Raw genomic sequence first — 57,216 nt, 5'->3', positions numbered from 1 at the left:
ATACTGGCAGACAGTTAATGATTTAATATGTCTGTCTGTACAGTGTACATCCACCACCCGTCCGTCCTGCACCCCCCACCACCCACTACTGGGTGCAGGTGTGTTAATTCATCTAAAAATTAAACCCAAATAAAAAACATATTAATTTTTTATAATTTTTTCATAAGGGACATTTATTCCATTAACGTGTTTTAACCCCCAAACCAAAAAAGGTGTGTTATAAGTTTGGCCGCTATATGTGTGTGTTTGTACGTCTGTCTGTGGCACCGTAGCGCCTAAACGGATAAACCGATTTGGACAAATTTTCATCCTTCTTGAATTCCATTGAGGATCATTACCGTAGACCAAAGACATTTGCAAATGGACTGAATGTTTCCTTTTCAGCTGTTTAATAACTATGAGAGTGATAAAGCGAATGTATGGCCAGTAGTTGTCTCCTTCTAGAATTTCTACAGAGCGGTTAATTTTGTACGGGTATGCTCAGTACATTATCCATGCCTTTGCCATAGACCTTTGCCTTCAAATATCTGCAAAGACAAAAGTCAACAGGCGTTAAATTGTAAGATCTAAGTGATCAATTAACGTTTGCTTTACGAGACATTATTGGATTTGCCAAACCATTCAAATATCAAATATCTTATACTTTATTACTCTAGCAAGTTTTTTCCAGCCCTATCCTTAGCTTCCTTATTCCTTTATCAAATTTCATGATTCATCCCTCATTTTCAAGCTTATTATGTCTAGCTTTGTCAAAAATGTACTCACGGTCTAAAAAAGTACTGCTTAGGAAAAAACACACTAGACATTTGGACGAAGAAATATCATAAATTTATTAGGCAAACACTTGTTAGTTTTTACAGATGCCCTCCTTATACTCTAGACATATAATTATTATTTTTAATACATGTTCTCCTAATATTAATTTAGGAACTTTTGATTTTTTCACCACTTGTCTACCAAATTTGGTGTTTGTTATTTTCAGCCACGAATACAGTGTAGTCACGGGTTAAGGTAACTACTCTGTTCTTACTTATCAAATGTCAAAATACAAATGGCGACGTGTATTAAAAATAACATCAAAAATAGAAAATCCTTTTATTTCGAATCTATAATCATAGAAAGTGGATTGTTTTCTTCAACCCAGAAATAGATTTTAAAAATGTTTAATTTAGATTTGGAGATGTCTTTGGAAATGTTATTACAAATATCAAAAGATGTAAAATTATCCCCCAAATAGCTTGTGGGTTTCTTACCTATCGATGTTAAGACTGGAGAGAGAGGTAACCACATTTCTCTCCATTTAAAGATTTATAATAGGCATCTTTACTATTTTTTATCGCTTTATGTGAAGAATTCTTACTTTACGGACGGAAAAGTGAAGTTGGTTTTTGAAAATCTTAAGAAGTATGAAAAATACGAATGTTGAAAAGTACGAAAAAAACTTGTAATTATATGAAGAGGAAGATATAGGCTAGTGACGATATCACCATAGAGATACATACATATAAAACTTTGTTTTGCTAAAAGGAGATGGGAATCAATCTTTGAATGTTTATAACTTCTTTGTAAACGTGATCTGTATCATCATTACATTACTCCCTCCCTGCCCCATTGACATACCCACACGATTACACCTCCTCGCCCCCCCCCCCCCAGTAGCGTAGCGAGTTTAACTCGCGTCCGAGGCACAATACCTTTTTACACACAATCTAGCGGTTTCTTGTTTTGCGGGCCTTTTTGCGCCCTTTGTGAGTAACATCCGGGACATGGTACACCCCCCCCCCTTGCCCCAATCCCTCGTTAGGCCACTGAACCCCTTGCTTGTTGTAATACAGACATATTTTAATTACAGACAAAATACTTACATTAATGAATTTATTTCATTTTATAGATAAGTTCATAACTAATTTTACTTCTATTAACTTTATTATTATTAATAATATTAATATAATTGTTAATAATCATTATTATTGAAGAATTATAAAGATCAGTTGTGTTGTTGTAAAGTTTATAGTCCATTATGAATGTAAATAATTTAATTAATTTTTTGTTGTAGCATCTATATTAACAAATAGTTTAATTTAATAAACAAAAAAATAAATAAATAAATAAATAAAAAAACAAATAAAAAAATTAATAAATAATATTTTTATTTAAAATAATTCAATATAATAAATAATAATAAAAATATAAATAAATAAAATTAAACGAATAATAATAACTAAGATTAAATGTATTATGTTTATAATTATTTATGGTAGCAGAACTACGTCTACATATTTTTTGGAACTATGATCCTTATCGCACGTTATAATTTGTTTGCTGGTTGTGAAGTATCAGTATCGTGAGAAAAAAAAAACCATTTACAAAAAACGAATTACACTAAACCTGCAAAGTAGCGTACCACAAAACTAATATTTATTAATTACTTATACAGTTATTTGTATTTTCAAAATTGAACATATGCATAATCAATCATTAAAACCAGCAAAAAAAAACAAAGCAAATCTGAGTAAAAAAATAAGCGGTACATTTTATAAAATACGAAGATACGATTGGAACATAGTTCCAGTCGGGTGTCCCACGACACCTCTCGTTTTTATTTTTTATACTTTTATAACATTAAATAATTATTTAGAAATTTAATGTTCATATTATATTATCATCACTTAACTAGCTACCTATAATAGGTATTATCACTTTTTTTTTATCAAAATATAAATATTATCATCATTATTTATTATTATTTTTTTAATTTACTTCACATAATAATTAAAGAAAAAAAAATAAGTACATATTTTATTTAATAATTATTATTTTTTTTAATAATTTTCATAATTGTAAATATAAATACGAATGATTATGATTATTCAAAATAAAAATCACATGAAAACGCCTCAACTCAATGTAAAATGGCCGACTTTAAGTATACAGTGAGTCAGTCAGTCAGTCAGTCAGTTAGTCAGTCAGTAGACTACTCTGTACAATTTAGTATTATTATTTATATTAAAAGACTTATAATCAGTTTTAATTCACTAAAATTAATTTGTTTTTTAATTAAACTTATTTGAATTAAAACACAATTTAAATAAATAACTTGTTTAATAAAACTAAATAAAAATATAATATTTGACAATTCACAATAATGATAAATTTACCATATATGGTTTAGTTCACTTTTATTACACTCTTCTTTCCTATTCTATCCTATTCATACAATATTATATTGTATATATGTATCTTTGTCTGTTCTAGTTTATTGTACCAATCATCTAGTACAACTTACAAATAATTCACTTGTATTTTTATATTTTAATTATATTTAGATACATTTTAAGATGGATGTATTCATTATTAAAATATTTAATCATTTACATTCACTATTCTTTTATTTAGTTTGTTATTAATATTTAACTAAATATTAATTGTTCATTATGTCTTCATAAAAATATGTAAAAAATAATGGCACACAACACAAACATCACTGATGGTTACACATACACATACATTGTACATGTACATGTACACACAATCATACACGAAGATAATATAAAATTAAAGTATTCCAACCCTGCAATGCATGATGGAAAATATTTCCAGTGGTTGAAAAACTAACTGTCAACTAAAGTACTTTCATTTTAACATAAAACTCTCATAATAATAAAAAAAGGAGTGGTGTCGTGGGGTTCCCATTGTATCTTCTGTTTTGTTTGTGTACGCTACAGGTTAAGTGTAATTAGTTTCTTGTAAATGTTTTTTTTTTTTTCTTTCATGATAGTATTTGCATATCTGTGCATTGGTAATACTGAAAATTTAAAGTATTAATTTAAAAAGTCAAATACTTGTTTTATTGCTAAAGGAATTAAATATTAAAGCTATTTAACTCTATACTTTATGAATTAATTGTAATATTAGTTTAAAAAAGACATACTTTTGATTTAGTAGTCAATCCAATATGTGCGTACATTAACTTCATTTGGCTTGATCAAGATATTTATTATGACATAACATAAAATTTCCTTATTCTTACTTTAAATTATCTCTATTATGTTCAATTTCTTCTGGTAACTCATAACTCATTTTTTTTGAATGAATAACAGAAATTTTGGACAAAACATATAAATTGACAGATTGTAAATGATTTTCAAAATTCATGGCAAGCTAAATCGATTAAAAACATTTTAGTATTTGTCACAAGTCCGCAAGTATATTTTAGTTGACAGCTAACTAGTATGCTGAACACACTCATGGCAGCGCCACCGCTTGACGGATTGGAATACCTTCTCTTTATATTATCTTATCATACACAACATGCATATACATATACACATTTTATATATCTTACCTTCACTAATTTACATTATTATCATATGATATTATCTATCTCTCTCTCTCTTTAAAATACTAACTCTTAATTTGTATGTGTATATGTTTACAACTACAAAGATAAAACAACCAAATTGTTCTTTTTATAAAGTGTATATTAGACACAGTGTACATAGAAAAGGACTGTGTTATTAAATTGTAATTAAGCTATCCTTTATTATTTACACTTAGTACAATACACAGGTCATAATGACAAAAAGAACATACTTTATGTATTATATGTATGTAGTCGTACTGTACGTCACCAATCGCTTAAGTTTATGGTATTGACGTTTTCTGAACAGAACTCAACTGAGAACAGACAACAAACAATAAACATTACCACATATGATACAATATTTTTTGTTTGTTCATTCATTGTTGATCATTAATTATTATTAAAAAATTTATTTATTTTTAAAAAAAATCAAGTACTTTTTATAAGATTCATTAAATACATAAAGTATTAGCCATGAAATGTATTAAAATAAATTATTAAAAATTAATATTAATAATAATACTTTTTTAAATATAGAATGTTAATTATATATATTTATAATTAAATCATTTTTAAATATATAATTATATATGCCATCTATTGGTATTTATATTAAACTAATATAATATAAATAAATGATAATGCGCGAATATACAATATTTCTTTATTAAAAATATAACACATGCGTGTTTTATCTTAATCACATAATATGTGATTATGGCTTGTACGTTGTACGTATAGGGAGTTACAAAAATACGCAACGAACTATGCTGCATCGGATAGAAGGTGTATTTTCATGAAGACGCTTGACGCTGGGTTTGAGCGTCAAATTATATCACGTGGTTGGTTTAGCCCGTGGTGCTATCTGGGTGAAAAAAAAATTACAGCTGCGTTACTCATTGACCTACGTTACTCATTTACGTACTCGACCTCACGTTTTATGTCCTGCGCACGCTATGAAAATTTCAGCTTGATATCTTTTTTCGTTTTTGAGTTATCGTGCTGACAGACAGACGGATAGGTAACCAAAAATGGACTAATTAGGTGATTTTATGAAAACCTATACCAAAATTTTGTTGGTAGCATCAATATTTTTAAGCGTTACAAACTTGGAATTAAACTTAATATACTTTGATATATTTCATAATCTTGAACATTTAACTATAACAAAATTCAAGAAATAATTTATTTCGTTGAACAGTTTTTAATGAAAATTATTTTCATTTGAAAACGGGGTGACAGTATACTGAATAAACTTCATACCTTATTGTGGTCACAATGCATACTAGAACGCACCCTAAATAGAGTTGAACATTTGCTTGTTAAAGTTGTTTTATTTTAAAAGATGTTGTTTTTTTTATTTGAACAGTATAAAATATGAAAATGAAAAACTACAAAGATTGAATTAATTGAGAGTTGTGATAATAATAATCTTTTATATTTAAATATTTGTAACTCTGTAAATATGTTTTAAATTTAACCGCCAAATATTTTAATTTTTTTTTAACATTGCTGACCTCTAGCGTTTAAACACTCACACAACTAGAAAATCAGTGAATACCAACTACAATAAATAAAACAATTCTTTTCATTTATTCTCCCAGTGGCATCGCATACGTGAGTATCATGTTTTGAATCAAAATCTATTTTTATTAAATCAATCAATTAATATTTATTTAAAATCGAATTGAATTTACAATATTCAATATTTATTAAACATATTTAATAAGTATTTATGTCATAAAATAGTTTCAATATGATAAAAATGTGACATATTTTAAAACTTTGATAATCGGTGTATTACATGTGTTGTGTGATTTAAGAGACACGTATTGAGCTTAATTTTATTTTGTTTTAGGTTACGTCGTAGCTCCAAGATAACGTTAAAATGTCGGGAGGTCTGGAAGTGTTAAGTCTCAAAGAAGACGATGTGACGAAAATGCTTGCAGCATGTACTCATTTGGGTACTGATAATATTAATTTCCAAATGGAACAGTAAGTTCATATTTTAATACATAAATAACAGTATAGGTCATCTGGTAGTTTTACCTGGAGCGTTTTCCAGGACTTTTGAAGATGATTATGTAGATTATTGTATTTGTTTTTTTATAGATATGTGTACAAACGGAGATCGGATGGTGTTCACATAATCAATTTACGTCGAACATGGGAGAAATTATTACTCGCAGCTCGTGCAATCGTTGCCATTGAACATCCCGCTGAAGTGTTCGTAATATCTTCAAGACCACATGGACAACGTGCTGTATTGAAATTTGCATCGTACACTGGTGCAACACCGATTGCCGGACGATTTACCCCTGGTAAGTTTTTTAAGAATTAACTTAAAATTTAAGTTTTTGGCAAGAAAGCGTGTGTATTTTTCCGAAATAAATTTTTGATGGCTTTTTATTAGTAAAATCAATATTTTGAAGGGCTTTTTCAAAAATAGTAGAATACCCTATTGTACTAATTCGAAAACTATTAATTTTCGTAAATAAAATGATGACAAATTAATCTAAGGAACCACTGAATTAATAAATCATGATTACAATTTATAATAAGACTGAATTATTTAAATAATAAGTATTAGTAGAACATTAAAATCATATAAATATTTTAATTTTGATTTTTGTTTTGGTTTTTAGGTGCATTTACAAATCAAATTCAAGCAGCATTCCGTGAACCAAGATTATTGATTGTAACAGATCCAATAACTGATCATCAACCAATCACAGAAGCATCATATGTTAATATTCCAGTAATTGCGTTCTGTAATACAGACAGTCCGTTACGTTTCGTTGATATTTCGATTCCATGCAACACCAAATCAACATATTCAATTGGTTTAATGTGGTGGTTGTTGGCACGTGAGGTTAGTTCTAAGTCTTTTTTTTAATTTTTTTATTTCCTGGTGCTCCCCTAAATATTATATGCAGGATGTTTGATCATTTGATGACTATCTTAAAATGGAGGTCCTATACTAGAGCTAATTTGTAGGTAGCTTCAACGAGTGGTCTTGTGAAACATTCTCGAAAAACGCAAAAACAATTCTAGAAAATACTTGAAATTTTAAATTCTTCCAATTTATGAAAAATAATGCAAACACCACTATTTATACATGATATTTCAACAATTAACTCAGTCAATTAATTATTTAACGCTATGTGTCGATGATCTTCCAAATCGGCTTAGTTTGGAAAAGGCTTTCAGGAAAAAGGTAATTTAATGGAGAGTGTTAAAACCCTACGGAACCCTTAAATGCTAGTTTAGGGTTCCGTAGCCGAAAAATTTGTCGGGGATTAAATTTTGTAAATTTCACTTGTTAATAAAAATTAGCAGCGTTTAGAAGCAAATGGACAGTCTAGATAGAATCTAAGATGAAGAAAATTGGTTGAATTGATCAAATTAAATTAAATAAAAATAAAATGATGAATTTGAAACCGTTCCATATTTATTTATTGATTATTCAAATAAATAATATGATATTATTAATTTTTCCACCTGATTGAAATGTATTTAATTAATAATTACATATCAATAATTAATTAAAATTAACTAATTAAATTAAATTAAATTTGTTAAAAGGTATTAAGATTACGTGGTTCAATTCCACGTGAAACCAAATGGGATGTAGTTGTAGATTTATTCTTCTATCGTGATCCGGATGAGGCAGAGAAAGAAGAACAAGCTGGCAAAGAGTTGGTACCACACAAACAAGAAGTACCTGCACACGATATCACTGAATCATGGGCTGGTGATGGTGATGTTACTACACAGAACTGGTCTGAAGAAGTAGCTGCCGTGGCTGGTGGTGATGCAGCTGTCACTGTAGCACCAGGTGGTGCTCCAGCACCTGGTGCTGGTATTCCAGCAGCTAGTGAAGATTGGGCCAGTCAAGTGGAATGGCCATCAAATGCTGGTGGTGCGGCTGCTGCTACACAACCAAATTGGGCATCATCTGATGTGAGTTGGTAATCATTTTGAGAGCGGAATACAAATGTTTTATTTTGTAAAATAAAAACAAATAAAAATTATTAAAAATTATCTATTTTTTTTATTTTTTTTTTAAGTGGTTTGAGCAACAAGCCCCTTTATCGCAATAAACACAGGTTTGGGGCCTCTTGTGGGGCAAAATTTTGAATTATTTCATTTTACAAATGTGATTTTTAACATAGTACCTCATGGAAGAATAATAATGTTAATTCTACAAAAATAAATCTGCGATTGAGCTGCAAAAATGTTTTTATCAAGAAGAAAATTTATCACAGGTTCTGTTTATGCAAAATACATTACCTTACGTCGCTTTCCAAAAAGAAAACATAAAAATACATTAGATTTTGGATATTTTTCGATATTTTTATAGCATTTTCTTACATTAACGTCATACAAATTGCCTAGTTTACTAATTGATAAGCCATGTGACAACTGAACCACTTTAATTAATATATTCCTCCAAATTTAATTAGACTGCGTTTATTTGAAACACTAATTTATTTTTTGGTACACCAGCTCGAGGTGCATGACTAATGAACTTTAGGCGGGAGGGGGCATATAATTATGTTGGATCTAACAAAGCTAATGAGATTTTGATATTATATATAAAATATAAGAATCTGATGTTTGGGGGGTGTAAACATCATATCGTTCTTAAAAAGTGATATAACGTTCATTTAAAAAGGCTCTTGGTACGTAATCATTTTGTTTTGAAGTATATTGTCAATTACTACAGAAAACCAATATGGTCTTACGTATTAAAAATATTATTTCAGCTTGAATCGATTCAGGCACTGAAATGAGTTAATTGAACACAATTCTCTCTTGTTTAAAAATCCCAACTATTTCTTCAGCTTATCTACGGAATTATGAACAATAATAAACTTCTCCTGCAGTGGATTAAATTAGCCGTAGAAAGTTGTTAAAAAAGCTATTCAATTAGAAAAACAAATGACAGTAGACAAAATTAAGAAAAAAGGTACCCCCATATTCTTTTCAATCAAAACTGGTTTTCTTTTAAAATTTAATTATTCTTATAAAATAATATAATTGTTGTGTTCTAATAAAAATGTTCAAAAATTGAAGTTTTTTTAATTTAAATATTTTATATAATATGAATATCACAAAAGAAATAATTCCATTTGGTACTAAAAGGTGGTAATCCATGTTGCAAAATTAAAATGTTCCATTCGGTACTCATAGGTGGCAGTACACGTAACAAAAATAAATAGTTAATTTTGATACTAATAGGTGGCAGTACATGCAACAAAATAAAATAGTTCAGTTTGATACTAATGGGTGGCAGTAACAAAATAAAATAGTTCGGATTGATACCAATAGGTGGCAGTACACGCAACAAAATAAAATAGTTCGATTTGATACTAATAGGTGGCAGAACACGTAACATAATAAAATAGTTCGGTTTGATACCAATAGGTGGCAATACATGCTACAAAATAAAATAGTTCGATTTGATACTAATAGGTGGCAGTACACGTAACATAATAAAATAATTTGGTTTGGTACTCATAGGTGACACTACATACATCAAAATAACAAAATTAATAGTTCCATTCGGTACTCATAGGTGGCAGTACACGTAACAAAAATAAATAGTTAATTTTGATACTAATAGGTGGCAGTACATGCAACAAAATAAAATAGTTCAGTTTGATACTAATGGGTGGCAGTAACAAAATAAAATAGTTCGGATTGATACCAATAGGTGGCAGTACACGCTACAAAATAAAATAGTTCGATTTGATACTAATAGGTGGCAGAACACGTAACATAATAAAATAGTTCGGTTTGATACCAATAGGTGGCAATACATGCTACAAAATAAAATAGTTCGATTTGATACTAATAGGTGGCAGTACACGTAACATAATAAAATAATTTGGTTTGGTACTCATAGGTGACACTACATACATCAAAATAACAAAATTAATAGTTCCATTCGGTACTCATAGGTGGCAGTACACGTAACAAAAATAAATAGTTAATTTTGATACTAATAGGTGGCAGTACATGCAACAAAATAAAATAGTTCAGTTTGATACTAATGGGTGGCAGTAACAAAATAAAATAGTTCGGATTGATACCAATAGGTGGCAGTACACGCTACAAAATAAAATAGTTCGATTTGATACTAATAGGTGGCAGAACACGTAACATAATAAAATAGTTCGGTTTGATACCAATAGGTGGCAATACATGCTACAAAATAAAATAGTTCGATTTGATACTAATAGGTGGCAGTACACGTAACATAATAAAATAATTTGGTTTGGTACTCATAGGTGACACTACATACATCAAAATAACAAAATTAATAGTTCCATTCGGTGATCATAGGTGACACTACATACAACAAAATTATTCATTTACCTAATTTATATTAAATATGTGTTTTTTTAATTTTCCTTTATTTCAATATCAAGTTTTTTTTTAATTAAGAAAGAAATATGTTTTCAGAAAGCGTGAAACTTTTACTTTTTATTTTAACTTGACAATATAAGACGAAAAGTAAGAATAAAAATTTTCGATATCTGGAGTAATATTTAGAATTTCGAAAATTGAAAATTTTGTTTTATTATTTAACTTTCGGTAATTCAGAAACCAAGGCAGATAACGAAAAATTTTTCTACATCGTCACTGAGTGACCTTATGCGACAAAGTTATTTGTTGTTAGTTATTAATACATAATTAGCTTTATGAATTATTATTATCATTATAAAATCTTCTCTGCCCCTATCATTCAAGAAATCATTAAATTATTTGTTTATATTGTTTATATTCTTAGCAGTAAGTAAAATCACGTTTGGAGAACCTTAAAGTGGTACGGCTGTCACGTGGCTACTCAACTACGATATGTGTATGACGTAAATGTAAGAAAATGCTCTTAATATATCGTGAACTAGGCAATTTGTTATGATATGAACGTAAAAAAATGCTCTAAAAATATCGAAAAACGCCAAAAACCACATAAAACATAAAATTCTAACAAGGAAGTTCCTTTACAGTTTTCGGATGCGATAATGTGCTATTATCGATATGGATATTCGTTAATTATCGATTTGGGAAATTAAGTATCATCTAATATTAGTAATTAGTAATAATTTACATTTTTATAACTAGCAAATCCGGCTATCATCATGAATTAAAATAAAAAATAAAAAACAGTTTTAAAAAATTGACACTTTGTAATTACAATTACATTGTGTATAAATTAATAACAATCTTACATTCTTAGATTTATAATTATTTCAACAAACCACTAAAAATGATTACAATCTAACTCTAATAATTAATTATTTTTTTTAAAATAATTGATTATAAATATAATTACAAATTCATGCGATTTGATGCATTTTTGTTATTTTTGTTGCAATGTTTGGGTCATTAAATATTAACAATATTAAATATTTATACATAAATTTATTCAAATAGTATCCAAAGTTCACTAAAAAATGTATTTTATTTGAGATAGTGGGCAAGTGCATCGAGTGAGTGCTTGAAGAAGGAACTCATTAATTATAAGTTATTAATTATAATTAAACAGTTTGATAAGTTCTGTTGTTGATGTTGAATGAGATAAGACAGACGTACATACTTTAGTAGTGGCAATGTTTTATTAAAAAGTGATTTATTTTTATAAAACAATTATAATCATGAATCCATTACAATTATTTTTAATAACATGCGTTACCTTGCTAACATTAAAATTATTGGATATTTGGTGGAAATATGCACGCATGCATTGGTCCAAACGAATTAGGAAACATGTTCAAAATATACCGGGACCATCACAAATACCAATTATAGGTAGTATGCATCATATTGCTGGCTCACCTGGTAAGTATCAAGTCTATTATACACATTTTTTAAATACACACGCGCTTGTAGCTTTGATCTCAATCTTATACCTAGCAAGTTTTTTTCTGCCGTAACCTTAGCTTGCTTATTCCTTTATCAAATTCCATCATTCACCCCTCATTTTCAAGCTTATTTTGTCTAGGTGACGAAAAATATACTCACGGTCTAAATATGTACCGCTTAGGAAAAAACACGCTAGACAAATGATATTTATTTAAAATGATATAGTTTCAAACTTAAAATTAAATTAAATTTTATATAAGAAATCACGTATTTTTTTTTATTTTGTTAAAATTATTGAAAATCGATATAAAAAACATGATATATTGGAGAAATCTCAAAAAAACGACTTATTTTGAAAGTACCAAGTGTCTCCATCCATATAAGGGATGCACGAGCTGACTAGATTAAGGGTTGAAACTATTTTTATCTTACTTTTAACTTTGATGACGAATTTTATTACAAATTCGTGTATGTAGACGAAAAATAAGAATAAAACTTTTCGATATCTGCCTTGGTTTTCGAAATATCCAAAGCTGAATAATTATAGAAAATTGAATCGGACATCGATAAATTTTATTCTTACTTTTCGTCTTATATTGACAAGTTATAAATAACATAATTCACCATCAAAATTAAAAAGATATATTTTTTAAAATTGTATTCGAATACGTTCGATAAATGGTCTTTTGGAAATTCGAATTTGTAACAAATTTTGAAAAATTCTGCTTTATAATATGTATCGTTGTTATAAATGATATTTAGGGGAATAAAAGTTGTATATTAAGTTGAGAAAAGTCTAGCAAAACTTAATCATTCTAAATAAAATAAAGTTTTGTACTTAAAATAGACACGATTAAAAATAAACGAACATTAATTAAACAAATGTTATCTACATCTAATTTTTTTATAAAAACTAAAAGTCATTCTATTCTGATTCAAATGTGCAAACTAATTGTTTTTGTTAATTAAGAGATTAAATTCAATCAGATATTCAAAATTTTAATCGAATTTTAATATTAAGAATTTTTAAATTAAGCGTTTTCATATACCTAGATTTTTATTTTTTATGCAAACTTAACTCGCTATTTACTTTTTTTGAAGAATTACTTTGAGTTCAAACATGAAGAGTAGAATTGTGGATCAAGAGAATCATTTTAAATAGTACCTTCCACCACAAGATGCAAGAAAAGTTAAAATTACGTTTTTTAAAAATAAACAATTTTTATCTTAAACATTTTTCTTATAATAATCATAATTATTATGGATTCGCTATAATTTTGACATATTAATTTATTTCTGTATATTTAAGATATTTAATCAATTAATTCTGTAAGATGTTACTTTCATTTGTTATACTTTTTTTTTTTGTATTTTATACAATAATTTAATTTTCCGTATTACCATTTTTAATAGAATTGTTTTCGATAAAAATGTATTACAAATTGAAATAATTAGTGTTATTAAAGCTAATTTACCTAATCGTTTGAAAAATTTACTTCCCTCTTTGACAAGGCTGGAAAATTTATGGCTTTTTTTAATACAAAGTATTAAAAAGTTGCTAAATGTTATAATTATTAAATGCTGTTACTTGTTTTTTTTATTGAATGAGCCTAAGGGCACATTTTTGTTAGACTATAAACTATCAGATTATATTTATTTTGATTTTTTAAACGTTTGAAGGTCTGCCTCATTTCAAAATACAAACTTTATTTTTATTTACGTGTTGGACAGGTATTAATTAATCTGCTCACTAAATATTGTTTACTCAATATCGAATAGTTGATATATAATTGAATTTAAATTTTAATATAATAATAAGTGTATTAGGCAAACATGTTTCGAATGTAATTAAGAAGTAATAACAAATACTTCAAAACTATTTTTATATGAACTATTTTTAAAACATGTTCTTCTAATACTAATAATCACGTAGCCGAGCTAGTTTATTTATTATATATAAGCTGTTTTAGAATATCTTGGAACGCATTGTCTGATAATTTGAAAAGACGCAGGTCACTTATAACAGTAGCCATAGTATGTATATAGTTATATGTAAATTAAAGTTTAACGATTTAATTTTTATAGAAATCATTTGGCTTAAATTAAGAAAATTATGTGTACAATATCCAAAGATTTTCAAACTTTGGGGCTTGAATCGTGTCTCAGTGTTCTTATTGGATCCTGAATATGTGGAGGCAATATTAACGGATAATAAAAACTTAATGAAGAGTGAAGCGTACGACATGTTGACTGTATGGTTGGGAGAAGGACTTCTTACCAGTACTGGCAAGTATACCAATCTTACTTAACCCGTAATTGGTATTTTCCAAAATAAGAGCCGAAGCAGATTGACTTCGTTTTTCAATGCAATTTTTTTAATGTTTCTAGGAGATAAATGGAGAACAAGACGAAAAATTCTAACACCTGCATTTCATTTTAATATTTTAAAAGGATTTATCCCAATATTTGAAGGTCAAAGTGAACACTCAATGGAGGACATTGATAAAGAATGCCCCAAGTCTGAATCGAATGTGATACCAATCATTGTAAAGCATTCTTTATATTCTTTATGTGGTTTGTATACTTTTGTAAAGTTGGCTGTAATGGCTTAATGGCTTGGGAATTAGAATCACACTAAGCAATTAATAATAATATATATTCTAGACTAGACACACGCAGCATATCTCACATGCGTACGTGTCGATTTCTACCAGTTTGCTTACCATGGCAGCTTTAAAATAAAATTTTTGTTTGTAGAAACCACAATGGGCTTAAATATTGAATCGGAACAGAAAGGAATTCAAACATATAAGAGCAACATTCATGAGTAAGTAAAGTTCACTCTTAGTATCTTTAGTTCTCCGTGTTCAATCACCAATTGAGTCATTTTACATTTTCAAAAAATATTTCTGAATTAAATTTTTGGTTTGATATAGATTTGGTGATATATTTACGGATCGCATGGCAAAACCATGGTTCTATTCCGAAATAACTTATGCATTTACCCCACAACGTTGGCGATTATACACGATTATCAAATCGTTACGAACATTTACAAGTAATGTGATCAAAGAACGTCTAACAAATTGGGATTTAACACAAGTCCAACATACAAAAAATTTGGATACCGGCAAATATAAATTACCAATGATGGACTTGTTGATCAAACAAATGAAACTGGATAATAGTTTATCGTACGAAGATATTCGAGAAGAAGTCGATACTTTTATGTTTGAAGTAAGCTTATCATTTCTATAAAATTGTTATTTTCTAAGATGAAAACCACAACATTCTTGGAGACCATATACATTCTAGTTAGACAGTATATTACTTTCATACAAACAACTCATGCGTTTGTGTCAACTTCACCACTCAACTCCGTACGGTAGTTGTACCACATTCGTGGCTCCTTTTGCCATATTTGATCTCGCGATGAGGTTGAGAGACATATATGCTAAAAGTGAACTATATTAATTCTGCGCTGCCTGACTCTTTTACTTCTGTGCACTTAATTTTGGGAAGAATTGCCTTAAAAAGAACAGATCTTAATTGAAATTTATTTGTTTTTAGGGACACGATACCACATCGATGGGTTTATCTTTGTTTTTAATGCTCCTAGCAAATCATCCTGAAATACAAGTAAGTGTGGCTATGCAAAAGTTAAAGTTTTTGTTTTCAAAAATTGCAAACAAAAATTCCTTTGTTTGTAACTTTTAGAGAATTCCAAAAACAACTTGCGAAATAAATCATTCAAGTCTCTAATTTTATTTTAGAACAAAATTTATGAAGAAATGAAGACAATTTTTGGTGATTCCAAAAGACAAGCAACCTACGATGACTTAATGGAAATGACATATCTTGAACGTTGTATTAAAGAAAGCCTTCGACTGTATCCTGCTGTTCCAGTGGTTGGGCGAACGCTTACAGAAGATTTGGTACTTAGTAAGTAAAGTCGAGCTACTTGTAAACCATGAAAAATGGCAAATAAGAGCGAGCGAAGGTATCCAGAAATTTTAAGTCTAATTAATTTCATATATTCCAGAGGATTACGTTTTACCTGCAGGAATTTATGTATATGTATTAATATATGATTTACATCGTAATCCAAATTATTGGCCAAATCCAAATAAATTTGATCCCGATAGATTTTTACCAGAAAATTCGGTGAAGCGAAATCCTTTCACGTATGTTCCATTTAGTGCTGGTCCAAGAAATTGTATTGGTAAATATATTTTTTTTCTTAAAATTACAAAGCGAAAATTAGTAACTTCTCCGCTGGGCTTCTAGGTCAGCTTACATGATATCTGGATCCCACTGTTTTAAAAATTACTAAAAATATTTTTTTTAATACACATTTTTTTTAGGTCAAAAATTTGCTATATTAGAAATGAAATCATTTGTTTCGAAAATAATCCAAGAATATATTTTAGAACCAGTCGATACTCCACAAACTGTTTCACTTAAAACAGATGTAGTGATTCGTCCCTCTAAGCCGGTGCGCGTTAAGTTTCGTAAACGACTATGATGGTATTTTTATTAAAAATTTTGTAGGCAAATTTAAAATTTTATTAAAATAATTGTACCAAATAAAAAATATTACCAAAAATAGGTCTTGTATGTTTATTTTCATTTTTGTTTAAAGATAAGTTCTTGGTTCTTCACTTTCAGTGTCCAAAATTTATTTAGATTTATTAAAATTTAAAAAATAGCCTTTCTGTGAAAATTCTATTTAAGTAAACATTTGAAATTTTAAAGTTGGAGTGACTAGAGACGAAAGGGTGAAACCTAAAATTCTCTAGGTACCACGTTTTAACTTCCCTCGATCTCTAAATCGAAGTGTTTTCACTAAAAACAGTAATCCCATCAGGTCAAGAGTTATTAAGAGTGGATACCTTTGAAATAAACACACTGTATAAAAAAAGTTACAGAAGATTTCAAATAATTTGGGATAAAAAGGACAAAAAAATAGTAATAAATAAACTGAGCTGAGAAACATATATTTGAAAATAAATATATAAAAAAAAAAAAATAGGAAAAACATTTATATTAATTTAATATAAAAATATTTAGGTTTTTAAAATCAATTTAATCTAAACATAATTATTAATAATACTTAGTAAAGGTTTATTTCTTAGCTAAACCTATTATTATCTAATTTTTTAGATTTTATTCTAATTTTATTAAAATATCAATTTATATTTATACAGATATTAAAACATTTTATGAAATATAAGCAAAATATTCATTAAGGTAGTTCCAGCATGAAATCACTTTTCGACAGATTTGGCCGAATTTTTTTTCTCGGGTTTATAATAGCTTTATTTATGAATTCCTAAAATTTCATAATTTTTGGCCGTTTAGATCGCGAGATATTTAAAGACAAAGTTCGCGATTTTGAGGGTCATGTCCCATTTAAAGCATGTAAAATGTCCGGTCTCTCCAACTATTTTTTATGATATTATTATATATTGAAGAAAAAGTAGAAAAAAATGTTTATACAATAAAATTCTAAAAAAAAAAATTTAGAAATTAATTTTCACTTTCGAGATATTAATTTTGACGTAAATTGATCGAAATTGGGACGTTGGCATAATTATTTCCCATTTTAAACGGTCAAAATTTCTGAAACTTTGGGAATTAATAGTAAGCATTATTAAATTCTTAAATTTAATTTTTCGTTAAATTATGTCGAAAAAAATTTTAACCATAGCTTTAGCATAGGAACTGCAGATACCATGCTGGAAATACCTTAAGCAAGGTTTGGGTCTTTAATAAGGTATGTTTTTCACAAACAACAAAAAGAAAATATATATTATAATCATTTTCTTGCTTATAATTCTAAGTAACTTCGGAAGATGGGGCCTTTAAAAGTTTTAACATGAGTAAAAATCTCAATAACAATGATTTGTTTTTTCGCTACCGTTTATTTTACTTTTTACACTTTCTAAATACTGCAATTTACTTTTTCCGGTATTTTCCTAGCTTGGAAAAAAATATCTACCGTCTAGTGAATTTTATTATGAATCCGACTGTGAAAATGAGTCTATACGCCAAGAATCCATCTAGGAGTATTTTTGAGATCATAACGCCTGGTTTAATTTTGAATTTTAGATGTCAGCCACTTCGATTTTCGTTGCGAATTACGATAATAGTATAGGCTTCAATCCTTTTACATAATAAAGAGATGGTTCGATCGGTAAAAGAGAAAAACCTTAAAATTATTGATTAATATGAATATATATAAATATACAGAATGTTATAAACATAAAAAGGGTTTGAATCACTGATGAGTTTTAATCTCGGACATCAGATGTCAGCTACTTCAATTTTCGTTACATAGTAAAAAGATGGTTTAATCAATCGGTTAAAGAGAATAACTTTAAAATTATTGATTAATATGACAATATAAAATATACAGAATATTGTAAACATGAAAGGGTTTGAGTCTCTGATAAATAGTTTAAACTCTGAACGTGTGAGGAGCTCAAAACGTTTGGCAAATATTCAAATCATTAGTTTTTTTAACTTCACAAAAATCATGAAAGTGATTCAAATTTTGGAGTCACATGTGACGCCAAAGCCGTTTTCTAAATCTGCGTTTGCTGTTGACATAAAAATACTCAATTAAATAATTAAATTATTTATCTAAATTGAACATTTTATTCGACAATATCATCCGTTGTATTATTGCTTGTAGTAATATTTGTTGGAACAAGTTCAAATATTTTATTATCACTGGTTATTTGTATTGTTGCAGTTTTGGCTGCCTGACATTTTTGTTCACAATATTCAACAATTGTGTAGCCAACAATGCCAATAAATAATAAACCCATTATTAAATATATTTTAATGGAAGTACATAAATATGCACTTAACAAGTAACCGGAAACACTTCCAACCGATTCCCAAAAACGGAAGTTACTATAGGAAGCTTCTTCGTTTCCTGGATATAAAATTCCACTTAAAGCTGTAACAAATAAACAAAAATTTTTTGTTTTAAACCGAATATGGTTTCAAAGAGTATACATCTCGAATGTTTCGAAAAATAATGATCAAATATTCTGTAGGTCACTTACCATTAATTGTAATCAATAGAATTGCATCACCAACGCCCCAACATGTAGCAACGATAAAGAATATCAGTCTATCGGTTGGATGTGGCTTCCAGATTGCTAATGTAACCAAAATGGACACATGAATTGTTGTACCAATGGCAATCATTGGACCACGTCCAATCATCTTCGTACAAGCACCCGTGCAAGTGGCTGCTACAGCATTTGAGATTCCATACAACATCATTACGAATCCAATATTACTGATACCCCAACCGCATGACACGAACGACTGGAACGGAGCAAAAGAAAGACCAATTATTGAAATTTATTTCTGAAAAGTTTAAGTAGAAATTTTTTTCATATGGTATACAGGGTGGAACTATTTGGATATCATGTTCTGACATCAAATTGGATCTATATCTCGGAGTTGTTTAATTTAGATTCTAAAAGGTAAGAGATATGGATCCAATTTGATGTCAGAACATGATACCTAAATATAGTTTAAAATGTTCCACCCTGTATATCACTAAGATATTATTTATAAATATGTTTGGTATGATTACAAATATGTTGACAAGTAAAAACTATCTTCAAAAGAAAAACATGAATTTTCCATGTCATACAAAATTTATGTAGGCAAGGAGTGAAAATAGTTTATCACATAACACGAACCAGTGTCTGCCGTAGTATTTGACAGTTATTTCAGAACGGTTGGAACGGTTGCAAAGCTTATGTCTATCAACTTTTCTTTCATGAATATTTGTATAGCTGGCAAAATTTTTCATTGATTGTTCAGCTTGAGGAAATGCCAAGACAACATGATCTTTTCTAAGAAAAAGAATTACTCGACTATTAGGAAAAAAGAGAAAATATCGTTTGAGAATTGTTTTACAACTTAATCTTCCTACTGTTTAGAAATGGTTATCGAACGACCCGCTTGGCGCCAGACCTAATACAAAACACTACCACATAACACTGGCAAAATATAAAATACTTGATCTTCCCTAATTCTGTTACTGCCATCAAATTTACAGCAGTATTGGATGATTTATCACTGAACACTCTAAATGGGTAAACTTATAGTTACTTTGTAAAATTTGTAAAAAATACCAAGAAATGTTTCTTCGAAAAAAAAAATTGAGAACCACATAGTTACAATAGAATTATCCACGTATATATCTGACTCCCGATGGAGACAGGTGTTCCGTCAATACCGCCAAGAGACCTCTAAGATTAAGAAGCTTTCCACGGAACGATCATAACAGTTTTAGATGAGAATATTGTCCTGTTTCATACTTTTTAGAGCGTGATTTTGTATAGTAGTCGCGATTTTAGTATTTGGAAAATATGTAACAGAAAATTTAGGAAGCTTTCTGAACTTCACAGATAGATTTTAAAAGAAAATAAGTGAGAATAGATTTTCATAGATCACATTGTTTGTGAAAAGTAAATGTGTAAATTGTGTAGGTAGCATCACTTATCTAATATGATGCCATCATCCATGTCTAAGGAAAATGCATTTATTTATAAAAACTATATTAAATTATATTTGTGTGTTATGTATTATATGTATTCATCGTTCACCGGCTATAATAAGAAAATTGTGATGAAAAATCAAGTAGATTTCCATGTAAAAAATAAAAAATGTAATATGGATGATATGATATCAAATAAACACTTGACTATAGCACAGGTACCTGCAACCTACAACCTGCAACCTGGATAAGTTAAATTTATGTATCTTTATTCAAGTAATCTGATCATGCACTGTTTTCTGTGCGATAAATATTTAATACGTGCATTTGGCATACTCAATTAGATGTTTGTCATTGCATGGAAAATCCTGCAGAAAGAGAGAATTAATACTAAGATCGTAAAATTGCAACTCGTTTCAATCTTATCTATTCATTTCTCTATTCTGTTTTTCCTGTCTACGCGACACTATTCTTATTCTTTTATCAAATTCCATGATCTATCCCTCATTTTAAACCCTACAGTGCTGGGTAATGACTATTGTTTAACCGAGGCTACGAGGCGGGCATCTTGCCCCTCTTCAGTATGTCTTATTTATTAAAAAAGTAGGCGCTACATTTATAATATACGAAGAAACGATACGAACATAGTTCCTGCCAGGTATCCCACGACATCTTTCCTTTTTTCAATATTGGTAGCTCCAGAATACTTTCTCTTATATATTTTCTCTCTTTAATAATTGGTTTTCAAGCAGAGAATCAATTTTCATGTCAAAGTATTTTAAAAATTAATTTAATTTTTAAATGTTTTTAAATTTATTAAAAAACCAATTTTGGTAAAGAGACCTGAAGGGAAAAAAACTTAAAAATCGAAAATGGATATAAAGTTAACCATTAAAAAGAATGATGCTTTAGGGATTATGAAACAAAAAAAAGGAGCAACCAATTCTTTGTCAATATTAGAAACACGGAGAGATTTTTCTCTGGGAATCGAGTAAAAACTGACAAAAAATTGGGTCAATATAGGGAAACATTCCATTTCCTCATTGATCATTTTTTTTGGAAACGCTGAACTCTTTTAATATAAGAAATTTTCTTTTTTAAAGCTGGACAATTTTGGTTTAAAAATTTTTTCAAAAAAGAAAATCATTATATACGGAATATTTAATCAATTGATTCTATTATTAGTAGTTTTAATTCTTGTTGTACTTTTAACTGAGGGTAAATTTATAATTCTTCAATAAAACGACTTCCGTATTTTAACTAGAAGTTTTTCTCCGTGTACTCACGTAATAAAAAATCATTCAATTCATATATATATATGAAAAAAACTTTTTCCATATATTTTTCGATGTCTTTGATGCTTTCTAAGTTACAAGTTTCTCTTTCCGTTGCGGGTTGCCTATATAGTGGGTCGATATATAAATATAAAAATCAAGCGACATCGCAATTCCCTTACATAAATACATTTCCCTTCAACTTTGGATTTGAAAGGAAGGTTTGATGATTGTTCAAACAACGAATGTAGATATCTAACTACATTTAAAATTAGGATTCCGTAACAAAATGGTGTAAAATGGGCTTTTATTAGTGCATTAAGTGTCTGTATACATATTTGAAAAACATATAAGGAATATTATTACACATTCCTCCTCTGATCACTCTGTTATTGTAGAAATGTAGAAGATTACTGAATTAAGCGTATCAAGACGAATGAACAAGCTTTCACCAAATTTCGATCTGAGGAATACTTTTCGAGATTATTTAAAAAATCAATTTGATAAAAATCAATAAATTTATTCTATTTACAATAGTTCAAAAAAAAAATTTACTGTCAATCCACTTATAACTTGTATGGAACCCTCGATGTGTAAGTACTCACATCGACTCACGCTTGTATTATTTTTTGTCTTTACTTTTTGCTCGATTGAAAATAAAAGTAATCATTTTTAAGAAAAACTTTTATGGTCTTCTTATCGATTAAACATGATTAAATTTTTTTTAATATGTCAAAATACTCAAGCAGACCGGCTGACAGACGATAAAAAACTGATTAATCTTTTATTTTAGTTTTGGTCAGAAGTTTATGAAATATGGGATAAACAATTTAAGTGTGAGAATACAGTTGACTTCCTTTACATTTACAAGAGCTACACGGTAAGAAATGCATGGCGTTTATTACCATGATGGTATTATTACAATTTGCAAGATCCATAAAATGGCGTTGTTTACAGAACTGTTTAGTAAAACATCTTTGGCGTCACTTACATTAGACGTAATCTGTTTGAGAAGGGTATAAGTTGTGTTTTGAACTTACCGCATTAAAGTCAGCCGATAAAAATGCAATTTGTATTCCAATAAACATTGTTATTGGAAATAATAATAATTGATATGGTTTGAAGAGCTGTTTGACGGTCACTGCTAATAATTGGAGACCAGATAAACCAGTGGCACTGCCAACACGATTTTTATTGTATCTGCAAATTAAATAAAAAAACTGTTGAAAAAATAATTAAATAGTGTTATTCACTGAGTGGATTTTCACTGTTCCTGTTACATTCTGTACGTTGTATGAGGAAGTCTAAATAATTTTTTGATACATTTTTTTTTGGCGTTTCATCAATTTTGGACGTATATTTGTGTAATAAATTTTCGAGGAAATGAAATAAGATTATTAACTATTTTTATTTAGAAAAATTGCTGTAATCATATTTTAAGGAAAAAACAATTTATTTAAAAAATAAATAGATATTAGAAAAAATTCATCTTTTTTTATTAGAAAAAGAAAAAAAAAATGTTGATGTTGAGAGTCAGGCGCATCATGACAATGATTACGTGTACGGTTTTAGTATGGTCAGAGATTTCAATCTAATTACAAGCTTCACAAGCTTCAAGTTATGTGATCTTAGCCCTTCAGCACTCACGTTATAAGCATTTTCCTCAAGCTCGATTTTAAACATGAATAATTTTTATTTTCCAAATGGTAAATGTGGTTGAACTTTTTTTCTATCTTCATATAACTTTATCTATTTACGAATTATGAAATTTTCAGATTTTTTCAATCAATCTACAGTTTTAAAAAATGATTTTTATTCAAGTCATTCTAAAATTTTGAGATAAGGTGTAAGCAAAAAATATTAAATTCAGAAATTATCGGGCCTGTTTGTGTACTTTTATTAGTTTAATATAAGTCGTATTTAGTAAATAAAAAAATATATTGAAAGTATTTGTATGATTGTGGAAGTACACTATATATGTACAGTACCAGTATGTTGTATAGTTTTTTTGTGGCTAAAATATTATATTTGGCTAAATGGATGATAATTTGATCGTATCTCATAAAAATTCTATTCTCTTTTAATTTTATTCAATGACATTTTCTTTTGTATGAAAGTTTAAATGATAAATATCATTTTCTTTTATAGTTATTACAATAAAAAATGAAAGAAATGTTGGCTATCAAAAATGTACCTAAATGTATTATACTTCAAAAATTTAAAAAAACTTTCAAAATTAAATATTTATTGCCATCCATGATGGGCAAACTGATGTGACAGATATTTTGGTCAAATTTTGAGCTATCACACCGAGATATTTCGAATATAGAATTCAAAACGAACCAGTAAAAAACTGAAAGGAGTTAAAAGTTGCAATAAAATGGTCTATTACAAATTAATATCCATGTAAGTTCAAAATACTTGTAATTATTAAAATATAAAAAATATTTCTACCAGTATAAACCCTGGCACACCTTGTCCATATTGTATCTATCGTTAAATAGCATTGATTAATATGCGAAATTTCGAAATCCCTGTAAGTTCAGTTTTACTGTCACGGACTCATGAAAAATTTATAAAATATTTGTAAATGAATGTTGGAACTTTTTGAGAACCTACTTTGTTTAAGTGACCCAAATCAACAAAAAAATATAAAAATTCCTTTTTAAAAAATAGTTGAATATTTGAGGATAAATAAACATCTCACATTTCTCATCTAAATTTTTCTAAATTAATGCTTTAATTATACGAACCCATATGCCATGACGGTTCCGTTCATTCATATGGGTCCATGTGGATAGATAGTAGCCAGCTGCTAGCTATAGCATAGCGCATAAACGTTCCTACACAAGTCGAATATTATAAAAATATAAAAACCGAACTAAATTCGAATTGAATTCGATTGATGTGTGTGTTTGTGCTATGTTTGAGGAAGAATAAATTGATTTGGGCCAGTTATATTCTCCAGAGTTTTAAAGACAATCTCTGTGTTTGCCAAATCAGATGTTCTCAAACTATTGCACTGCTCCTTTATTCAAGTTTTGCTTTATTTTATGTTAAAATAATTTATTTTTTATAATAACTTTATTGTATGTCTCAAATGTATTCAATTCTCAAGAGCTACTTCCCAGGTTTTTCTTGTTCAGTCAGTCCCCCTATTTGGAAAAAAACTTTTTTGAGGGACACATTTCGTGACCATGAGTAATGGGTTCGTTATCAAAAACAAAAATCCAAAAAAGTTGCACACAAATTTGCTCCAAAAGGGGTGTTATAAGTTTGAACGCTATGCCTGTCTGTGCGATTAAAATTTTTTTTTTTTTAAAGATAATTTAATGGTGAGTGTTCTTAAATACGTTTCAAGTGCGTGTTAAGGGTTTAGTACCCGAAAAATTTCGCAAGGGCTTTTTAAATTTTATAAATTTCATTATTTGCGTTTTAATTCAATAAGGTTCTCATTTGAATCACTATAAAATTGATTGGCACAATGTTGAATGTGATATCACTGATATCACTTTCAAATTACTGATTTTTGTGTGGCATGGACTTAGAACAAACATTCTGAGAAGCACTGGCTTCAAAATATGAAGTGTAGTAAATATTAGATCGTATCCTGTGAGTGTTGAATGTTTCGTTGCTACTATAATGTAATATCAGCTACATTGTAATTTAGCTACATATGTGATATGCAAAACCAACCTATATGCTGTCAATTTAACTCGGCGTATGAAGTACTGCTAGTACTCTTGAAAGCGCTAGCGTTAGCTACATTTATAAGTGTGCATTTCGAAAATTGCTGATTTTAAAATGAGCTCAAAACAATTTATTTTTAAGTATTTAGCAATAAAAAATTTATTAAAAAATCAAAAATAAACTGAAAAGAAAAAAACGAGTCCAGCAGTTTTCATAGTTACTTCAACATTCGGAACCCATTAAAATCTATACCGGCTCGAATATTCCCGATAATGGATCCCGACTGTTTGAGTCGCTATCTAAATTGCTGGACTTGTTTTTTTCTTTTTAGTTTATATTTAACTTAATTTTTATTTAATTTTTAATTGTCATTACAATCTAACTAGCAAGATTATAATTCGACCGAATTAATTTGACTACGACATGTATTAAACTTGAAAATGTTTTCTACAAGTTTAATAATTTTATGTATTCATTCATGTAAGTGCCTTTAGGATTACTCCCATCCAGCTTGCGTTGCTTCATGTTCTATATGAGCTTCATAGTGAGTGAGTTAGAGCTATATTTGTAGCCAAAGCAGTGTAGGTACTTGAACGGGAGTACAGGGGGGTGCAACGGCAACGAACGGACCGGAAAGAGGCACTCAATCAAAGTTTAAATTTTATATATTATTAACTTTTTAGTTTTCAACTGATATATATACATATATGTCTGGTATCGCTGTATTATTGGCTCACTTATTCTCATTCTATTATCATTAATAGGCAGGGAGTCTATGTTTGAAAAATCTATTCAACAAATTGACAAGTGAAATTTACAAAATTTAAAAAAAACCCCGATAAATTACTCGAGTACGGACCCTAAACTCGCACTAGAAACATATCTGTGAATACTTTCGATTAAATTACCTTTTTCCTTTAAGTCTTTTATAAACTGAGCCGATTTTTTTTGAAGACAGACATTCACATATGGCGGCCAAACTTATAACACTCCTTTTTTTAGTTCGAGGGTTAAAAATGGCATTTGATCAAACTTTCTAAAATATCCTAACGCTTGATGTAACACTTCAAATTTCCGCTGAAGAGAAAAGTCTATCAAACAAAAATAAAAGAATGCGGTCGTGGAACACCCATTTATACAACTTTATTAGCTTACTTTTCTAAATCTGTATTATAATTCATTAAAAAAAAAAGAATCATAGCACTTTTGAAGTCACACACTCCTAGTCTATATAGCAATGTAATAAACATACTGTTTGTAATACAAGCTTGGCAATTAAGTTTCATTAATTCAGTAAAAATTTGTAATTTATAATTCAAAAATCATCTTACGTGGAAACAAAAGCAAACATAAATAAGAAAAAAGTGGCTAAAAGCAAAAAAATTAAAAAAAAATTAAAGAAGTAAATGAAATAATTGGGTTTGAAGAAAATTTTTTTTATTATTGCCAAATAAAAGTTACCTAAATGGTCTTTTAAATCAATTTTTGGCATAAATATCCCATCATTATATTTTTTCCGGAAATTTGGTACAAATACTCCACAATGCATTGATTTAAAGTTTCCAATGCTGTATCAATACTTTTGTTGATAGTTTTACATTAGATTGATTACATGGAATGTTAAAATGTTAAACAACGTTAAACGTTTTGGATTGTTTGTTGGTAAAAAGTTTTGAATTGTCAAGATCAATTAACAAGCAACTCTATCTAATAATACCTCTACAGTTTTACATTACAACTCTATTTGTACGTTTTTAGTAATTTATATAGATTGGACTTTAAATAGTAACTGATTGACTGACACTGACTATTTTTACCAATCTTACCCAACTAGCAACCAAAAACAACCATTGATTACATTTAGTTGATCATTTCGTGAACATTTTAAAATTGTGAATTCTAACACAGTACTTACTAAGAACTTACAATACGAATCGGTAAATGAACTTTACCTTACGGTGCTTTCCAAAAATAAATTATAAAAAAACTTTGGTTTTTGACGCTTTTTCGATATTTTGAGAGCATTTTCTTACAGTTACGTCATACAAATTGCCTATAATTGACTAGGCACGTGACAACCGAACTACTTTAATAAACTAAAATAATCGCACTTTATATAAATGTGTATGTAATAATAAATAAAAAGCATAAAAAGCTAAAAGCATAAAGCTCTTAGCTTTCTCCTAAAACGAATTATAACAAACAAACAAAACTAAATGGAATCAAATCCAATGCTTCGAGTACCAAAGTATAACAAATGAATAATTTATATCTTTATGTGGTTTTTAAAATTTCTAATCAAAAAATTATTGCTTTCATCTCGAAAAACAATATTTTAAATGTTTTTTTGACTTTGCCAATCGTTAAAGTGATTAGGCTGCCACATGACTAGTCCAACTAGTCAACTAGGCTCTATTTGTATGACGTAAATGTAAGAAAATGCTCTAAATATATCGTAAAATAGGTAATTTGTACGACGCAAATGTAAAAAAATGCTCTAAAAATATTGAAAAAGAATAAAAAACCAAAGTTTTTTTATGTTTTCATTTAAATTTGGAATACGAAAGTGATTGATCTGCCCGGTAAAAGTGATATCCAGTTATGGTTGTTATAAAAGTGGATTATGATATGGACTTGGACTAACTAAATAACTAACTAGAGACTTAAATCATAAGAGCTTTATTTATTAACTACAAATGTATATAAAGTTAATTCAGATTACCTCACAGGATTACTGCAGTACTTAACATGTTCTTTGTTACGAACTATACAGGGTGGACAGAGGTACGCGATCTTAAAGGTTCTATGAAGCAAAAAACTTCAAAAAAAAAGCCTTTCTTGAACAATTTTTATTTCGTAGAGCGCTAATTTTTCAAACAATTTATATGTATGATAGTCGTAAAAGGCTTGAAATATGGATCTGATTTTCTAAGGAAAAAAGATTTAAGAAGGTTTTTATTTTCATCAAAATTGTGATTTTTCCCTAAAGTATCGCGTGAGAAAAAGATTTAACCACCTTATCTATTGAAAAGTGTTTGCACACTAGAACTACCTTAATTGGTACTAAAAAGCATATGGTTCCATCTGAAACCAATAATACCAAATATTATTTATTAAGTTGTGACCACTGCTCTGCGCTGGTTTATAATAAATCATGGTTTTAAAATAGTTCTTTAAAATTCAAAATGCTATGCAACACTATATAATAATAGTCAGGGAGTCAGGGAGCATAAATCAAATTAATTACGTTGCAATACACTACCATCATTGTTTTATTAAGCACTTTGTTACACAACACAAAAGCCATGCATTCAAACCACTAAAATATATAAAATCTGTGATATTATAATTCAATCGAATTCAATCCGTACAGCATGACAATCATATACATGACGGTCTGGAGCCAATCATTGGAAATGCAGTTAGGTAGCTACTGTCAAGTTGTAACGAAAGGTGTCGGTGCATTTTAAAGCAAGATATCTCGTTGTTTTGAACAAAATGATTTTCGTAGTTTTGGAACAAAGTTCCTTAACAACGCTTGCGATGGTGAACAAACTAGTAGAAGTCGTCACGTAAGCATGTGAGTAAGCTGTGTGTGTTCCATATTCAATTGTAACCACTCTATGTTCAGCTATTTGACACTAATCAAATTTATTACTATTCTGTTAACTGTCAAACGAATAACAATTTATAAAAGTTAATTATTTAATAAATTATTAAAACTAATTAGTTTATGGCTTTATTTTGATAAGCAATCAAAAACATATTATATGTAAAATACAGATTTAGAAAAGTAAGTTAATAAAATTGTATATAAGTATTTTTTAACGTTTACATTTCCTTTTTGAACATGTTTCGTAAGGATCTCGGTCCTAACGGGTTCCCAAGACCGCAATCTTTACGTAGAACTTGATAAAAACCTCTAAAATTGATTGCTGTTTTAAATTGATTGTCTACGTCTGACCCTGGACCAACTCTTAAGCTGCATGTTACCGTTTCAGTTACAGGATACAGGTTGTTTATCTGGTGTGATGTCATGTGATATGTAAATATAATAATATTGTAAATAATTACATTTAGGTAGCGACACTGTACCAAAAATTTGTTCAATCATTTAAATTGAGACGCTTTAAGGAAAACTAGTTCTGCTTATGTAAAAATGTAATATTGCTTATATAAAAATATTTGCCATAATCACTTCCATTTTTTCATCGAAAAACGATTAAAAATGTATTCAAATTTAACATTTTCAAATTTCGCACGTAATTTGAAGAAACGGTGGATGCAGTGGACGCTATATTGCTCTGTGGTCATGACGTCACCTGGCTAAATATTTAATTAAAAAGCCATCTAATGTTATATTTCGGATGATTCCAAGTATTTTTTGACTCTTGACAATTTTCACCAAACTTCACTTTTAATAAAATTTTTGGCCGGAACCACTAAACGGCTAATTTAACTATTTGGCTGCGACATATATATTTATTCAATACTTTGAGATGTACTGGCAAGTGCACAAGCCGGACTCTGCGTACATGATTTTTGTTGGCATTATTATGGTTCAGTGGTTACCACTTACAGAGTGTTATTTCAATTAAATTTTGTTGATCCCGTTAAAAACATGTAACTACACCTACACACTACACACAAATAAATTCTATTTTACGGATTTAGCATCGTGTAGGTATATCTGTCATTGTAATTTTGGTTTTGTTTACATAAGTGGGAGAGCTGAGCTTAGCTGGGCTGAACGATATTCTATTTGTATGTATAAATGTATCCTTAATTAGCTGTAATCAAAGCTATCTAAAAGATATTTGTCACAATACGAAATGATTTGATTTATTACGATATTATTTTACCTGGATGATCGGGCTTACCCGGTATTTTTTGAGTTAAAAATACACAAAATTTATCACTAATATAAGAACCATTTGAATGTCCCCAAATTGTACTTTATTTCGGCACCAATAGATGTCAGGAAGAGTCATATTTTGCAGTCAATGTTTCAATTTTTCGTGATAACATGGTTAAAACAATTTTTTCTAAAAATGAAACCTAGTTTTGTCGGTTTTTCGGCCCAAACACCCTCTGTATACTAATTTTCAGGAAAACTGTTGGAGCTGGAGTTTGTTGATATATATGTATCCACCCTGTATTTATCCAAAATAGAGTGAACAGATAAATTTCATTTGAAGGGAATGCATTTTAAGATGATCACAATTCTTCATTCTTAATCGCTCTTTTTGTGTAATATATTTGCACAGATGTGCCACTGACACACCAAATAAATATTGCTTAAAATTTATTTGTATTATTAATTGATAAATATGGAATGCAATTCCTACTTAGTAGGATAGTTACCAAGGTTGGTACATTATATTAGTTTATCCTTTTTGGTTATCGAGAAAATTGCATGATCAATCGCTTGACCAAACGATTAATGGTCGATACATGTTCACGAAAATAATTGGCGAAAAGAAAAAGTTCAGTAATGTTAATGAATTTTACAATACTGGGTATATTTTACCCACAGACGCTGTAGGTTAAATTTGTTTTACACAAGTTTAAAGTTTTGTCATTTTAAATGAAAAACCCTTTAAAATTGATGACTTGTAATTTGTTTGTAATATTTCGATGCAACAAACAACATTCGAAGCTGTTTAAAAACAAACAAACGAACAAAAATTATAAATCCATATTTATTTCATTTTAAACAGAATCATTTATTTTCCTTGAATTTATGATAAAAAATTTATCAAATCTTAACAAGTAATAGATAATTTGTAACTGTTTAAGAGTAGGTACTCACCTTTTAAGGGAATCAACTCCAAAGGCAGTGAGTAACGAGGCCATAATCATACATCCAAGAAAGATACTTGAAATTAAATTTACTTTCTCTTCGGACGGTGGTTTTAAATTTGGATTAACAGCAACCGTTACATCTGGACAAAAATTCGATCCACAAATTGCTTCCGTATCGTAGAATAATTGTGTTGTTAAATTTGGTGATGACGTATTCGAATAAACTTCATCATTTACCGATAATACTGAAATCAAAAAGTTTTCATCAGCTCAGTAATTTTATTGAAGCAAATTCGCTATTCTATGGAATTAAAATCGCATATATTTTTATAAATATCTCTCCGCTTTGGAAGATCAACACCCCTTTTACAGTTTTTTCCGTTTAGGCCCTACGATCCCACAGACAGACACACAGACACAAACACATAGCGGTCAAACTTATAGCACCCCTTTTATGGTTCGGGGGTTAAAAATTGGATAAATACATACCTGCAGATGAAATTAAATTACCCCAAACTTGTGATAATTGAAACAATGTAAAAAATAAACCAAAGAATCGTATAACAATCACTTCAGATTTATCACCAGTGATTTTAGCGTATGCATCCGAAACAACCGTTAAATATGTACACTTGGCACACCATAACGGTCCACCACCGAAACCCACCGCCAAACCAGCTGGAATCATTGTGAGGAATGTTGGATGAAATTGTGCCATCAGATATGGCATATAACTGATAAATGATATGGCTATCGTCCATTTACAGCCAAACCAACTGGAAAAAGAAAATACAATAATTAGAAGGGGATAAGGACGCATTGGTTTCATTTGATACTGGGAGGGATCCACGACCAGAATGTTGCCCTGAAGTGTTCGATATATAAGCCAGGAAATCCAATTTTGTTAAATCCTGATAAAAGTGATTCAACTATAGATTATATATGTGTAGTCATTTAATTTGTTTACGAACGCAACGCAACAAATTTCCTCTTTTTAAAAAATGAGGAAACGGAAATACCATTTTATGAATGGAACTTGTGCTTGTCATATGATTTAGTCACCTCATTTTGTTTTAAGTGAGTGTGCTACGAAGCTAAAAGTTTTAAAATAACAAGATGGTTTTTAAAAAAATAATTTTGTAGCTTAAGGCTGTTGGTGTAATGTATGTATTAATGTAGCTAGTTATATCCTTATTTGAAAATTCTTCATCAATTTAAAGCTTGCCACGCAATTACACATTTTTGAAGCCCCTTAAAAAGAAGATCAGCAATAAAAAAAATTTTAGAATTTTTTTAACATGATTGTGATAACAGATTCTCCACAATCCACATACAATCCGTGTGTACTTCGTCTTAGACCTCTGCATGTCTGTATAGCACCAACCGCCTTAAATAACAAATAGATATCTAGTACCTAGTGCTAGTACCAGTAGTGTGTAGATCTTGTATTTATCTATGTGTGTAGTAATTGCAATTACTTTAAACTATATCATATCATGTAATGTAATGTAATGTAATGTAATGTAATGGTAATGTCTTAGATTCTAACTAGAAAGGAGATCATAATTTTAATTTAGTAATGTACTATCTACCATCTATGTAGGTACAGAGTGGACCATTTTAATCTATTATGGATGTTTTGCCTAAACAGAGACGCAAGCAATTAAAATAAGCAATATCGGTGAGAGATATGCTTCTTTAAATTTAAATGAATTTGGAAGAATTGAATCGGATGACACGGTCAAATTTCTGGGAATTTTTCTAGATAAGAATCTTGTTTTTAAATGCCATGTAAATCATGTTATATCTAAGATAACTTCTAATATCTATTTACTTTGGTCGCTAGGAACTTTTTACCAAATTTTTAATAAATATATACCATGGTTGAGCCATTTTTAAGATATGGCATTATAGTCTGGGGTAACTCCACAAATTGTCAAATGCTTTTCAAAATGCAAAAAAAGCTTGGTACGCATTTAAAAACTTTTAAAGCTCCTCGGGAAAAAAGAACAGGGTTATGCAAATTTTCGTATTTTAAAAAAGTTGCTAGGCACGGCATTGATTGACATTAACTTGGTACTAAATTATGGACTTTAATTTATTTTTGGCCAAAATTTGAGCATGTAATAATTTATAACGAATGCGTGACCACTCTGTACATACAAAGAAAATATATAAAAAAAATGTAAATGATTAAACGATATGTAGTTTTATTTTTTCTTGCAAAAAAAATTTCTCATTACATTTTCCTAAGTAAATGATAAAACATAATTCCTTGCTCTTACTCCCCCTCCCATTTTACCGACCTTGCATGCTCAACGTTTATGGTTCGTATTGCTGGCTTACAACTGTTTATTCTTTTTTTTTGCTTTAATTAGATTTTGAAGTTTTCTACTAACTAAAGTAATTTATTCCATGTAGGTATAGAATACATAGATTTTTCTACGATAGTAAAACAAAGTTAGTGTTAGACGAAACAAGATCGCGTGCATTTGACCTTTGTTGGTCAGACCAAAAACTTTCTAGTTATTAATTGTTGTAAAATTTAACCTAGCCTCAATAGGTAACAAGAATGTGAAGCCCTGGTTCCGTCATTTGGCTCAACGGTAAAGCTCGTGAAAAACTAACATGTTTGACCCAAAATTAGTGGGTTTCGGTAATACTTTTCAAATTTATGGCCAAATTTAATCACAAAGCAGATTAAATTTTACTAACACCCGCGTCACTTATCAATTCCATTAATACTTCACGAATCTCCTCTTTAACTCATCAAGTCTCCATGAAAGCTCACAACTTCAGAGTTCGCTTTACACGCATGAGGTTGTTTTAGTTAGAATCCCAAAATCGGATTCTGGTTTACAGTGTGCAAATAAAAACTTTCTATCAGATAGTAAAAAACGATCCAATTAAAGTTGCATTTTAATGGACTCATTCAAAAAAATATTTTTATTATCTTTATCTTTATTATTGGAACTAAGTTCCTTATGGCACGTTATAATTTGTTTGCTGGTTGGGAGGTAAAACCACAAAATATGCAACAATTTTAAAAGACTCGAAAGTCGGACGATGTGTTACTTAGGAAACTAAAACTTTTTAAATCAATTATTTTTATGTTTTTTCACATCTCGGTTTCTCTAGTAGATACCCAGCATCCATAAGTGATATAAAAAACCGTTTACCTAATCATTAAAACTGGTAGGAAAATATTTGATAGAATAAGTGCTCCATAAATAGCTGCTAAAGTGTACGTTCCAAGTGCTCCATTTGCATTTATTGAACTTTGTAAGTTTGTGATACCAAAGAATGCTGTGAAATGTAACATGAATGCAAATGCAATAATTAATACATTTTTAATAATTCGCCATTTTTCATTTTGAGAAAATTCAATATTCTCGTCCTCAAATTGTTTTTTGGATGTGACATCATTGTTATTATTGTGCTGTTGTTGTTGTGTTGGAATAATCTGTGCTCGAATTTTTGGATTTTCAATTATTTGATTCTTCTTTGATAATGCCATTTTGTGAAATGTTTCTTCGTTTTTTTTTATCTGAAAAGAAGAAATCAAAAAGTTATTTTAGAGAGAATTTGGAATATTTGCTTAAGCTTGCTACTTGTGAGTGGCAGTTGTTTACACTTAATTTTTTGTATTTTCATTTAATGGCAGAATTCTTTGAACGAACCTTCGAGATTCCCAAAAACGTCGATTTCCGTCGTACATGTTACATATTTATAAAAATTAGATAATTGGTATTACTTTTTGAATTTTGTTATAAATAAAAACACAAAAAAACATGAATTGTTTTGATCGCAAAACATTTAAAATGTAATCCCTTTGAAAATGATTACGTTTGTCGATGTCTGTGACGATGTCAACAATATTGGATCTGTGATGTCAATGCCATCATAAAAAGAGTACATCATAGACAAGTCAATAATAGCTGTAAGCTGTAAGCTGTGAGCTGACTGTTATGTCAATACCAAAACAATGTAAAATGTAGGAATTGTATCGATATTTAAAATGAAAATATCTATCTAAGTGCCTACAGTTCAAAGTACTTCTAGGCAATAAAACATGTAAAGTATATGTTTGTATGTCTGTACGTCTGTCTGTCAATCTGTCCACATTACAAGCTATACGTTTTCATTATAGACCAAGAGCCTGTGATCTTTATTTTAGTTAAAAAATTATCATAATCGCAATTAGTAAAACCTTCCCGAATGATGGGATCGGCGTTCGTTATGTAACTTAGAAAGTTGATCCTCACAATACGAGCTATTGAGATGTATACATTTAAATGGCTCATCCTATATTTTTCATATATGACAGGGTATAAAAACCTGAAAGTACAAAAAATTTACACCTGAAAGTGCAATTTTCTTGGCAAATTTGGATATTTTACAAAAACCTAAGAAAAAACATTCTGCCTCGCAAGAGAGCCCCATAACTGTGTTTATTGTGATCAAAGAACCACCGTACTTGCTCCAACAGCCGAACCACTTTAAATTTTATAAAATGTTTGTAAAAATGTTTATAAATGAGACAATGAATGAAGCTTTCAAGCTTTATATCTCTATTATAGTTTAATAAATAGAAAATCGATCGCTTTGTAGTGATTAAAATTAAACTATTGTACAATTTAACATTATACATATTATATTGTTGATGATATTGTAAGGTAGAACGATCACTGTACTAACTTAAAGAGGATAAAATTGAATACCTTAATTATAATAAGCTTACATTTTTAATGATTTTATTCGTGAATATTTGATTCTCATTAAATGTACTCAAAAATAGCATTTTATTACATTTTTATATCTTTAAAATAATTTTAAAGTTCTTATCTTCTATCCTATAATTTTTATTTCCAAGGTTTCTTTCAAAATTCAACTATTTTGCCAACCAAAGTGACGGTAGTTTCAGTCACGTTTTCAATTATAATTAGATATTGAATCGTTTCCATGTGACAAAAAACAAAAAGATGAATATTATTAGAATTATTAGAATTATAATAATATAATTCATATTATTAGAATTTTATTAAAAAAACAGATCACGTTTATGCACGATCCAAGATTTAAATATTTTATTATTACTTAATATATATAATTAAAGTTATCTCATATCATAGACGGGTATTTAGTCTGAAAAATGGATCGGCACATCAGTTCTTAGAGTCTTTCTTAAAAGATGTTTGTCAAGTTTTATTTTAATTTTACAAAATTTGAAAAACCCCTGTCAACTTTTCGTGTAAAAACTGAACGGAATGAACTGACGGAATCCTAAACTTGCGCTTAAAGTTTACCTAAGAACATTTCTCCACTCAATTTAATTACCTTTCAAACGAAACAAAAATATCAAAATCGGTTCATCCTTTTAGGCGCTACGATGCCACTGACATCCTGTATATGTTGTACACGTGTTAAGTTGCTATTTTTAAAGAATGAGAACATAAAATAATTATAATTAGATAATAAATATTATAAAGTAAAAATAGTCTGCTTCCATCACCTGGACGGACCCCTTTGATAAACAATGGTAATAAACCAAGTGAGTAATGAATCGATTCACGATTGATTGGTTTATAGTTGAGAGCCTGCTCTAGCTGACCTTGGCCTTCAATTTATACATAAAGGTAATAATAATAAATTTAACTTTCATTATTTAACAGAACAATTAAAATATCAATGCATATCTTTTATATTATTACTTTAGCAAGTTTTTTCCTGTCCTACACTTACCTTCCTTATTCCTTTATCAAATTCCATGATTCATCCCTCAATTTTCTAACTCACGATTTAAAAATGTACCACTTAGGAATAAACAGCTAGACAAATAATTTGAAGGAAAAATATCATATATGTAATTAAATTTAAATAAAAAGTTTATTAGGCAATCTCTTCTAATATTCTAGAAATATAATTGCTATTTTTAATACATGTTCGCCTAATATTACATAAGAACTTTTGACTTTTTTCACACCACTTTTTACTCTAAATTTGTTTGTTGTTTTTAGCCACGAGTTAAGATTACTACGGGAAGCGTAATTCCTCACGGATCAAGCTAGTATTAACTAATTACTGATCAATACTTAACAGTTTACTTAACTGAACTATACATAAGTTTTAAGTATGTGTGTTGTTTGTCCTTGAAAATCGATTGTTTCACGTAATTTAATATTTATAATCCGTCTTCCTAGTTTGTGAATTATGTCGATGAACTTGCCCTTGCAAATTCTTTCTTTTTTTTTTTATCTTTCATGGGTATTAATTTTTATTTTTGTTAAATTTATTCTTTGTCTTTCGTTTTCTCATGGATTTCTTACATTATTTTCTTATTTCTAGAAAGAAATTGAAGGGCATTCGATTAATTCACTTTCTTTATTATTTCAATGTCATAGAAACCTTAGTTTTTTAATACTGACGAAAACAGTCATATTTCTCAAAATTTTTGGTGTAGAAGTTGATCGGAATATTCATTCAAAAACTCAGTAGACGAGTTTATAAAGAAAGACACGCTCAGTTTAAGCATATCCTCGTATTAATTTCGATATTTCTGGGCTGACGTCAGATAAAAAATTAGCAGAAATTCGCTTAACTAACGCAGCTTTTGCTCTACGAACTGTTTTTAGGTATTAAATCTCTCTCTAATTATTTCTAATTTGTCCAAATAAATATGTAGTAGATATAATTTTTAAAATAAATGAAACAAAGTAAGTATATTAAGTTTCATCACAATAGGTCACACATCCGTACATTTGAATATAATAAAAGCCCATCATTGTTTTTAGGTTGTAACTGTTCGTAGTCCATAATTTGTTTATATACCTTAAAAGTACCTACTAATTACCTTTAACAAACCTTATACCTTATTAAAACATCTAATATGATTAGTATTTAGTAGGTATGTCTGTGTATTTGACTGTCAAACATTGTGTTAAAATTTTAAAATAAAATGATAATTAATAACAAACCTTGTATGTTCAAATGTAGAACATAATACTTGTGAGAGTTAGTTAATATTTTAATTATGAATTTAAAATGAACTTTTAGACATTTGTCTGTCACAAAATGTACGGTGTATTTACGCTGCGCACAGAATTATTAAAAATATTATTGTTTATTCAAAACATTTTTCGAAAATCCTTAGCTTTTGAAGGAAATGTGCCTTAATTAAATCGAAAGAAGCACTGCTTTAGCCAAAAGTTGTCAAGTTTTTTATGAGGATCAACTTTTAATTTAAAGTGTTATTTTATCTCTTACCTTTTAGGAATTAAATTGACTATTAAAGCAACCCGAAGAGCTAGGTCTTATCTGAAGTCAAAACATGATATCCCCCATAAAACCCTACAACTTTCTTTTGATATGTATAATAATATTTTGTGTAATACTGTATATATTTTAATAATTATGTTTACAAAACAATAACTCTCTCATTCATACCTTTACTGTAACAAAAGGTTTTTCATTTAAAATGATAGAACTTTAAATTAAACAACCTGTGTGGAAGGTGTCAAAACATATTAAATCTGGGGGAGTATTTTATGACAATTTGAGTAATATAATTTCTCTTCCCATTTCTCACACAAACACAGTTTTTTGATATATTTTCGTTGTATAATACATTCATATCCTACAGGACTTAATAATAGATTCCCAGTGTATACTTACTAAGGTCATCAAATATTTCGTAATATTTGATGTCATTATAATTTAATATCTGTCTATCTATCTTATATATTATTACTCTAGCAAGTTTTTATCTGTCCTGATAGCTGTGGGAGACGAATTCCGGGTGTGTCGAGGTAGTACTATATATTATGAACTATAGATATGCTTATATAAATAGATAGGAAATGGATAAATAGTTCCGTTTCAGATGCTATTTTCCAGCCCTCTGTCCTCTGATGGGGTAGACATTTATTGATTGATTATTGATAACAATACCATCCATGCCTGCTGTTAGCATATTCGTTCGTTAAAATATATTTTATATCAAATAGATGCCTAATTAGGTATTATTATTAAATTCCTTTAGGGCAGCCATGTCAGTATTCATTCCATTGTATTATTTAAGCTTTGAATCGATTCAAGTTTTTTGTTTTTGAATTATTATCCTACATAATTTTTTTTTGTTTTGTTTTGTTCAATATTAATTAAATTCTTTTTATTTCAAAATTTTCAAATTATTTTAATGACGTCATTATTAAATTTGGTTTTGACATATTTTTTAATGAAATATTCGAACAAATAAAAAATTTTCTAAATATATCATACAAAGTCGTTGTACAGGTGCTGCGTTATTTAAGCGAGTTCTTTCAGATATTGAATTAAGAACACATTTTTCTTAAAATCGAATATTTATAGTTTTCCAATAATTTTTATTTTGAAAATTAAGCGTTAAGGTTATATTGGCTGTCCACGAAGGACACACTTAGGCAATAGAGCCCATTGTGATACCATGTATGTGTTTTACCACCACCTTTCCGCTGATAATTTCATTTATCAGCTCCTCAATTTCAGAAGCTGAGTGCACCTCCTTCATGCACATACCATGCACTACACCAGCCTATCACAACTATTAATTAAATTAATTTTGTTGTGACGGCGAGAATCGAACCCGCTACCCTAACATACCTCGGACCTCGTTACGCCTTAACCAACTGGGCCTGGATCTTCCATTTTAGTTCATCAAAGCTATTTGGCGTTTTAATAACATTCAGTTTTTTTTTTTGCTAAAGCAAGGACATTTCTTTATATAACAATCGATTTCAATAATAATAAATAAATAATTTTATATAAAAAGTGATAAATTTATAAAGCCAGCCCCAGCCCAAATAATAATTTTAAGTATAATAATTATTGAAGTGTAAACACTACTTTACTTTACTTGTAGGTTATTATAAATGTTTCACATTCACTTTTATTGTTAAGTAAGTAATTTATTTATTTATATATTATTAATTACTTAAGATAAATAAATTATTTATTTATGAATATTAAATATTATCATTACATTTAAATATTTATGAAACTTGTTGAAAAATGAACATCATTTAAGCTAGTTCGGTTGTTTGAACAAGTAATGGTGAATGTTCATTTTTTTTACGGTAGATGAGATAGTTTAAAGTCCTTTGATCACATTAAACACAGTTTTAGGTCCTCTTATGGGGGGTAGCAACAAGTTACGGTAACTGCGGATACGGAATTTCGTATGGGTCGAGTATAAAATATTTTAGCTAATTATATTTATATTTTTATATATTTATTAAATATAAAAGTTATACCAAAAGACATTGTACAGAGGATATTTAAGTAATTATTATAAGTATTTTGAATAGCATTAAAACTAGTTAACAATTAACCATAAATAAGATTCCGGTATTGCATAAAAAACTAAAGTATGTGTTTACATCCATCCACATACACACACCCACTCACCCACTTTTAATACAAATTATTAGCTTACTTTTGTAAGCTATTCAAGCCAGCATGACATTACATTATACTAGTTGATAGCGTGATAACCTTCATTAGCAAATCAAGGAATTTTGTCGGAATACAAAATTTTTGTATTTTTGCATTTTTTGATCAGTTTTAAGCAAATTTTCATATTGTTGTTATTTTCTTTGGTTGTCATAAATTTTGATAAAAAAAGAAAATGAATGAATAAACAAAGCGATATAATAAAATGTTCTTCACATATTCAAAAGGGAAAACACTTTATGAAATTGTTTAGAAGAAGGAGCTATAACTGTTTGCTGTATAAATATTTAATAGTTGACTATACAACCAAGACCTTGTGTAGCCTTGTTGTAGCCTTGAAATACAAAAATATTGTTTTTTCATACAATACAAATACAAAGGAAGTAACGACAAAAATAATAAAATATAACAAGAGAAATAAAAGGGCCTATCAAAAATGTATGAGATATAACTAAAGGTAGGTTTACACTAGTATAGATTACTTTGAATGAATCGTATATAGTCGAGAACTCTTAACTTGCTAGTGTGTAACCAGCACTACATTTTGTGTAGCATCAAGCCATGAACTTGAAAAATAAAAATCACTACAATTTTCTTTTTACTATAGTTCTTTCCTTATCAATGAAATTTTTTTGGAACGCAGACAAAACTGATTTTCATCATATTTTATTGCTTGTGAGATATATTTTTTTTTGTATCAAGTTTGTAAAAGTTTTTAAGCTTTGCAAGAATATCAGTAATACAGAAATCATTCTATCTGAAATAATTCACATAATAATTTTGTTACTGTTAGTCCTTTAATAATTTCTCATTTATGATTCTGGATATAAGACAAGTACAACAAAATGTAATCAAATGTCAATTATTTTATTGCTCGATTTATAAAATACCAAAAGATAGAAATTTCATTAGACTACTCTCTATTCTACAAAATTTTAATGTTCTACATCTTACAACTTTTTAACCATTACAATCCCCTCTTCCCTCCTGTTCTAGAAGCTGGTGACGCCAGTAGCTAGAGCTTAAACTAGACAAACAAATTTTAATAAAATTGTATAATTATGAAATTTTTTTTTTGAAACCTATTAAGTTTCGGTTAAATTTTTCATTTCTGTTTCAACTTTTTCTGTCAATCCATAGCTCACATTTACGTTTTTGCGAAATATCGGTACCAAGATCCCACTGTTTTCGAAAATTTTATAGCTAGATTAAATTTGGGCATAAATTTGAAAAGTATGACCCAAATTGACTATAATTTCACTCTTGGCTTAAATAGATTATAATGGACCACTCTGTATATGTATATATTATGTATTAATATTCATATTTTATAGAAATTATGTGGTTTTATTGTTTATTAAATTTAATAGCGTAAACACTGCACAGTACTGTTTATAGAATGAGCTTATATTTGGAGCTACTCTACTCTACTAGTAGTCATGGCGCTGGGAACTTTTATAGTTGATAGTTATGATAATTTTATACGTATGTATTATAGCTTTTAGCTATAGAAGCGTATTTGATTGTTTAAGGTAGAATATTCTAAACAATCTAAGTTTAGGTACAAAAAGTATATAAATTATTGAAGGGGTTTGTGTATATCTTTAAAGAATTTGGAATTGGGATTTGGAACCAAATTTTTTTTAAACAAATATGGAAAGATCACATATAAGTTTTATAACAAAACTGTTTAAAGTTACAGACAATTTTAAAACACCTATTCAAAAGCCAAACGAAAACGTCCAACAAAAAAAAAATTCGTAAAACATTGTTTTGACGTAATAATGTTAATTAATAATTGTATTACACTGTACACAATTATTAATTAACATTATGACATGACACAAAATTTGTATTATTACCAAATAAAATTTACTTTTGCATATAAATAGTTTTTTGAATCAATTTTGAGCATACAAGTTCCTTAATTATATTTTGTTCGAATATTTGGTATGAATACTTGACTGTATAACTGTTATAAATCCTCCATTACCATTTGATGAACTCTCTGTACGTTAACACATTAAAATAGTTGTTATATTGTAGTATAATGATAATAAGAGTAGAATTTTATATTAGATTGCATTACATTACATGACTTGGGGAGATCGTGCAATAATTTATGGGTGCAGAGCTATATTTTATTAATGGTGTTAAGTTTATAGTACAAGAGCTGGCAACGTTTATTTAAAGAGACTTGTTCTACGGATTCAAGATCCAATTGACCTACAATGCTCATTTACGAACTTAAACTCACTAACCACGCTATACGTTTTTCAGCTTGATATCTCTTTTTATTTTTGAGTTATCGCAGACGGAGAGACAAACAAACATTCACACGAACAAGCGGAAATGAAATTTATGAATACCTGTACCAAAAATTTTGGTCGAAACATCAATATTTTTAAGCGTTACAAATTTGGGACTAAATTTACTATACTTTGGTATATTTTACATGGTATAAAAATGGGCAAAGAATTATCAATTTTAAAATGTATTAATTTTAAAATTAGCATTTTTCCAACTAATAAATTTTAAAATCATAGTAAAATCTTTGTAGCTTGTTCGAGTACACGAAAATTTCCAGATGTATTTCATCCCTAGCTAATTTCTAATATATTTTAAATTCAACTATCTTTAAAATCAAGCTTTTGAGGATGATGCTAGCTAACTCTCAAATTATTGACTAAAGATATACAGCTCTGAAGGTATAAGAACCACAAACAAACGTATTTACATATTTATAGCTCGCTTTAGCTACAGAACTACAGAACGAGATAAATTACATTGATAGAACAAACTAAACGGTATGGTATGTATTTATTTTATTTATGTACTAAATACTTAAATAATTGTGTGCATCATTTGTATTATGTAAATTTACTAGCTGTGAACTACCCGCTTTGCTGGGCAACATCCCCACTTGCACCCCTCTCTCCACATTTCCTTGCGTGGGATAACAGTTTTGTAATGTACACGTCATGCTCTTTTATTTGATACCCCACTTAGGTATATTTGTAAATATTCGATAATTCCTTCCCACTTTCTCGCTACACCTTTCTACCCTCCGAAGGTTAAAAGTAGATAAAAACAACAGATCTTTGAAGCTGGTTGTATATCGTGTCAATATTTGAGCTTAATCGATGCACAACTTTTTTAGTTTTTGAAGCATATCCCTTTCAACCCCTTACTCTACTATAATATGGATGTATTATACATAAAAACCTTCCTCTTGAATCACTCTATCTATTTAAAAAAAACCGCATCAAAATCCGTTGCGTAGTTTCAAAGATTTAAGCGTACATAGGGACATAGGGACAGAAAAAGCGACTTTGTTTTATAATATGTAGTGATAGATCTACAGATCTACTAAAAATATTATTGTACCTATATCTAACTACACAAAACATTCACTTGTCAAACCGAAAATCAGCAATGGTACAATTATGCAAAAATTTAAAATCATTTGCCATAAATTTTGAGAATATTTTGAAAATAATTTACAATCTGTTTATTTATAGTTTTTGTCCAAAATTTTATGTTTTTCATTTAAAAAAAATGAGTTGTGAGATACTCTAAAACTATTTCTTCCAGGATATATCCTGACACACCTTGTTCATATTGTACGTATCGAAATTTCGAAATCCGTGTAAGTGCAGATTTACTGCCATGGGCTCAGATACGACAGTCAAATCTAAAACATGTCCTTCAATTTTTTTCCAAGAGATGAAAAAAAAAATTAAAATTAGTGACTGTTTTTTTTTAAGTACATCAACAAATTTTTTTGGTAAGTACAAAAAAGGTCTGTATGGCCTTGGCTATCAAATTTCCAATTTAAAATAAATATTTCCATGTTTCTTGAAAATATCGTCTGTATAGATTGGTTTTTAATAAATTAAAGAATCGTTTCTTAGAATTCATTAGAACGTTTTAAATAGTAATTAGTAACGGTTTTACCTGAATCTTAAATACTTATAGGTAACTAATTTATATGACAAAATATACCTAAATATTCAAAATTTATTAAAACATTAATTATTGAAATTATTAATTATAACAAAAGTGATTATAATAATTAAGTAATTATTGATTATAGAATAAAGTTTTATTAAGTACAAATTGAAAATTCATTTCTGTTTTGTATTTATACCGGGTGTCTCAGGGTGATATTAACATATCCCGATATCAACATAAATTCTCCTGAGTTTTCTTTTATTAACCCCCCAACTAAGAAAATCGGTGCTATAAGTTTGGCCGCTATGTGTGTATGTCTGTGGCATCGTAATGCCTAAACGGTTAAACCGAATTGGATTTCTTTTGTTTCATTTGAAAGGTAATTTGATTGAGATGGACGTTAAAATCGGTTCCGTTTGTAACAGGTTTTAACAAAAAAGGTAATTCAATGTAAAGTGTTCTCAGATATGTTTCAAGTGCGAGTTTAGGGTTTCGTTTAGGTTTTGCTTTTGGTAATATAAAAAAAAGTGTATTTTATAATAATAAAAATAAAATTAAAACATAAACAAGAATATTTAGACATTCAACTCAGTTAGTTGTTATTTTCACTTATTAAATAAAATAAAATATATTATTTTAAATAAATGACCTTCAAATTTTTATGTCTTTAAAAATGATATTTTTGGTTGAATGAAAGAATTTTTATATCAAAATAATTAGACTTGCAACAACAAATTTATTATGTAATTAATATTTCATCAAAAAAAAAATAAAATTGTACATTTTTACACAGATATAGCGCTAGCCATCCATACCTATCTAATTATTAAAGTAATCAGATATTAAAATTAAGAATAAAATATCAATATTAATTAAAAAAACTAACTGTATAAATACCATATTATACTAAAACATATTTATAATTCAAAAATAATTTTATTATTAATATCTACATTAATTAAAAGAGCTAATTGTATAAATACCATATTATAATAAAACAATATTTATAATTCAAAAATATTTTTATTATTAATATCAATATTAATTAAAAGAGCTAATTGTATAAATATCATATTATAATAAAACAATATTTATAATTCAAAAATATTTTTATTATTAATATCAATATTAATTAAAAGAGCTAATTGTATAAATATCATATTATAATAAAACAATATTTATAATTCAAAAATAATTTTATTATTAATATCTACTTTTAAAAAAATGTGAAGAAAAAAATATATATTCTGAAATGACTTGATGTGTTTGAATATGCTCATGTGACTTCTATGTTGTGTTTGAATATACTCATGTGACTTCTATGTGTTTGAATATACTCATATGACTTCTATGTGTTTATATATCAATTTCTAAAAATATTGTCATCAAATTGAATCGCAAAAAGTAATTTTAATTGTAAACATAAGTTTTTATAAATAAATAAAAGTTCTAAATTTTATCATTTCATAAAAGTTATCATATTAGCGCTATATAGTCGATTTCAGTTAGTTTGGAATATTCATATATTTCGGTTAATTTGGAATATATACAAATTTAGTTTCGGAATATTAAATTAAATTTAGTTTTTTGAGTTTAGTGAGTGATTAATAACGAAGGATTTAGTGATTTAAAAACTATTTAATTAGTACAATTTTATAAGATAAGTGAACTTGGACCAGACTTAATATATTGGTGGTAAATAGCATCTTCAACCGACAATTGGTGATTCATCGATAATAACATTTTTCCCGATTTTATCATCAATAAACAACACCGGCAGAAATCCACTTAAAGGTAAGTGCAAATTAAATTCGATTTATATAATTGTTTTAATTTTCATTAGGTTTTCGAATTAATATTTTAGAAAACAAATTTATTAATAAAACAAATCGTGACTGACAGTACCGTCACTTTTGATTACAAAATAGTTGTATTTTGAGTTGTATTTTAAAAGAAAACTTATAGAAATTAATATTACAGGATATAAATAGATATTTTTTATAAGTTTAAAATTATTTTAAAGATATAAAAATGTAATAAAATGCTAATTTTTGAGTACAATTAATAAGAATAAACATAAGTAATGAAATTTTAATGAAAATTTTATATTTACAAAGAAAAATTATTATTTAGGTTTTTTTTCCATTCATAGTTTTATGGAATAACAAAATATAAAACTTAAAACATATTTTAATTTTTATTTGATTGAAATATTATTCCTGTTATTTATGACATATTAAAATATAGAGATTTACACTTTCCATTGTGGGAAAAGATTGGAAAAATTAATTGATTACCAATAAATATTATTTTTATTGAAAACTTAGCACTATTAATAAATGGATATTTTCAAATAAAATAGGAATATTTTATTATGTTATAATTTAAATTTATTGCATCAGACTCAACCGACGTGAATTTTTATTTTTACAACCATTGTGAGGTAGTATCATGTATGTATGTCTGGCTGGCATGAATTATTAAGATTTCGTGAGAAAAAGGCCTTGTTTTAATGAAAAACATAACAAAAAACTATGCTATTCTGTGTTGTGTTGAATGTAGCTTTTAAAAACTAAACCATTAACTTTCTGTTCGAATCATAGTAAAAAGTATACGTTAATTAAAAATTTATAATCTGTAGTTCCATAAAAAAAGATAATAAGATCATACTTGAGACTTTTATTATAAATTCTGTTAGAACTTTGGAAAATTAGACAAAAATTAAAAGTAAAATTTTCGGTATATACCTGCTTTAAAGGGCCCTACTGAGAATGCATATACCCACATGATTTGAAGATTTTTCTAAGAAAATGAGATATTTTTTGCTCCTCCCGAGGAAAGTCCTTAATTCAAAAATAGTAAATAATTATAGAACAAATCAAAGCCTTAATTCGACTGTAAATCAAATGAAATTGAAACCTTATTAAAATAAAAACTTAAACTCCCATGATTTTTCGTTTGACACTCGAAATTTTCATCACCAACACGACAAAGACGTATACTGTACGCATACGCACATATAGTTGTTAAAATATCTAAAGAATTCAGATGTAATGATATCAAAAAATGATTATTTTCGATTTTCGAGGTGTAAACAATAACTTTCTCTCAAAAACCAAATAAAAACAAATCATAAACCTTGTTTTTAATGAGAACACAAAACTTTATGAAACAAAACAAATAAATTATTTTAGTTTCCAAGGATTCCGTACTTAAATAAACAACCCTTTACTGTTTTAATTCGGTTTGGTTAGGATTTACTATAAAACGAGATATTTTATTTATACTTCATATATACTGTAAGTATATTCGTTACATCACTATAATAAATATATGAATATAGATTGGTATTGATTATAAAGACAAATCAATGGTTTATAATATGAATTAATAACGTGTAATGATTGAATGCAATGTTAAGCTATTAGCTATCCTAAATGAATTAAAGCTTTAACAATGATGATAAGCTTCTTATTATATACCATTGTTATACGATCTATTTATATAACAATCTACTAACAATGTATAATATGGTGTGATGTAGACACATACTTATTGATGTTGGTATTCATTTGATATTGACCGTTCAGCTTAATAAATAGATTAAAGACAATTATTAACATCTACATCAATTTGAATTTAAATGGTTATCTCTACAATAACTTACTTAACAAATCATACTTAAAAATATTAAAATTCTTGAAAAAATATTAAAAGTGTTAAGTTGTAGTTACATAAACTCCTAGAAAACACTAAAATTTGTCACTTGCGTTAGAAAAGTGTATGATTTCGATAATGACTCAATCCCACCCAATATCTTCTGTATATCTTGAATTAATTTGGGATTTACGTAAACTATTTACGTATGCTTTCTGTTCAGTAGTTTAATATTAAAACATTGATATTTTGTAATAAATTGTCCCGAAAAATTCAATAAAAAGTTTTCATAAGATATTGAATTTGAAAAACTAATATTTATTAGTTAAAAGCACGACAAAAATTTTCCTATAAAGGAAATTATAACAAGTGGAACTCGTTTTTCCATACGTAATTTTCTCTAAATTTTTATGCATCAATATTTAAAAAGCTATAAAACTGATTTTGATAGTTAATTTCTCCTAAAACGTTCAGAGAATCGACATGATGATTTTCACAAATGACTTATAAAAAGATGATTAATTGATAATTAAAATTTCTAAAACAATTTTTGAATCATTTTCAATTTTTTGGTATTAAAACACCGACATGTATTGTAAATAATTTAATAAAAATAAAAACTTACGTTTTTGTAAGAAAATGAAATTCAAATAAAATAAATCACACTTGAATTCAAAACTTTTAAACAAAAACGCACATTAATTAATTCAAGTGTTAAATTATATGAATTAAATCACGCATTAAATCACATTAAATCAAACTAAATTAAACAAACTATTAGTAGATAAACAACATACTACAATACTTAAGTTAATTAAACTAGACTTGACAATGAATCTTATTCTGAGTTAAGAAGCTAAGTTAAGCTAAACTAAAAGTTAAACTAAGTCAAACTACTACTTAAGTTTAAATAAATTTAATTAGTAAGTATTGTAATCAATATCACATTCACTTTTCATTATTAAGTAAACATTACTTATTTACTTTAAGTCAGTTAGGGACTGGTATAACCCCACACACACACACACACCCATTAAATCCATCGTATGGGTTAAATTTAAATATACAGGTATTTTATTTTTTTATCTCACACATAATTAATATTTTATTTTATGCATTTATTAATTATTAAATGAAGGTATTTCACATGTACAGTGTGTACAAGTTATGTACTTGATATCAAGTTTATGGCGATAATCGAACCAAATTATTTTTTTGACAAAATAGTGTTGGTGCTGAGTGAGTTTCGTATGCATTTACAGGTCCTGCGATGAGCTTTCTTGAACATTCGGATTCAACGGGTCAAAATACATCGAAATATACCTACTAATTGTTTGGTGGGACCTGTGAATGCATACGAAACCCACTCAATGTCTACACTAATACTTTTCTAAATTTTCGCCCACGATATGTACGAGTATCAGTAGCAGAGCACCATGAAAATGTGTTTTACAATAATTTGTATGCGAAGGAAGATGTTAGCATGCAATCTAGTTGTAAGTGTTTGTTTTATTGACAAATAAATTGTTAAACTTATTTTAATAAAACCAATTGATTGATTAATATTGATTGTAAACACTTTAAAGTCTAAATAAAAACTATAGTACGAGAGTTACTTAAGTCACTCAACAAATTCCATAATCAGAAAGTTTTGACATTTTTAGAGCGAAGTTCCTTGACGTGGCTTGGCATGGTGAGGTAACTAATAGAAATCGTCACGTAAGCATGTGACATACTCTATTGACACTTGATTTATGAACATTTTTAGAAGGATTTAAATTCTTTTTCAAAGTAAGAACTATAAGAACTGTTTTATTTCTATGTTATATGAGATGGAAATATGTTTATAAATACTAACTGTTGGTGAAGTGTTGAAGTTTTCTGAGTACACTAGCTCCTAGACTATAATTAAATTACATTTAAATAATATTAACATATCTTGTGTAGCATGTAACACAATATGATCCTTGACACACGGTATAAAATCTATAAATAGAATTGTTATGTACCAAGAATTTATAAATAAATTGTGTTTGTTTTCAAAACGATATATTTTTTGTTGGGAAATTTGTTAAGTCTTTGATGAATTTTATCTTGTTTTTGTGGTCACAAATTTGGAATAAATTTATTTCAATTGATACTTACTTTTTTTTTACAAGATTTTCCATTTCGAGAAATTTCTGTAAAAAAAATTAATTAATTTCCTCTGAATTGAAAAGCTCAAACAAATGGTCACCGAAAAGTTGACATAACTGAAGCAATTGAAAGATTAATAAAATTGGTTTTATTTTTTATAATAATATTTAAAAAGTTGTAAAATCATAAATTTTGGTAAAAATATATGAAATAAACAAAATATTTAGAGGACTGTACAGGGTCATCAGACTTGATTATGCCATGTGAATGTGAAGTTGCATGCAAATTTTTATGTTTTTTTTAAAGGTAATAAACAATAGAATTAAAAATTAATTAATTAAAATAATTAAATTAATTTTTAATAATTAATGCATGATCTTTAGGACAATGACAAACCAGAGAGTAATCTTGAATTAAGTAGTATTTTAGCGCAGGACATACAGCCACAAATATATTTGGAATAAAATTTTGTTCGTGCGACAAACCTTACGAAAACGGGCTTGCCGCTTCTTTAAGGGTAAAGTCCCATGACCTGCCGATTCTATACATAAAAAATTATTAGTTTTAAAGAGAAACCTGTTTTTGATAAAATATTTTGATAACTAGGTGATGTGTGACGGCATTAACTGCAGCTGTTAATATAAAAAAGATAAATAAACTTATAAACAGGTAAATAATTATTTGTAAAAAAGACTTAATTAATAGGAATTCCCCCATTTCTATTTGATGGGTTTATACACCTACTTATAAGTATTCATTTCGGTGTGAAGATGTCAACTAAATTCTTCTTTTCACAGCTTTTAGATAAAACTAGTGAAATAAAACAATTGACTGCATTAATTGTTGAAATACCATGTATAGAAAGTGTTGAATGTAAGTGCTTGCATTTATTTTTAATAAATAACAAGATCTTAAAAAACCTACACAATTATGGCGACTTTTTGGTTTTGTTTTGGTTTTAGAAAATCCGAAAATTTTCGAAAGTATATTTTAGAACTTTTTCGTATTAAACCTGCCTGCAAATTTCAACTTTTATAATTTTCGGGAAAATGGATACTTAAGTTGGGTGCTAATTTTCGCCCTCACGAGTAAATCTTGACGTTTATGAAAAATTGTTTTGGAAATGGAAATTTTTGAAAGGAAAATTTTGTACTTTTAACCTTTTGTTTTATCTCAAATGATTTACAAGATGATCCAATTGACCTATGATGCTCATTTACGAACTTAAACTTACTTTTTATGTCTTGAACCCGCTATAAAAACTTCAGCTTAATATTTCTTTTCGTTTTCACAGAGACTAACAAACGGAAATGGCCTATTTATATGATTTTATGAACACTTATACCCAATTTTTGTTCGTATCATCATTATTTCTAAGCGTTACAAACTTGGGACTAAACTTAAGTATACTTTGATACATATTTTATATATACACAGAGTACAAAAACCATAAGTCATGAATGGGGAAGTTTTATTTTAAAATTGTTGTGACGTAGGTATTATTAGTAAAATTCCAAAAATTACTGTCACCAATCAAGTGTGAGTTTTAATTAATGCGTTAAGGAAAATTATTATTATTATTGAATTTACAAGAACTCATAAAACTACAAATATGAACTTACGCAAATAATTAAAAAAGGAATTTATTACCAACATTCTGTGTCGAAATTACTTTGAAAAAAAAAAGCTTGGCTGACGTTTAGCAGCTGTGTTAGGTAAGCGAATTCCCTCAGAGATTGTAAAAATAATATATTTTTCTTAAAAGCATTAATATTGCATTTTTAATTTTGCAAGAAATTTTATTTCAAAAACTAAACGCCTAGGGAAAAAATCACGCGAGTACTTTTTTGCGGATCCCTCCAACCTTTGTTTATCTGTTGATTTTATCGGTTATTCAAAGAAATTTTCTTGAAATCACAAAAAATGAAAAGCTAGAACTTAATCATAAAATTCACTTCACAAAACTTAATCATTCAAGTTCAGAAATTCAGTTCATTCAATGATTTAATACTCGAAATATTTCCGGAATTGTTACGAAATAAAACTTTTTCTTTATAGGATTTTTGATAGTATCTCAAATAATATCCGTATCTAGAAAAGGATTTCCAACTAGGATATCTGAGATCCGTCTAGATCTTATATTCTCTTAGAATTTAAAAGTTCTTGGTATAAAATGATAAATAAATAAATACTATTTAATTATTTATTAAATAATATTATTAATATCATTTGACCTTCTTTATTCAAATAATTGTCTTGCTTTATTTCCATCCTGTTCCTTGTAGATCTATGGCCAGGCAAAGTATTTGACACGTCATTTAAGAACGTTTGACAACTGAAAAATTGCAATTTTCACTGGTTTGAATGGTGCGATCACCAGGTATCATATTTTGTTGCGTTCTAACAAAATAACTGCATTTTAATTTAATTTTTTTTCTTGCTTGAATTCGCCTTTATGTTTTAAGAATATTATAAAAGCGTCGAAAACTAAAGTTTTTTTCATGCTTTTCTTTCTGTGATAAATTTTCTTCATGATAAAACTTTTTTAAGCTCATTCACAGATTAATTTTTGTTCAATTAACATTATTGTGAGTTCTTCCATAAAGCACTTTTTTAAAAATCACAATTTTAAAATGCAATTATTCAAAATTTTGGCCCCACAAGAGACCCAAAACTGTCTTTATTGTGGTCAACTTTGAACTATGATTTACCATAAAAAAAGTGAATACACCGTATTTGCTCAAACAGCCGAACCATTTTAAAAAGTTTTCCGACATAACTTTGATAGCAGGCAGCCTCTCAAATTTTCCACTATTCCGAAATGTGTGTTTGGCCCCTAACCTATTAATAATTTATAATAATCGTGCTAGATACAAAGCAATAAGTAAGTACTTGATCATAAAGTAGACAACCAGCCCCAACTTAAAAAGGTGTGTACTTGAAGGTGTGTTCGCTCCTTGCTAGGATCTTTGTAAAAAAGTGGTTATGGCTGTCGATAAATGATTAGAAAATGATTCTAAAATATGTTAATTATTATAATTATTATTATTACTATTATTTAACGTCCATGTACAGCCAATAATAATTGGGATTTTGAACCAAAAAAATGGAAAGATCATATATAAGTTTTATAACAAAACTTTTTCCATGATGTTTCAAAAAAAGATCGTGTAACGTCATAATGTTAATTAATAATTGTATACAGTGTATACGATTCAATTAACATTATTACGTCACAAAAATGTTTACAAACATTTTTTTTGTCGGGGGTTTTCGTTTCTCTTTTGAAAAGTTTTTTTAAAACTGTCTGAAACTTTAACGTGATCCTATACTCGTCGGGGATTTAGTTTTTGAACTTTATTTTATTAGCTTTGAATCTCGTTCTTTTAGATTCTTTCAGCACTTTTATTTAGGTCATTTAGCTTCCTGAAAGTAATATGTGGGTGAATTATTTAAAATAAATGGATGATATGGAAGTGATAATAATAACAACACATTTAAATTACATGAATTTTGTAAATTTAAATAATTTATTTATTGATTACTTGCAGATTGGGTCATGTGCATGCTAATCATGTTTAAACATAAATAATTAGCATTAGTAGCAAGCAGTTACTACCTATATCTAAAACTAATAATAATGCAGGTGATATCTATTTTAAATTTATTGATTTATTTAAATCATTTACATTTATCATTAATTATTAATGAACAAATATCATTTCCCAGGATCAATTAAAGAATAGTCTGTATACATACTAACCCAGAAAAATTAAGGTTTTTCTACTTAAAAAATGCAACTGAAATTTTGTATAGAAGGTTCCCTGCAAGTTTTAAATATGCCTACATATTTTCAGAATAAGCAAAATTTTGTATAAAAACTTTTTTTTTTTTAAATGCAAAATAAGAAAATTTACAAGCATAGTTATCTCTATCCGTGGACACACTGTATATCTTATCTGGTTATCAAATGAGTGAAGATCGTACTTATAAGGTATAAGCAAAGAAATATAAACTTCAATCGTATTTTGGGTCTAAGTCTATAAAATTTGTGGTAAAATCTATAGGTTCAAAGGAGGCAGCTACCCTCTCTCCTTCCTACGCAGTGATAAACCCATCCGTGCACGAATTAAAAAACAAAAGAAGCAAAATTTATAAACACCTTTACATTTGGTATTAAAGCTAGCTAACAACAACAAAAAAAGAACAATTCTAATTAAAATCCTTGAATATTTATGACATTGAATCATAATTAAATAATTTTTTTTTAGAACAATAATTTTGGCATTTTTAATTATAAAAAAACATACCCTGTTTAAGTTAAAAAGTCTTTCCACTTCACGGACCACGACTAGTGAAATTGATTCCACAAAACTTTATTATTATACCCTGTTTATATGTAATATATATCAAGGTATACTAAGTTTAGTCCCAAGTTTGACAAAATTTCGATATAGGTGTTTAAAAAATCACCTAGAGAATCCATTTCATGCTGTTCGTCTATGATTAAGCTGAAATTTGTATAGCTGGCTCATGACTTACAATGTGAGGTTGAGTTCATAAATGAGCAACATGGGTAAATTGGATCTTGACCAACAAGCCCCAGTTTAAATGTAAAAAATATTCCTTATAAACAAAAAAAAACAACTTTTGTTTGAAACGTTTTTTCGTTATTAGCACTCTGTACCTTTGAAGGCATAAAATAAGTTAAGAACATTATATAGTATGTATTATATATGTAAGAGTGGCTATCTTTTTTTACTTACTTGACGTAAAAACCAAATGTTTGTTATCTACTCCGTTTTATACATGGTACTTCAACAATTAACTTAGTCAACTGTTTGTTTTCACTTTCTTTAAAATAAAATAAAAACAGTTTGTTACGCAGCAGAGAGGTATAAAATAAAAAAAAAACCCACCCTCAGGTTCTTAGATATGGTAAACACGATCGCATTGTATCCTAAACGTTCGCGTCCTGTGAAAACATCACGTTCAGTCCGTGTTCAGTCCGTTCAACCATTGTTTATAGATTGTAACCTTCATTTTCATTATTGTTATTAAATTGTAGCAAGTGTTAAAATTATCATTGCCTTTAGAGGTGAACTCCAGAGAGTTTTATCAATACAGAAATTTCGTAACAGATCCAGAAAGACTTTCATATGTTTTTTTATACTAACCACCTAAAAATTTTATTATAAATTTGGATTTGATAGAGCAAAATTCAATTTTTTTGATTCTTATGACGTCATAGAGTTCAAAAAAATCGATTTTTTTCATAATACACTCAAATTTTATTCGAACAGAATGAATTTTTTTTTGACACCCACTAATTTTGGGTCAAACTTTTCATTTCTGATGTTATTTTTAAGTTCATATTTATCATTTTGCGAAATATCGGTACCAAGAGTCCACTATCTTCAAAACTTTTATAGCTGAATTAAATTTGACCATAAATTTGAAAATTATGACCCAAATTTAGTAAATTTCCATACTTCGTTTATTAAAATTGGATATACTTTGGATATAATAGAGCAAAATTTAATTTTTTGGATTTTAATGACGTCATTAAGTTCAAAAAATCGATTATTTTCATTATACGATCAAATTTTATCCGATCTGGTTGGAATTTTTATTGAAACTAACTAATTTTGGGTCAAACTTTTCAATTCTCGCGGTATTTTTTAGATCACATCCACTCTTTCACGAAATTTGGGTACCAAGACCCCACTGCCATCAAAACTTTTATAGCTCGGCTAAATTTGACCAGAAATTTGAAAAGTATGACCCAAATTAAGAATAATTCCATACTTGTTTTATTAAAATTGGATAGAATCCTAACTCTAAGCTTTTGGTTACGGAGCTAGTCTATAATTCTAGAAACTCTTCACAAAAATTTTTATGTTTTACTCTTGGCTCAGTGAATAAATGCTTAATAATAATTTGAGGGACACCCAATACAGTGGTGGCAAGTAAGGTAAGAAGAAATATATCCACGTAAACTTGAATAAAAATTTTCTTTCTTTTTTTTTTTGGAAAAAAAAACGGTAATAAATAAGGAGGAAATGTTGTAAATAATCATTAATGTGATTACGTGTGAGTTAAAAAAAATAAATAGAATTGAGTTGTGTAACTCAATTGATCTGTTTTAGCTATGTCTTTAATTAATTTACTTGCAAAGCGGAAAAAATAAAGTGTGTTCTTTTTCGATAATAATAAATATAATAATTTATAAATAATATAATCAATGTACATTTTTTGATCAGTTTATGCAAAGTATATGACTTGTATGTTTTGAAATTTGTATAAAAATTTATTATAAAAAAAATTTCTCACCATGAGGAAACTAAAACTTATAGTACGGGATCTTTGAAAGAAGGACCGTGATTGTTTGGTGGCGGAATTTAAAAAATACGTTCCTCACAGCCCATTCTAGCAACTTTTGGGGT

The 57,216-nt window shown here is 28.3% G+C and overlaps 3 protein-coding genes across 3 annotated transcripts; 2 read left to right on the top strand and 1 right to left on the bottom strand.

The window, feature by feature from the left end:
- Positions 1 to 5,897: 5,897 nt before the first annotated feature.
- On the top strand, positions 5,898 to 8,407 carry LOC123297002 (40S ribosomal protein SA). Its single transcript, XM_044878751.1, has 5 exons — positions 5,898 to 5,980; positions 6,222 to 6,358; positions 6,476 to 6,684; positions 7,009 to 7,235; positions 7,949 to 8,407. The coding sequence occupies exons 2-5, from the start codon at positions 6,252 to 6,254 to the stop codon at positions 8,336 to 8,338; spliced, it is 933 nt and encodes a 310-aa protein (XP_044734686.1). The 5' UTR covers positions 5,898 to 5,980; positions 6,222 to 6,251; the 3' UTR covers positions 8,339 to 8,407.
- Positions 8,408 to 11,902: 3,495 nt separating this feature from the next.
- On the top strand, positions 11,903 to 16,810 carry LOC123296811 (cytochrome P450 4C1-like). Its single transcript, XM_044878467.1, has 9 exons — positions 11,903 to 12,214; positions 14,324 to 14,524; positions 14,627 to 14,812; positions 14,996 to 15,065; positions 15,175 to 15,475; positions 15,809 to 15,877; positions 16,012 to 16,180; positions 16,281 to 16,460; positions 16,603 to 16,810. The coding sequence occupies exons 1-9, from the start codon at positions 12,031 to 12,033 to the stop codon at positions 16,761 to 16,763; spliced, it is 1,521 nt and encodes a 506-aa protein (XP_044734402.1). The 5' UTR covers positions 11,903 to 12,030; the 3' UTR covers positions 16,764 to 16,810.
- Positions 16,811 to 17,946: 1,136 nt separating this feature from the next.
- Positions 17,947 to 49,295, bottom strand: LOC123295252 (UNC93-like protein). Its single transcript, XM_044876524.1, has 7 exons — positions 49,260 to 49,295; positions 34,717 to 35,084; positions 32,027 to 32,313; positions 31,545 to 31,782; positions 23,083 to 23,242; positions 19,315 to 19,582; positions 17,947 to 19,205 (listed from the first exon to the last, which is right to left on the bottom strand). The coding sequence occupies exons 2-7, from the start codon at positions 35,052 to 35,054 to the stop codon at positions 18,898 to 18,900; spliced, it is 1,599 nt and encodes a 532-aa protein (XP_044732459.1). The 5' UTR covers positions 35,055 to 35,084; positions 49,260 to 49,295; the 3' UTR covers positions 17,947 to 18,897.
- Between the last annotated feature and the right edge of the window lie 7,921 nt (positions 49,296 to 57,216).

The sequence above is a fragment of the Chrysoperla carnea genome, chromosome 3 (genome assembly GCF_905475395.1).
Source record: "Chrysoperla carnea chromosome 3, inChrCarn1.1, whole genome shotgun sequence".
Taxonomy (NCBI): domain Eukaryota; kingdom Metazoa; phylum Arthropoda; class Insecta; order Neuroptera; family Chrysopidae; genus Chrysoperla; species Chrysoperla carnea.
This window is presented reverse-complemented; position numbering and strand designations above follow the sequence as displayed.

Bases quoted from the DNA above. Each gene is read 5' to 3' on its own strand.
- LOC123295252 (XM_044876524.1), bottom strand. From the start codon at position 35,054: ATGGCATTATCAAAGAAGAATCAAATAATTGAAAATCCAAAAATTCGA. The intron at 23,243-31,544 runs GTGAGTACCTAC...TTTAATTTGCAG, and splicing joins GGAGTTGATTCCCTTAAAAG to ATACAATAAAAATCGTGTTG. The intron at 19,583-23,082 runs GTAAGTTCAAAA...GCTCCGTTCCAG, and splicing joins TATCGGCTGACTTTAATGCG to TCGTTCGTGTCATGCGGTTG.
- LOC123297002 (XM_044878751.1), top strand. From the start codon at position 6,252: ATGTCGGGAGGTCTGGAAGTGTTAAGTCTCAAAGAAGACGATGTGACG. The intron at 6,359-6,475 runs GTAAGTTCATAT...GTTTTTTTATAG, and splicing joins ATTAATTTCCAAATGGAACA to ATATGTGTACAAACGGAGAT. The intron at 7,236-7,948 runs GTTAGTTCTAAG...ATTTGTTAAAAG, and splicing joins GGTGGTTGTTGGCACGTGAG to GTATTAAGATTACGTGGTTC.
- LOC123296811 (XM_044878467.1), top strand. From the start codon at position 12,031: ATGAATCCATTACAATTATTTTTAATAACATGCGTTACCTTGCTAACA. The intron at 15,878-16,011 runs GTAAGTGTGGCT...ATTTTATTTTAG, and splicing joins CAAATCATCCTGAAATACAA to AACAAAATTTATGAAGAAAT. The intron at 16,461-16,602 runs GTAAATATATTT...CATTTTTTTTAG, and splicing joins TGGTCCAAGAAATTGTATTG to GTCAAAAATTTGCTATATTA.